Source organism: Haemorhous mexicanus, chromosome 5 (genome assembly GCF_027477595.1).
Source record: "Haemorhous mexicanus isolate bHaeMex1 chromosome 5, bHaeMex1.pri, whole genome shotgun sequence".
Lineage (NCBI taxonomy): Eukaryota > Metazoa > Chordata > Aves > Passeriformes > Fringillidae > Haemorhous > Haemorhous mexicanus.
This window is the reverse complement of record NC_082345.1, coordinates 26,091,038-26,160,181: the sequence shown is the minus strand read 5'-3', so window position 1 is coordinate 26,160,181 and position 69,144 is coordinate 26,091,038. Positions and strand designations below refer to the sequence as shown.

The window sequence follows — 69,144 nt, the reverse complement described above, 5'->3', positions numbered from 1 at the left end:
CTGCTCTGGATACCACTCCTGCCACATATGCAGAGTCTGTAATCAGATTGAATGGTTCTGAGAATCTTTCAAAGGCCCTAACAACAGCAGCCAACTCAGCAACCTGAGGTGAACCTTCCACCTCAGCAATGTCCGACTCCCACTGCTGGTTTGAGGATCTTTCCAAGTCATAACAGACTTGTGGGATCTCCTGGACGCATCTGTAAAGAGGGTCAGAACCTTTTTTAAAGTCTCTTACTTTGAACACTTCTCAATTTCAGAGTAAATTGAACCTTTTGTTTGAAAATTTTGTAGGCAGGCCGATGGATGGAAATTTGTCCTGAGTAGGAATCTAGAGCAAACTGCAACGCTTCATTTTCCCGAAGCAATTGTTCCAATATTTTCTTAGTATTTTGGCTAGATTTTAACTCTATTGGAATGTAAATGCACTCAAAGTCACATCCTGCTAGCTCCCTGATCCGAGTCCTAGCTTTCAGGATCAGTTCTGCTACCAGCTCTTGGGGCATTGTCATTCTCTTGGACCTTTGGTGACTAAGGAAAACCCACTATAAAATCAAGAGAGGGTCCTTCTGTTCCTGGTCCTTTTTAGGTGATTCCTTTGCCTTGGGTGTTTGTTTTTTCTCCCACTGGAAAATGATTCCATGGAGGTGTGGCAACTTACCTGAGATGATAAATTTGAATGGCAGGTCAGGCCGACATTGGTTGGCCGGTCTTGTGGACATTGCTGTCTGAACTTTTTCTAGAGCTTTCTGTGCCTCTGGGGTAATAGCCCTAGGAGAACTCGGGTCCTCATTGCCCCATCACATCTAGCCACAGAATCCTAGAATGGTTTGGGAAGAAGGGACCTTAAAGGTTCTCTAGTCCAAATCCCTGCTCATTGCAGGGACATCTTCAGCTAGATCAGCCTGCTCAGGGCCCTGTCCAACCTTGACTTTGGATCTTTCCAGGGATGGAGCATCCCTGTTTTAGGAAGATGAGTGCAGTGCCAGCACAGCTGCATCCTAGGTCTCCAGTTCATTCTGGGTGCAGGAATCTCCCTGAGGTGTTGTGTCAAACACAACCTTATTTGTCAGCTCCAGGAGATCCTGAGGGTGCCCCGTATGTGGGAGGCTCCAAACCACCCAGCTCTGGCTTCCACTGATACCATTGCCTTGGGTTTGCATCCCCTTATCTACCACAAGCAATACTGGATTAAGGCCCATGTTCATTATAATAACACAGATGAAATTTCACAAAATTAAAATAAATTAAATTTTGAAACTCCATTTCAAGAAAGAAAATTAATTGAAAATTCATGGAATTAAATTTCAAGATTTCATGAAACTGAGTGACATTTTGAAATTTCATTAAATGAAATTAACATAATGAAATGAAATTTAATTAAATGAAATAAAATGAAACGATGGAATGAAGCTTGATGAAATGAAATGAAACTAAATGAAACGTCAAGTTTTCATGACATGAAATGTCGTTGAATGAAATAGAATGAAGTGAAAAACATTATCTGTTATGACCGAAGTTCCCCACAAGCCCCACCAGATGGTTTGCGCGGTTTTTCCGCCCATCAGTGCCCGCGAACCTTTCTGGACCCGCTCGCCAACCGTAGCGCCGCGCGCCCTCTCGCGAGACAGAGGGCCGGGGCGCTTATAAAGCCTGCGCGGGGGGAAGGCGTCCCTTCCGGCCCGGCGCGTGGACAAGATGGTGGGTGCGGAGGCCTCTGGCCTGGCCGCGCATCCCGCGGGCATCGCCGCCATCCCGGCCCCGCCCGCCGCGCCGCCCTGCGCCCGCCGCCCCCGGCACCTGCGGGACGCCGTGCGGGGCTCATCTCGGGGCGCGGGCGAGGCGTTGCGCCAGGGGGCCGGCCGGGCCTGTGCGGTGCCGGGCGGGGCGCGGGGTCTGGGGGCCGCAGGCAGCTATGGGGGCATTTGGGGCGCTTTTTTTGTAGGAAGGGGGGCGGCTTCTCTCTAGAGAGCTCCTGTGGTTATGGCCTTTTTAAGGTAACTCGTGTGGAGTATTTAATTTTCTTAAATCCGTGCTTATTTTTAGTTCCTTCTACAGCTGCACGGTATTTTTCTTTAATATGCGTGTGGGATTGGATGGGTAAATCTTTCTTTGGGGTGAGTTCTCCGGATGGAAGCCAGGCTTTAATGGCTCTCAGGCTGCAGGGGTGGTACTCGAGAGGAAAATCTTCGAAAAAATTACTGCGCTTCTGGCCAGAGCGACAGGCAGGTGTTGGGATGCTACTTTACCGCAGTTTTTCAAACTGAAATTGTCTCTGTAATGCTGATTTTGGTACCGATTCATTGAAAAATGTGATGCTGCATTTTCTAGACTTGTGGGGTGGACTTAACATGTTGTGTTAAATTACAGCTTCTCTAGTTCCCTGCCCAGAGCGGGACTTGGTGACATCTTAGAATAAATTTGGATGGGGCGTTAAAGAAATCTGAGAAGTACATAGTTATTGCGTGGGGATTACATTTCTATAACATAATAGAATTCAGAAGCCCAGCAGGTGATGGTGGGAATTTCTAGGATGCAGGATGTCTTGGATACGTGTAACATTAGTGTTCTCAGGCAAGGACAGAGCTTTCTTTGGCCCCGAGTGGGCATAGGCAAGCCTTTGTAGCAAGCACTGAGTGCTGGTTCTCTCTCCGCAGTCTCACCGCAAGTTCTCAGCCCCGAGGCACGGCTCCCTGGGCTTCCTGCCCCGCAAGCGCAGCAGCAGGCACAGGGGCAAGGTCAAGAGCTTTCCCAAAGATGACCCCAGCAAGCCTGTCCATCTCACCGCCTTCCTGGGCTACAAAGCTGGCATGACCCACATTGTCCGGGAGGTGGACAGACCTGGATCTAGTATGTATTAATGTTCCTCCTAAAACAGGAGGTGGATTTGGTCAGGAATGGTGACAAGTGGCCCCTTGAGCGGCAGCTCTGGGTTTTATTCCTAGCTTGACTTTGCTCTGTTCCAAGTCCAAGTAGGAGGTGTATTTCTGCTGTAACCGCTGGTTTGGTTTAGCTGCACAGTAACAGGCTCCTTGGGATGGCTCTTCTGGACGGAGGGACATCAGTCAGCTGCATTTGGTGTTTTTTTGGAGATTATCCAGTCCTGAATGTATTATTTGCTGGCATCCATTTTGCCTATCCAGCTTGGCTGACCTTTTTCCTCATGAGCCAGCCTCAAAGTTTTGCAAGGCATTAAGTTATGGCTTCAGAGTTGGTTGCTTTAGCCTGCATCTTCTCTGTGAAAAGAGCTTCAGTCATTTAACCTTTCACATGGAGGACTTGAGAGTGAGAAAAAACCGGTGGTGTTAAAAGAGTTGCTGCTGGAATTAATTGTGCTGTGTTTCTGTTTCCATCCAGAGGTGAACAAGAAGGAGGTGGTGGAGGCAGTCACTATTATAGAGACCCCTCCCATGGTCATTGTGGGCATCGTGGGGTACGTGCAGACTCCTCGTGGTCTCCGTAGCTTCAAGACCATCTTTGCCGAGCACATCAGCGACGAGTGCAAGCGCCGCTTCTACAAGAACTGGTGAGACAGCAGGGCCTTGCCTCGTCTCAGGCTGTGGGTTGTGTTTTTACTGCTGGGTTGCAATGATCCTAGCATGGCTTTTTAGCAGTTAGTGTTTAGCTTTGACAGACTGGCCTAATAATGGGATAGGCTGTAGGAATGGCTCCATGAGGGTGGCAGCATAACTTTAGGTAGTGCTGGTGTGGGTGTGGTGGCTTTGGGCCTGCCCAGGAGCTCCCTAACAGGCTACACGTGATGATACTTCGACGGGCGGACATAAAGAAATCGCCTCTGGCGCTTGTTGTTGAGTGTCGAGTCCTGACTGTAGCCCTGTTCTCTCAGGAAAGGGGAAGACAAGTGTCACTTGTGATTGCCATTCCAGGCGCTGCTGTTGTGATTGAAAGTGTGCGTTTGCCCAAGTGTGGCTCCAGCGTGTCTGGAGCTTTCAGCCTGTTTATGAACTTGGCAGGCTGAAAAGACGTCAGAGTGGAGCAATAAGATTCTCAAGGGTGTTTAATGACCTCGCTGTCAGGCACATAAGGCGGGAAATAAGGGTATTTTGAAGCAGATCACAGTCATTTCACAATTGCTTTAAAGATCAGGGTTTTTTTCTGTTATTGTTTGACATCTCCTTACAGTCTTTTGTTTTCTGTAGCGTGAATGTTAATGTGCTTTGGAATTCATGGCAGCTCCGCTCAGCTTTGGCAATTTTGCCACTGTCTGATGAGCTCCAGGCTCCGCTTGCCAGTGGAAAAGAGTCATTAGAAGCTGGCAATGAGCCAAAGCCAACTAAGGTGGCAACTCCTTCCGCTCACCCCACTTCCCTGGGGATTGATGAAGGGCTTAGCCAAACCTTGTCTCTGCTCTGCTCCTGAAGGCACAAGTCCAAGAAGAAGGCCTTCACCAAATACTGCAAGAAGTGGCAAGATGAGGAGGGCAAAAAGCAGTTGGAGAAAGATTTCAATAGCATGAAGAAGTACTGCCAGGTTATTAGAGTCATGGCTCACACTCAGGTAAGTGCCTGTGGGCACAGGTATGCTGGAAACTGCTGAGAGAGCAGGCTTGAAACTTGATCCATCTCTGTAGGGAGATTTCTGCCCTCCCCTGCAACTTGATGCTGTCTATTCAGCACATTACACATTCATTCTCTACAGAGCTGTGCTCACTGAATGTTTGAGGAACCGTGGCAACCACTGGCTGGTTTTGAAGGAGCATCCAAAAGAGACTGAGCTGTAGTAGGAACTTTTTGGGCTCAGTCCTTTGCTGATACTGTGTAGACCAAGTCTCTTTTAATTTCAGCTACAAATAAAACCAGACTGAACATTTAACTCAGGGGTTTGTGTGCTCAGCATCGTTTCAGGCTGCATTCTCTTGGGATTGTGAGCACTCAGCCTTCTGGCAGCTTCTCTTGCTCAGCTGGTGGAGATATTCTGCTGAGTGATGGGGTGTCTTCCCAGCTGTCAGTGCTCTGACTGACTTTTTTGGGAGATGGATTAAATCTTTTGAGTTGGCTCTAAGTGCAGTAAGATGGCAAATTTTACTAGAATTAATTTCCTGTAGTAGACAGTAGAGGTAGTGTTGCAACCTCTATTGATTCCCTCTGCTGAATACAGTAGAAGTAACTGTAAAAGCGGTTCAGCCCAAAGTGGCCTTAAGTGTGGCAGGTTTTATCAGACAATCAGAACAGTTTAAGTTGGAGAGGACATTAAGGATCATCCAGTTCCAACCCCCATGCTGTGCGCAGGGGCATCTTCCACTACACCAGGTTGATCAGGCCCCTGTCAAACCTGACTGAACAATTGTCGGGGGGGGGGGGGGGGGGGGGCATCCAGAGCTTTGCTTTTCTGGGCAGTCTGTGCCAGTGACTCACAACCTCATAATAAAAATAATCTTTAAATCCAATTTCAATACACTCTTGTTTAAGTTTAAAACTATTGCCCTTTGTTTCTAGTTATTATTCCTCAGTGTAATTTTGCTGATGCCTGTGCGGTTAGAGAACTCTGTGCTCCTGTGGGTGGCATATACCTTCCACCTGCAATGACTTAAAAGCCACTAAACAACTTTCCCCCTTACTGTAGGGCCTTCTTTAAGTTCTGTATTTTGGAAAAAGGATACTAGAGAAATACATTAGGCCAGGGCTAAAAGGATGCTGGGCTAATTAATACAGGGTCCGTTTCAGAAGAGCAGGAGCTGAATATCATGTTTTTTGTGTCCTAGATGCGTTTGCTCCCCCTGAGACAGAAGAAGTCTCACCTGATGGAGATTCAGGTGAATGGTGGCACTGTTGCTGAGAAGGTGGATTGGGCCCGGGAGAAGCTGGAGCAGCAGGTGCCTGTATCAACCGTCTTTGGCCAGGATGAGATGATAGATGTCATTGGAGTCACCAAGGGCAAGGGATATAAAGGTAAACACATGGAAGTTCTTCTCTTTGTGATAGGGTGCGGTTTTTAATGAAATCCTGGCCTTGTGTTTTCATAAGTGCTTGTGCCAAGAGCTGGGTAGGTAAATCCATACTGCTGTCACAGTTCAATGATGAGACCATGGAATGAGCGCTGGGCACAGCGCCTGACATCTGTGAGGAGTCATTCCATGCTGCCTTCCTTCTGAGAACACAGACCAGGGACAGCCAGGGAGGGAGCTTCACCTGAAAGCCTTGATTCCTGGGATGCTGGGTCTCTGCTTCCCTTTATGCTGCCTGCAGCTTGAAAAGGTGGCTTAAACTCATATTGAAGACCGAAGTGACATCTCAGCTTGACAACAGACTGCTTTGGTCCCTTGCAGGTGTCACCAGCCGCTGGCACACCAAGAAGCTGCCGCGCAAGACTCACCGTGGGCTGCGCAAGGTGGCCTGCATTGGTGCCTGGCACCCCGCCCGCGTGGCCTTCTCCGTGGCCCGAGCGGGCCAGAAGGGCTACCACCACCGCACCGAGATCAACAAGAAGGTTGGTGTCTCTCAGCTGCTGGGAAGGAGTGAGAGCTGCCTGATGTCACTTGCTCTGTGACAGAGAACAGAGTGGGGAGTTCTGCTTGGGGTGTTTTGCCGTGTTAGAATGTTGTCTTGGGGATAGTGGCCATGGTTAGTTATGTTGGATAACTAAAATTCTTGGATGGCCACGTGTTTCCCAAGTGCAGCAGACTCTTTCCTCTGAGGCTTTGTAGAATTCCTTACACTTTATCCTATGACAGGCTCTTTCTCTTACCTTTTGCTAAGTAGACTTTTTGTTTTTAGATTTACAAGATTGGCCAAGGTTACCAAATCAAGGATGGAAAGCTGATCAAAAACAACGCATCCACTGATTATGACTTGTCTGACAAGAGCATTAACCCTCTGGTGAGTTGCTGCAGCTCTGTGTCTAGTCTGCTTGTGAGCTGCAGTCCTGAGAGGCAAATGGGCCCTGATAAAAGTCACAAAATTATTAAATAAAGAGCTCTTGAGTAAGTCAGCTGCTGTTGCAGGTGGTGGTGTTTAGTCAGCCTCAGTATTGACTTGTATAACATGGAAATTAAATTTATGTGGCAGTAGGACAGAGATGTTGCAAACCTTAAATGGTACTTGCACAAGGGATAACTTAGAAGAGCTTTTGCTGTTTTGTCAGCCTCTTCTGCTGTTCTTGATGAAAGCCCTATAGCAACAACTAAATGGCTGCATCAAGAAACTTGACGGGTGAAAGGCAGTACTGGAAACAGGATTTCAGTGGATGTGGGACTGACCAAGGCCCAGAAACGGTGTGGATCTGTAGGCAGATGTGATCACTGGTCCTGCTTGGTACAGAGCACTGACTGTTCTCTCCTTGCTCAGGGAGGCTTTGTCCACTACGGTGAGGTGACCAATGACTTCATCATGGTGAAGGGCTGTGTTGTGGGCACCAAGAAGAGGGTCCTGACCCTGCGCAAGGTGAGTAGTGGGCTGGAACAGTTTAAGGGAGCTGTGCTGCCTCTGGTGCAGGTGGTGTGCCTGCTGTTCTGGGAGTCATGTGGCTTCCTAGAACGAAAAGCCTTCCACACAAACCCACCTCATAGTAATGGTCTTGGGAGTGGCATGAGGTCATTTCTGCAGGTGTAGTGATGGACATGGTTTAGGCTTGAGAAATCTTGTGACCAGAAGGACACTGGTGGAGTGGGGCTTGTGCTGCAGGGAGCTGGCCAGTCTTCAGCCTGGGAGGCCAAAGGTGCAGGGTAGATGGCTCATGGTCAGGTGTTCCTTGCGCATGGTAGCAGCTGAAGTCTAAGGTGAGGGTCTCAGGAGGCATTAGCCATGGAGAGGACAAGAAGTAGCCAGTGTATTGGAGGCTAAAAGGGTGCTGCTGCTGCAGCTGCATACTCACCTGGCATCTCTCTTTTTAGTCCCTGCTGGTGCAGACCAAGCGCCGGGCTCTGGAGAAGATTGACTTGAAGTTCATTGACACAACCTCCAAGTTTGGTCATGGCCGCTTCCAGACAGCTGAGGAGAAGAAGGCTTTCATGGTAAGGGCTCTTCCTGGCACTTTTATTGCTGTACCATTGGGTTGTCTTCCAGCTCATGGCAGCTGATAGCTTGGCCTTTGGGCTGTCATGTGGCCAAAGTTCCTGTGAAACAGAAACTTCAGTTGAGAGGCCTCCTCCTGCCAGCTTGGTTATAAATAACTGCTGGGGGCCTGGGGTCTCTGTTCCCCAGTGACAACTCTGTGTCTAAGGCGTGATGCCACATTAGGGCACAGGTTGTTCACTGCTCCATTTCCTCTTAAGAGCAGCTCAGGAGGAGGTTGCTCACAGTGGTGGCATTCCCAGTTTGTTACTGGCTGAAGAAAGCAGCTGGGAGCTCTGAAGGCCGTGGCAGGGTCCGAGCAGTGCTGTGCTCTGGGCCGAGCAGGAGCTTCCCCACCAGGTGGCACCAGCGTTGCTGCTCGGGCGCGTCCGGAGTCACCCAGCCAGCCCAGAGTGCTGCGCCACATTCAGCTTTCCCAAAACCTCTGGCTGTGGGATTGGGGTTCCCTGTGGGTTGCAGTGTGGAGGGCTTTTTTTGCCTTGATTTCTTAACAGCTTTTGTGATTAGGATGTTATGTCTTTTGTGCAGGCTGCTGTTTACATAGCTTTTTTTTTGTGGGTTTTTTCCAGGGACCACTCAAGAAGGATCGCATTGCAAAAGAGGAGGCAGCCTAATGGGTGGAATAGTCCGATGGCCTGTGTGCTCTCAGACCAAAAAATAAATACTTCTAAGAAATTAATTTTGCCTGTTGTTATATACATAGCTGTGTGAAGCCTTGTACTCTGACTGCAGGTTCTACATGTGGATCAAACCAGAGAAGCATGTGAAGGTTTAGCTCATGAGTATCCACCTTATAGCAGGGTTGCTCTAAAAAAAACGAAGCTGCTGTTGTTGGTTTTGCAGAGCAGAGATTGTGGGTCAGTGCAGGATGTCTCTGGGTGTGTGAAATAGTGAAGCAGCATGGCCCCTAAATGTGTTTGCAGTTGCTGATATATTTCTCCACCTGTCAAGCCCCAGCTGGGTAGACAGAGAGCTTTGAGTCAAATGGGTTTTGAAATAACCCAGACAGTTCAAACCACTACATTTTAGGAAGCTGGTGGATGCTGGCTGTTGCCATGGAAACCTTCCAGTGTCTGTATGGCAGGGGCTGTATCTTGCACATTTTGCAAATTCAGTTTGTTGCTGCCCCTGAGAGCAGCAGAAGGCAGCAGGTATCCTGAAAAATCTCAGCCTCACAACAGCTGGGTTTTTCTGAATTGCATGTATTTTCCCTGCTGCTGAAAGGTGGCAGGAGGCAAGCCTGCCTGGCTGGGGACGGGGGTGATCTGCATCCCACCTGAGTAGGTGGGAGAGCTGTGAGTGCCGCAGGTGTTGTGTTACTGCCTGGCCTAAAATACCCTGCTGGCTCCAGGGGAGATGGTTTGGTGTGTCCTTCCGTCACCGTAATTGGAGACGTGGCAGCAATTGAGGCAATAAGTGCAGACCTTCACACCAAAGTGTAGCGCTGCCCTGAAACAGACCTGGGTTGGCCCTATTTGCTCTTATCTGAAGTGGGGAAAGGTGGGATGTCGAGATTTTTTTCTTGTGGTGAACGAGAGCCTTCTAAGAGTTAAAAGGTGGCAAGGAGGAAAAACATTTACCTTGTTTCCCTAGAAACCGGACTGGGTGACTGAATGAGCTGCCTGGCTCACTGTCAGCCTCATTTAACATATGAACCTACTGGCTGATTTCAGCCAAGTGAAATAAGAGAGAAATAATAATTCTTCTCTTGTCACAAGTCTCAATTTGGCAGGTAGGTGGGAGAAGATCCTTAAATTAGTATTCCTCTGATGCAGAAAAGTGGAATTCCTAACATCTGTCTATCCTGAGCCTGCAGTTTTATATGCAGCTCTGAGGAGTGAGGTTTTTTTTCCCCTCCACCTGTTAGCCTTAGGTGGGCTTTTCACTTTTTAAAGCTGGTATGTACTAGCTGACTAGGGAGGGCATGGCTCTGAGCCAGCCCTGCCTGCTGCTGCTTCTCACCAGTCAGATGGCATCCAAGGGAATTGGGATTAACAGGATAAATTTATGTGCTGGGGGTGAGCATTCATGACAAACTGTGGACTACCTTGATAAAAATCTCTAAAAATGCCTAATTTTACCATACCTTATGGTGGGAGCCCTGGGATGTTGCCGATTTTAAGTGACAATTATAGCGGAGGGAATTTTTAGTCAAATTGGCACCTAAGTAGGTGGAAGCTGTCCTGGAGGAATGTCATTGTTGAAGATGCTCGGCGTGTGTCTGGCAGGAGGAGTTGCTTTGTCTTGCAACCCAGTGCCAGACTTGTATTTGTTTATTTTTGAAGCGATTGTTGCTGACTGATAAAATAGCGGACGGTGAGGGAAAAAAACCCCACAAAAGCAGTTTCCTGGAATCCTAAGGACATCCAACGTCAGGAGGTGGCGCTCCTTCCTCTATAGACACTTGTCACCGAGGCCTTGCTGGTGGGACTGGCCTGGAGAAAAACCCTGCTTAGCCAGGTCACCCGGGCTGTGTGAGTCCTCTGAGCCCCACGATGACACCCGGCTGCCTTGCTGCGCAGCTCCTGGGAACCTGCTGTGGGGTGTCCCTGCCAAGCCCTGTGCCTGGGGAGTGAAGCCATGGGATGCCAACCTGGCTTTGGCAAAGCCTCCCACTCCTAAAACCTAGGCCCACCCTGCAGCTCTCATCTCCCAGCCTTCCTGCTCCTGCAAAATATATGTCCTCTCTTTTGGGGACAATCCCCAGTGCAACAGGCAGCAATTGTTGCAGATCACACACTGGTCCAGCAGTTCCTGAGAGACAACATTTTTAGGGTGACTTAATTAAATATAAATGTTTCTTTTTGGCACTGTCATCTCATATCCCACTGCTCCATGAATGCTGTGGTGGTGCTGCTTGCCTGCATCTTCCCTGCTCCAAAATGTCCAACAACATTCCAGTCCTGTCAGAAAAGATCCCGCACCCTGGTGATGCTCAGACCAACCCAAGAGCCACAGGAGGACAGGGACAGCCCTGGCCCTGCTGAAATAACACCAAAAGCCGTGGGAACGTGCCCTGTCCCAGCTGGTGGTGGGAGGGCTGCGGCTGGGAAGCGGGGCTGGGTTTCACCCCCGGCAGCCGGTGCTCCCCAGCTGCCGGCGGTGCAGGCCTGGGACCGGGCGCTCCCGGCTGGGGGCCGCTCTTCCAGCGGCATCTGGCCCCAGCCAGCGCTGCCGCCTCTTTTCCTTGCCGAAGATGAAACGAGATGCAGCTGTGATGCTGGAGCGGAGACCTTAGAAGTGTGTAAGGATGCCTGGGGGGGGGGGGGGGGGGGGGTGGAAATTGGGTTCAAGTTGGAGGTCTTGGCTCCCGCAGTCAGCTTCACAAGTGGCCCAGCTGACACCCTGCCTTCCCAGCCCGGCCCCTGCCTTTGATCCCAGTGACAAGCAGGGAGCTTCAAGTATGCTCGCTGGGGGAGAAGGGCTGACGAAGGTGCCCCGGGGGAGCCGCGGCCGGGTTCACGCACCGCGGCGGCTTTTCTGCCAGAGCAGCTCCACCGAGGGCGGCGTGCGTTTGATTTGCAGCACCCCCCCCCCGGCCTGAGGACTCCTTTTGTACCTGACAACTTGCTGGCTTCTCACCAACCCTTAGATGTGCCTGGACCTGGGGGCATGGATGTGGTGGGGAGTGGTTCCCCACAGAGGCACTCCCAGCGTGGGCCAAGGGGTCGGCAGGCAGCCCTGCTCCAGGACTGCAGCTCCCGGTGCCAAAACAAAGCCAAAGCTGAAGTTTCCCCATTCTCACGGCTACCAGGCCTTCTCGCCATGGAGATGTCAGTAGTCCCGGTGCAGCACTGTTCCCGGGCTGGGCACAGGATTTATGGGAGCTCATGTCAGTTTTGGGAAGTCTTTTCATTCCTTCCCTCAGCACGGTGCTGGGGAACCACATGTTTCTGTGGCGACCAATGGGCGCATGGGGGAAGACTAAATTTATCTTCTACAGGCTCCCAACTTCCCCAAACTGTGTGGGGCCGTCCTCCCTCCCTGGCAGGGACAGCTCCTGTGCCGGGGTCCCCTGGATGCCCAGGTGCCACCCAGCTCCCTACAAGCCCCAAAGCACTCCAATGTCAGGCATTCTTGGTAGCATGCGTGGCATCAAATTCAAACCCAAGGATTGAATCAGAGAAAGATATACACCTAGATCTGGCTTGGAGATCTAAGGGATACCTCTCTGAGACTGCCCACCAGGCTCAGGCATCACTTCACACCCAAATGCCACATCGCAGGCCTCTTAAAACATGTGTTTTTTAACTTCTTTATTGACACCAGTGGCAGTAGAGACTGAATTAAGCCAACAGGGGCCGTTGCTGCTGGGGACAGCCCTGCAGGAAGTCAGTGAGAGAAGCTACCCCCACATGTATCATTCCAGAGGATAATTCCCCCTCACCTTTGTGGCTGGAGCTGTCAGATGTATGCTCTGCTCCTCTCTGCCACTGTCTCTGAGGGGTAGATGGAAACCAAAGCTCATTATTCCCCTTGGGAATCAGCCAACAGCTGGGGCTCTGGCAGGCCAGGTCGGCGAGGAGCTGTTGATGGTGGAGGTATTTATAATCTTTGTTTGGTTCCAGCAAGGCTGGACGCCCACTCCCGCTTCCCTTCATACAATAAGATCAAACAGCTCCGGGACATTTCCTTGCTCCTTGCAGATGAAATTCTTGCATCTGCCGACCTGCTCCGCCCTGCCCGGGGTTGCAGCCTCTTCCTTCACTTGAAGACCTGGAGGGTTGCTGCTGCTGTTTATTTTGCCCCTAAACTAGGGATTTGCTCATTTTTCCCACCTCATTTTCCCCACCTCATTCCTACCTCATTCAGAGCTTATGGGCGAGGGGTAGAGGACTAGGGCTGTGGCACCTTCCCCACCGCATCTTCCTTCCCTCTCCCACTTCTGAAGGAGCTCAGCTGTGCTTGTTGGGTCACATGTGGACTTTGCCCATGGATGTCACGGCAATTGGAGCAGGAAAGCAGGAACTGGCACCTTACCCAAGGGCAAGATGCCTGGCAGGAGTTTGTATCTGTCCCACGCATCCATCTTCCTCTTTGGTGCCTGGCCCTGGTGACAAGCAGGGATAAGGAGAGGATGAGGTTCTAAGGAAGGCAGTACACCTGTGCTGGGCAGGTTGTCTGCATCACAGATGATGTGGAGGCAGGATGTACATCCTTGCTGCTGGAACCTCTTGCCGCTGGCCTCATCCCAGCCCAAGGCCCTCACCATGCAGCTGTGTTGGGGATCTCATCAGACCCTTCCACAAAGGCCATTTTGTTCTGGTGATCCCTCCCAGGTGCTCAGCAATGGGAGACCCCTCCACCACCACTGCAGCCAGGGATGCAGGAGAGACAGCATGCAGCATCTTGAGGGAGGTGACACTGAACACTGACAAAGGCTGACTGTCCCCCAGGGTCTGCTTGAGGCAGAGTGGAATCATCTCCTGGCACCGAGCCACTGGCAAATACCAGCCCAGATTCACCTGCCTCCTCTCCAAGAGGGGTTTTCCTGCTGGACAGGAGCAGGTCCCAGGGATTCCAGCCAGCTGATGGAAGCTGTGGTTGACCGTACCCCAAGCCATGCCGTGCTGTCCTGTCCATCTCCCAAGGAGGTTTCCATTCCCCTCTCCAAGCAGGAGCCTTCCCAGGTGTCCTCGGTATTGAGGGGCTGCTGGCATGGCAGGGGAGCCTGGATGTGGGCAGGAGACACAGCTGCTTTTCATGTCCTCCCTCACAGCACAGCTCATGCTCAATCTTTCAGCAGGTCCCTGTGATCTAGGGGTAAATTATGGGTGTCAGGTCTGGGGCAGCCAAGAGGGGATTTTGCAGGGGGAGACGTAGCAGGGAACAGCACGTGTGAGTGGTGGGGGAAGGACAGAGCAGGGCGGTCCATGGCTGGATTTTGGTACCTTTACAGCATTTCCTCCTGGAGCATGCCAGGGTTTGGAGTGCCAAAATGCATGTCACCCCCACTTCGAGCCTTCCTCATCCCTTCTTCTTCACCCCAAGAATTCATCCCAAAGGAAACCCCCAGTACTGTCCCCCCATGCCTTCCTGCTCCTCCTCCTTGCCCCCAGGGTGCTGAGCCGGGTCCTGCGGTGCGGAGCGTGGGATGTGTGCCAGAGGAAGCAGTGGAGACGGCGGCGGGGCAGGGACCCAGGTGTGAACCCACCCAGGTAGCGGGGCCGTGACTCAGCCAGCAGAGAGAAAGCGCCGCGCTGCCCCAGCTCTGCCACGGCCGAGCCCGGGAGGGCTCCGGCGGGGAAACCAGACACGCCACTGGCCTCACACTCACCAGCCTTTTGCTCCAGCGGCCGTGCCTGGCTGCCCCGCGGCTGCTGGGATGCAGGAGCACTGAGCTTTCAAATTTAGTGCTCTTCATTTCCATGGGAAAAAGCACCTCCTTCCCCTGGACACATGTACCCCAAAGATTTTCCACCCCTGGGTCCAGTCTAGTGTTCAAATCTGATGGGATCCAACCACGGAGACCCTTTCTCCTTGCAGGCAACCTTCCCTCCTCCTTCTCTTTCTCTGCAAAGAGTTAAATCTCTCTCCAATTCAGCACCTTTTCCCCTCCCTCCTGCCCCCGGGATAATGTTTAACCTAGCTCACTGCTAATTAAATATCGATGACCTCAGGCAGGTTTTGTTATCGTCTGGAAACACCTGATGCATGTGTCACCAGAAAGAGTTTTTCTTGTCTCAAGTACACCAGCAATCCTTGAACTCATGTTGGCTTTTCCCTTCCCACCCCGTCGGCTGCCCCTGCCCGTGGGCACCACCGAGGCTCTGCTGGCAACCAAGTGACTCCGACTCGTGTGGGCTTGTTGTAGCCACTCCTAATTGCAGGGGACAGACACGGTGGGAAGGAAAGTTTTATTCCTCCTTTCCTTTCCCAAAGCGTGGCCACTGCTGCCCACTATCCACAGCCGAGCAAGCTCAGCTAGGACTTGGTGGACCTTCCTCTTCTTGGCTGAGTCTGTTCTTTCCTACCTCCTGTGAGCATGGAGATGACCTGTCTTGGGGTTTGGCTCTCCAAAATATCTCCTGGGTTTTCCCAGGGGAGCAGCAACATTCCACAAGGAAAACTCCCCATTCCTTCTTCTCCTATCCTCCAGGGTAGACTTGGACCTACAGTGGAGAATGGGATAGAAAAAAAAGGGAGCAAAAGAGAGGCAGTGAGAAAAGGGAGGCTGTGAAGGGGTACTGGGAAGAGGTTGTGAGTACATTTTAGGCAAGATGGACTTTTACAGGGCAGAGCCATATTCTAGATGGGTTTGGGACCACTGTCCCCCTGAGCTGGATGCGTGAAATAGAGGGGACTCCTCAGGAACTGCATGGCAACTGGTGTTTCCTGCCAGGTCCACCAGCCTTATGAACAGCCCCTGAACCTTTCTGCTCAAGGAGGTCTCTCAGCCCTGCAAAAATTCTCAAGTCTGGTTTTCTTTGTGGCGAGGAGCAGAGGCTTTGCTGACATCATTTTCACACTCTGCGGTATAAATAGCCAACCTGAAAAACAAAGGAAAACTCCCCATGAAGACCATGTAAGGCAGAGCTACAGTTGCACCATTTATTTATTCGCTCACCGTAGCTATTTCCTGCCTCTGTTGGTCAGAGACCTCCTGTGTTGGCCAAAAATCAGATTTCCTCCCTTGCCAGGAATTTATGGATCAGCAGCACTGATGGTAAAAGGGAATCACAACCCCCTGGCCCTGACAGGACAAACTCCTGTCTACACTTGGCCACAGTCCCACCAGTTGCTCCAAGGCCCAGCACATGTGCTGGGCATCTACAGAGCAGGGCTGTGGAGAAACAGCAAGGCTCGGGCTGAGGCTGGAAGGTCCAGTAAGGCTGGAGGAAGCAGTAAGGCTGGAGGCACTGTCTGGCTCCCTCCATCAGCTCTGCGAGTCTGATGTTCGCTGGATGTTGCAGCAGGCAGGAGTTCCTCAATTTCTCTTGGCTCGTACCACCTCCAAGCTACCCAGAGCCCCGGTGGGAAGCAGATGCCATGTTAGAGAGGGGCACAGTCGAAAGGTTTCCAGGCCATAAAGCCAGGGGGGGTGTCCCTTGGGCGCACATTGAGTCACTTTTTGCTGTCCCCCAGTCTGTAGGTCCCTGCCGTGCGCGGCAAAGGGAGCACTCGGTCAAGGACAAGCCCAGCACCTGGGAGGGGGAGGGCGGCGCAGACACGGACCCGGCTTGTTCAACAAGCTGGAGCGTGGCTGCAGATGCACCTTCTTCAGGCTCCAGCTGCACTACAGCTCTGCAGCTCCTTCCCAGTGCTTGTTGCTGCCTCCAGCCCTGCCAGCAGATCAGTCTGTGCATGTGCTCCTTCACTCGCTCCAGGCACCATCAGCCAGGCTCGCTCGGGCCCCTTCTTCCCCTGCCCCAGCTGTGCCAGCAGCGCCCTGGGAGGGCAGCAGCTCCTCATCTGGAAGTGGTGGCCAGCGGCTGGGGATGGGACCTCCTTCAGGAGATCCAGGCAAACATTTTGGGCCGTGAGTGAGGGTTCCCTGAATTTCAGATCTCCGTGTAGGATGCTAAGCAATCCCAGCTCTCCTTTGGGCATGCCTGGGGTGGAGAGGTGGACACACAGGTCCAGGACTGCTGCTGCGTGGGAGCACGTCTGCAGGCATGAGCTCCCTTGGCCCCACCCATAAGCTAGAGCTGCCTTCAGCTCTGTTCATGGATGAAGACAGATTGCAATTACCCTTGCCTGCTCCCCAGAAATTCTCTGTTCCCTGGGAAATGGAGCTGGGATGGCAAGGGAGAGCATGGCACAGTACCTTGTTGCCCTGCTGACCAGTGATGGGGACAGTGGGGACGGTGTCAGAGCTGCTTTGCCTAGCCACCATGGCCAGGGTGTGGGGATGGAAGGACCTGCCAGCATGGAGCAGTCCCCCTTTCTGGCTGCTCACTCCCCTGCCTGGAATCCCCCCTGTGCACGAGTAGCCACAGGAGCAGGGAAGAAGGGGGTGCCAAAGGTTGGTGTGAGCTGTTTGGAGGGCTGACTCTAGGGAGGGTCCCGTCCAGAGGACTGTCTCCTTGGTCATTGTTATCAGGATAATTTTTCAGCCACTCGAATCCTGTTTTTGTGCTGGTGTTGCCTGGCTCTACGGGAGTGAGGGGGGTGAAACACAGGAAACGCTAGAGACGGAAGCAGAATCATCTCCTGGAGGGAGCGAAGAGCTGCTGACGCCACTGAGGGGAACAAAGACATTCAGAAGGAGTTAGACATGGGCTTGTGCTGGAGACAGCCCAGACAAGTAGTCTCAGTCCCAGCTTATAGCACACCTCACATCCCTCCAGCACGCTGCACCTCCATGTCCCCCAGCCCAACCTCCTGCACTGAGTTCTGGGGTGCAAAGAGACCTCGGGGGATCCCCTGGTGAGGAGAGGAGGCAGCTGTGAGCTAACACTGCCTGATGATCTTGCCATGGAGAAGCCCTGGAGGGGATGACCTGGGGGGATGTCCTCTACTGTATCCCCAGCTGCTGCAAAAGCTTTGGCTGGTGCGGTGGAGCGAGGGTGGCCATGGGAACAGCACAACACTCGCTGGCAGCGTGGGCGCCTGCCTCACCGCTGCCTCAGAGCTCTCCCCTCCAGCACCCCCGAGTGCCAGGGGGCTGTCCCCATGCCTTGCACACACAACAGGCCCTCTGTCCCACAGGCACAAAAGGAAACTCTGAGTAAAAGGGTCAGAGGGCCTGGCATCCATCTCACTCAGGGCCAGGAGGAGCACGCAAACCCCTGCTTAGCAGGGTCACAAGCTGCCCCTGTCCTCATCCCCATCCACGGCACCTTCCAGGTCTTAAGGGAGCCCCCATGTGCTTCCTCTCTTGAAGGTGCACATCAGGAGTGCTGCATCCCAGGTGCCAAGGGATCTTTCATGGGATCTTTCATGTGGCTCTGGGGCAGGAAATCCACTCTCCCAGAACAGAGACCTTGGGTCTCCTAGATGCTATGGGGTGCAAGTGCCTCAGCCAGGCTGGGCTGGGGTGCTCTCTAAGTCCTGGCCTTGTGTGTGGCAGTGGAGTGTGATGACGGTGGACACAGCCTTCTCCTCAACACACTTGTGCAAAGGTAATTCGCCCCATCCAGGTCCCATATCCTGAATTCCAAGAAGAGGGTGTGCACCAAAGCTGTAAGTAATGTAGACACACTTTCTGTTACAAGGGGCAGCGTTCCCATCTCAGATCCTTCTGTGGCTCAGGAGTGAGAGCCCATTCCAGCTCCATCAGATGTAGAACCCCCTCCCTTCCATGACCCCATCCCCATGGCACGTGCACTGCCTGCTCCAGAGCCAGGGAGGAGGATTTTCCCCTCCAGTGATGTCATGAAGCTGAGTGGTGCTGTGGGACACTGGGGACCACAAAACCATTTGGGGCAGCACTGCTGGGGGGAAGCTTACAGTACCCCTACCCTGCTGCCTGCAGAAAGGGCAGCACAGCCAGGATGCTGCTGCTGCCAGGAGTGCCTCCAATCCCCAGGGTCTGCCTTTGTGAGCAGTGTTTGTGGCTGGAACATAAGCGTCAAAATGTCATCGGTCCCTTATCTGCAATGTATCTGGGTCCTTTTGGTACCTACTCAGCCTCCAAAAATAGCCTAGCAGGGAAAAAGAATACATTCCTGAAATAGCAGCACCACTTGGGCTCACCAGTGCTGGAGCTGACACCTGGTTGAGTGCCCACTGCAGCCTTGCAGGGAGATTTCAGATCCATCCTCCTGTGCTTTCCCAGCCTAAAATAGCAGCCACACCCCACTGCACTGGGAGGCTGGCAGGTGCTTTCCAGCTTTTGCACAAAGCAGTGCCAGCTGCTGCCTGGCCACCCTGTGCCACGGTGGGACACCACCCTTTGCTGCCCTGTGTGGCCCCGGGCATGTTCCTGTGCCCACCCTGCTGACATGTCCCACGGCGGGCAGGGAGGTGTGCACAGCCCTGGAGCACAGCAAGGCCCAGGTGAGTCACCCCTAGGGATGCAGCCAGCCATGTGGGAGGAGAGGGCTGGCTGCCTGCCTCTCCTGAAAAGGAGAGCTGCTGAGGAGGAGGAAGCTGGGAGGAAGGAAAGCCTTGTTTGTCCGTTCCCAGAGCGGTGCAGGAACTGCTATATGAGGAATTACCTGACCTCAAATCTCCAGATGCTTTTCACTAACTTCCTCGTTTGAGCCTCCCCCAGCTCCTGCAATCTTGCCCTGTGCTCTGCTGCTGCTGCCTCCCCTGAGCTACCCCAGCACTGGCAGCTGGTTTCCTCCAGGCTGCAAGGACTCTTCCGCCTCCTTATGCTCCAAATTTATACACACCTGCTCTTCCTCCTGGATGGGCCACATTCACTCTGCATATGTGAATCCAGAGGCCCAGTTCTGCCAGGCAGGCAGGGGAGGCAGAGAAAGCCACGGTGAGTGGGTGGTTCCTGAGCTTCCAGTCACAGGGAGGATGCTGCAGGTGTGGGGTGTCCTGTGGGATGCTCTGTGGGACCCAGGTGGGAAACTGGGGACTCAGGATGTAGAAAATCGATGCTATGCATCCATCACTGGCACATCTTGGCCTTTGACACACATTCCATCCCCACATACCTCGTGTTGCTCCCCGTGCAGTGCTGCACAGCCGGACTCCTCGGCATCCATGAAGGATGAGGGGGTACAACCGTGACGCAGAAGCTTCACGCTCTTTGGAGACTATTGCTTCCTCTCCTGCCTGGCCCTTTAGGAGGTCTGGGCAAAGATGTTTATGCAGAATACAAAAGGTTTAAGGATGTGTGTTGGATTCTGAGGGATGGAGCCCAGCATGAGATAAATGCTGATCTGGAAGCAGGATCCAGCACTGCTGCTCTTCGTACTGAACGGTGTTTCCTGGGGCAATGGGTGGAGGAGGTGTGAGGCTGCCGAGCTGGGAGGGCTGGGAATCACGAAGATGAGGTGCTCCCAGGGATGTAGTCAGGGGCTGGGAGAGCAGGAATGGAGGCGTTTTACTGCAGAAGAAACCTGGGACTGTCACGTGTGTCCAGAAGCAGGGCTGGGAAAGGATGCATGGAAGGGCCTGCAGGGAAGGGGAGATCAGCAACAGCATGAGCTGAATGGGGGTTAAAGCAGGGGTCTTTTTGGGGACACTCCTCTTCCAGTGACCATGCTGGGAATTGAGTAGGTTCTCAGAGTACCTCCTGGGGCAGAGGTACCCCCAAAAGCAAGATTGAGGGATAGAGGGCAATAGAAATAGATTGCTGAGGTATGTGAGGAAAAGCTGGGATGGTAGCGAATGGAAAAACCTTGGTTTTTCTCCTGGAAGAATCTGTTCAACAAGAGACTCTCCAGTGCTTTGCAACCTCACAGCACCCCACCAACCCATGGTTAAATTAGGGTCTGAGACCTTCCAGGCTGGGGCAGGAAGGGGGGATGTGAGTCAAAACAACAAAAACAGCACTCTTGAGGAGGCTAATTTCAAGGCTGGGATGGATCTTTTGAAATAGCAGGTTATTTCTAGACTTAGGAAATGAACCAAGTAGTCCACAGGCCCCGAAGGAGCCATGGGGAGGTTTCATGGTCTCATACCTCTGAATTCAACAGCCTGCTGTGCAAGCTGAGGTCACTGGCCATTGCAGATGACAGGAACTCAGGGAGAGGAAGAGGGGACAGGATGCTTGGCCAAAATACCTTAAGAAATTATGTTAAGGATATCCCCTCTCCTCCAGAGCCAAGATGTGACAGTACCTCCCCAGGGTTCCATGGGGAGCAGGAGTGAGAGGGTTGCTTGCAGCAGGAGAGGTTGCCCCAAACCTCTCCCCAGCTCCATCACTCTTCCTGGCTTTCCTCTGACTACAGCGCTGCTTTCCCCTGTCCCCTTTTCTTTCATGTCAACATGAGAAGCAGCAAGTGAAACCTTCTAAGCCCAAACAGGATAAACATGGGTCAAGACTGAGCAGGGGGTGGTGTAATGGCAAGGTCACGAGATCGCTGACCTGCAAGAAGCCAAAAAGACAATATGATGGGGTTTGGGGTTTGGAAGAGCAAACAGGCTTGTGCTGCAGCAGCAGAGGAAGCAGGAGCCAGCCTGAACATCATGCTGAACCGTTCAAGCACGATAGACCGTCCAATTCCACTGCCCATCTGAGCAAGAGTTTGCCATTGCTGAAGTAACTGTGAACCGCAGCAGGAATTTCCCAGGGAGGTGGGGGAAGCCCTGCCAGCACAGGGATCAGAAGTCTTGAGGGGTTGTGCCCATGCTTCTTGGCCTGCCTCTGTCCAGCAGAAAAGTAATGGCTGAAGGACTCAGGTCACCTCAGGCAGGGAAGGTGGTGCAGCCCCTTAGGGTCCCTTCGGTCACCCAATGAACAAATGGGACTGTTTGAACCTTAAAATCTGCAATAGAGCCCTGTGAAATGCTGGTGGTTATCCAAAGAGAGGGGGCTGTGGTCATGAGCAAGAATGTGGCAGAACTGGAGAGATACACAGCTTTGCTGGTTCCTGGGAAAGGAAGCCACCATCTGGCTTATCAGAAAGAGGAATGCTGATGGAACAGCAATTTCATTAGATAATCTCTCTAACTACGACAGGTGATAGGATGCAGATTCCCCTCCTGGAGAGACCTTTGTGGACACCTCAAGCAAGAATGTTTCTGACCTTGTCCTTCCAGTCAAGGCCAAGTGCCAGAGTGAGAAGAGAAGCTGAGGGTCCCCAGGACCCTCCTTGCTGCTCCCCAGTGCCTCAGCCCTCTGGGGCTGGGTGGGATCGCTCTGCAGGCCTGGCTGGGGATGCTGGGAACCAGTAGCCAGACCAAACAAGGTGTTCCATATCCAGGATAGAGAGATCCCACAACACCAGGCTATGTGTAAACCTGCCTTCCTTTGCCAGCCAACATCTACTGAAGGCCCTTACTCAGGCTGTGCTTGATCCCGGTAGCTGCGTCATTCTTCCCCTCTACCCAACCCCCTTTTTCCCCTGAAGAAATTTCTACGAGATTTTTTTTTAATTGGCTTTGTCTGTTTGATCCCTAGTTCCTATCCAGGCCAAACAAGGAATGCATCCTACTGGAGACAGGATAGAGGACTCTTGGAGTTAATAGTTTTCTCCATTGTCTTTCAAATGTGTGCTGAGATGTCCTGTAGCTGGGGGACCCATTGTGCTGCCTTCCTGCTTGTTTTTCCAAAAGTCTCCAGTGAATAAAAGCAATGCAGAGTTTGTAATACACTTTCCATGACCTCTAATCTTGTGTACGATCTGTCTCAATTGCCAGGTCGAATACAGTATTCATTAGCAGTGGTTCCACCTCCATCTCATCTACTTCTCCCAAGTAGCCAGCCCCAAGATATCCCTGGCTGGCTCCAGCTTTCCTTGGCTGCACCACCATCTCCACTGCCCTCATCCATACCTTCTTGTCCCTCCTCCCTTTTTTCTGCTCCCCCAAATCATGTGTCTTCCCCTCTTCCCCCAAGCATTTGGTTTCTGGAGGTGCTGGCACGGGGGTGGCTGTGGCAGGGAGGTGACAGATCCTGGTGAAGGAATGCCTGCACCTTCAGGAATGTACTTCCTGGGGACCATCCTCCCTCCCCATCCCACCACGAGTGGGTCGGGGATGCCACTTAGTGGTTACCAGCCCTGGCAGCACAACAGGGAGCCAGAGCAGTGGCTGGACAGGACTTGAGGGCAGACAAAGGCTCTGGGTTTGCCTTCCCACCCTGGCTCTGAGTTCACTCTGCCGCGTGGGCTTGATGAGATTCCCAGATGCACAGGCACACAATGCAGCAGGGAAACCCTGTTCTCCTGCCGTTATTCTGCATGGCTTCTCTGGGAATGTTTGCCCTTCCTACCGCTTTCCTGTGATGCCGGAAGCCTTCAGGTGTCCCTCAGCTAGGACAGACACCTGGGCTTTAAGGATGAGTCACCCTCTCTTCCTATGTTCTCCTCAGCCTTCCCTTTGGCAAGGACTGGCAACAAACAGCAGGAATGAATCAGAGGCCAGGGTAGCTGAGGGACCAGAAGGCCATCCCTGGGCATCCCAGCATATGTGTTCCAGCTGCAGCACCACAGGGGACTGGGCATTACCCACCACTGAGTGACAAGGACTGGTGATTCCAGCAGCAGAGAAATCCCCAAGCCATCTTGCTGGAAGCTGTGTTTAAGTCCTTCCTAAAATGACTGAATTCAAATTGTGATCTCTTCCAGCACCAAAGGGACATTCCCAGAGCTTCCCCTGGACAGAGTAAGGATCCCTCTCCTGCTCCAAAGGTTTGAGCCCAGGCCAAGGATAAAACACCAGCTTCATGCTTTGGTCTTTCTCCATTACCCACACTTTTCTCATTGTTTTTTTCCCTCTCATTTTCTTCTTCACAGCAATGGGTAGACCCTGACCTGGATGTCTGTGCCCACCTTCAGCTGACAGGGTGTCCCTCTCGAGCTGCCAGCCTCAATGACTGATGTCCCAGCTCTTGTCAAGGGAGTGTAGGCAGGAAGGTGTGGAGCTGGGACACCACCACAGCCCAAATCTCCAGACAAACCTTGTCAGTCACATCTGCTGAGGAGACAAGTCCAGTCTCACTCTGGGGTTCCCAAGCACTGCGCAGCTGAACCTCTCTGCAGAAAAGAGAACACTGAGTCTGGCTGCTTGCAAGTCTCCGTCTTCTTCCCACTTCCCAGGGATCCCGTAACACACTTGTACCTCGCTGTGCCACATTGCAAGGATTGGTCACTGGAGGCGCCACAGCCACAAAAACATGGGTTGGGGGAAAGGCTTGGCAAGCAAGATTTTCTGGGCTGTGTTATGCACAGGACAAAGGGATTGGACTAAGCAGTCAGAGTGGTTGGGTTTAGAAAAGGCAGCTGGAAATCAGCCTCTCCTTCTGGAGATTGTTCACACAGTCACAGAAGGGACTTACAGTTTGGTAGTGCTGCTTCTCTGTGCTTCTCTTCCCAGAGCTCTGCTCAGTTCAAACCCATCCCATCTGTGGGAGCAGAAGATAGACTCAGGGCCTCTGAGAATGAAGGTCATGGCCAGGCTGTGCAAAGCCTGCACAGCCCAGGCTGGGGACGGCATGGGCAGGCATTCTGGTGCTTCCTGCTCCCTCTTAGGAAGTTAGTGCCTGTGCTGTGAAATGCTACCCAAATATTCTGCCACCTTTATCAGCCTTGGCTTTACTGCCCATTATCTTGCTCCCTTTTTCCGAATTGCTCCTCAGGTTACAGCTACTGATGTAAATCAGTGGGGTGTCATGCAAGCAGGCTGGAGGACACAGGTCAGACGGTGGGGAAGGAGAGGGGCCATGGCTGGACTGCTCCTGTGGGAACCCACCAGAGACAGTGGCAGCCCTGGGTCCAGGGGTACCCAGGGGGACAGGTCCGGGGTGGCTGTGGCTGCCCCTTCTGCTGCAGCTTAGCATCCAGGTAAGCTGCCCAAGACCCACATTATCTCTGATGAAAGGCAAACATAAAGGGGAAAGTGAGAAGGAATTCCTCATCTGAGAGGGCTCTTATCACCTTTCCGCTTCCCTCCCCCTGGAGAGATAGGGCAGCAGCTCAATGCTCCGTTGTTCCTCAGGGGGCCTCTCCTTCCCTACTCCCATCCCCGTGGGGACATGATGGGGGCTCCCAGCCCCGCAGCTCTCCAGACACCCTTAGGGGCACATTTCCTTCCAAAACTGAACCTCTGTGCTTACCGAGAGTCCACCACAGCACCTCTGGGCTTTGCAAACCTCATCCAATGAGCCCCCAGGTAACTGAGAGCCTTTTGCTTTGCCTTGGGAGCACCGTGGTTTCGTGTGCTCCCAGCACACGCTCAGGTGGCAGAACAGACAATGCCTGCTGGCCCCAGCCGCAGAGGGTGACACTGCTCAGGGCAGCCTCCATCAGCAACAGGTAACTGAGGCCAAGGAATAAAGCTCAGGCTCATATCAGCCCTGGAGCTGTGATAAGTCACAGGGTGCTTACACAGTGGCCTAAAGCAATTAACTCTCCCAATTAACCCTCCAACAGAAGCAGAGTGGGTCAGGCTGGTGGGCTGAGGGCGGGAGGAGGCAGCGTAGGTGGTTGGGTTCCCCTGCAGCAATGAGGTCCTCAGGGCCAGCAGAAGAGCTGAAATAGTCCCTGACATATCATGGGGGAGAGGCAGACATCAAGGAGACCCACGCTCCATTCTGGCAGAGGCAGGGAAAAATGCTGGTCAACATCATCCTGAAATCTCAAGGCCCCTTGCACCCATCCCTGTAAGAAGAGCGCTTGGGAAAGATTTTACGCAGCATGCCAGCTGCCAGAAGTGTTGAAGCTATTGATCATCAGGTTACAGAGTGGTGGCATAAAATCATGTGAATCCAAAGAGCGAACAGATGGCCAGCCTGAGCGGGGATGAAATTATTTTGTAGCAGATCTGAAAAGCAGCTCAATTCAGTGTTAGTGCAAGAACCAGATTTGATTTGGCAGAGAAGACAGGGTGCTTGCAAGGCTTGGTAGTGCCACATTTGTTCAGTTCTCAAATTTGTCTTTATCCTGAGGTTGTTTCTCTTGGGTTGGGGATACACTCACAACTCGCTCAGCTGTGGTTTGATGCAGTTGCCCAAATATTGGTTTCCAGTTTCATTTTAGATGCAGTAGTGTATCCTGCCTGGCCTCCAGCTGCTATTCCAGACGGTCTTGGGCTCCAGGAAACTTCCATGGCAGATCTGCCAGCCCCCTTCATGTGTCTCAGATACTCTAAGATATCTCATATGACTCTAAACCACTTCATTTTGGCAACAGGATCCCAGGATTGTGAATACACTGAAGAAAATATTTAATTTTGCATAATTTTTGCCCTTTTCTGACAGCGCCTTGGGGATTTTAGGTAGGCAAACCTCCAATGAAGTGGTCATAAATCAATCAAAATAAAAGGGTCTGTTCAGCACAGGGTTGGGGGAGAAAATCTTTGTGGAGCCAAAGTCAAAGAAAGTGCAAATATTTCCACTCCATTTTCCCATGTTGGATGTTGCGATTGACCCTTTTCTTGGTAACTGAGGTGTCTCAAAGAATATACAAAGAATATGAAGGACTTGAGAGTTGAGAAGTGCCCGTGGCTGATAGGCCGATTTGGAATCAAATTGATCAGAAATCACAACTGGAGCCAGAAGAAGATACCAGCCAGAGAGAGCGAGTCTTGCCCCGATAACTGCAGCCACCAGGGCTCCTTGCAGGGGGAAACTCCCAGCTGAGAACAGTCTGCTCTCAGAGCTGCCTCATTTTGGTACCGTTACAGGAGAAGGAATGCCTGGGAAAGTCCCCTTCTTTCTTCGTTGAGCGGGAGACGGTGCCAATGTAGGGAAGCCTGGCAGAGCACAGGGGCAGGTTCAAGCAGATTCAGCCAGGGGCAGTGGGGCTCTGGAGGCTTTACCAGCTCCGTGCAAGCAGAGAGCTCTGCACTCCCGGGGTCTCCTGCTGGCAGCACACTTTGGTGGACCTCCTTCTGCAGGCAGACTTTGGAAGAGCAGCTCTGCTTCCCCCCTTACTCTTTATTCCCCTGGCTTGCAGAAAAAGGGCATGGGAAGTGTTGGGAGGCTGTAGTTCATGAAGAAGGATCCCAAAGCCTGGTGGAGATTTGCAGGCGTATCCAGGGGCACAGCGAGGTTCCACAGGGTCTGGGGCAAAACCCAGGTCTGTGATCTTTCCGAAATGAGGATGTCTCTCAACGTAATGAGCCAGGCTCTCTCAAGAGGTACCCAGGGGCAAACTGCTCTCACTCTTCTTTCTCCCTGCCTGCTGCCCTGCCCACCCTCCAGCTCATCCTGGGCAAGTTAAATGAATTAAAATTAAACGCATCTCTAATTTATCTCCGTTCTATTCTCCCTGGAGAATTGTTGTCCCAGGGTGATCCCTCTGATAATGAGAACTGCTTTCGAAAATTAAAAAATACTTGTTACAGAAACCCCAAAACCAAGTGCCTTGAGATTAACGAGGAGGCTAAAAAAACCCGGTGAATGCAAATTTGCAGAGATTAGCAGCTGTTCAAATGCAAGATGATCACCCAATGGCATATGCTTCCAGAGCATTGACTAAAACCCTACAGAACTATGAATAGATTAGGAAAAAATGCTGACAGTTGAGTGGTTTCATGGATATCCTCGCAGGAATTGGTGAGGCAGACACCCATTCTGGACTGGCAAAGCCTGTGTTTCAGAAACCAGGGTGGGACTCACGACCCAGACATCTGAACGTGAAATTGGAGGAATATTTGTTACTGAAATTCCAGTGTGTTTTCCAGGGAGCTGGGATGAGGGGAAAGGAAATGACTGCCAGAATGGCTCCAGCCCCGCTTTCTTTGTGAAGCTTCAGAAAAAAGCACAAATGACCCAATGCTGACGGGCCAAGGAGCGAAGGTCTTGCTCAACGAGTGTAAAAATCCTCGGCCCTATGAACGTGGCACTTCATTGGGATGACAAAGGTGACAAAGGTGATGGGATCCTGTGCAGAGGACATTCCTTCACCGTGCGGCACAGCAGGAGGTCAGACAGAGTAAATCACAGCCCTTGTCTGGGGACTGAGAGGTGTAAGAGGAGATTAGGTGATGTCGGCTGTAGGCGCGGTGCTAAAGCCATTAAAGCCCTGCAACCGCTGCGCTCAGGATGGGAAGAGAAAAGCACAGCCAGCTATGGGAAAAGCAGATTGCCAAGGAAAGCCCTGAGCTTTATGGTGTTAGGTCTTTCCCAACAAGGGTCCAGGTGCTGCCCACACAGATGCAAGATTAACCCTGTGGAAATCGGCCAGTTCTTCGCTGCACGTGGACACAAAACCTCCCCCAAGCAGGAGCAACCCAGACCTCCTCCGGCGTCCTTGCCCCTTCCATCCCCTCATCCCTTGTGCCCTCTGCCCCCGCTTCCCTTCCCCATGCTCAGTTGTTCCAGCAGCAGCCTCCCCGCTCGCTGCAGTCTGCGTGCCTGGCTCAGTGACCTTTCCCGGGACAAAGGCTGCTATTGACTGGGGGCAGGCACGGCCGGCGGTGACACAGAGCCACAGAGGCAGCGGTCCCATCACGGCAGAGAGGGTCCGGCCGGCACAGCTGGGAGCGGGGGAGGCAGCCTGGGAAAAGGCTCCAGCCTTTCATGGCACTCGGTGGCCCATGCGTCACACACGGGTGGCTCCGTGCTTAGACACGCTTCTCAGCCCCTTTAGTCCCACTGCAAGGTGCCAGAACCTCAGCACTGGAAATTAAAGCTCGTAACAGGACTTTAGGAGCTTACAGTGGTGGTAACATCCTTCCCATGTGCCCACGCACCAAAACAGCTTTGCTAGGAAAAAAGTCTCACATAGTTTGGGAGAGATGCACGCTTTGATTCATCAAATCCTTTGTGGCTGGGGGTACCGTGACTGTGTAGCTGTGTTTTGATAGGCACTTTTCACACAGAGTCTTTTAGATGTGGAGTGAGAAGGCAGGGACCATTTTACCAACTACACCCCACGACTGACCCTCTCAGCAGGGCTTGGGGTGTCTGTTTCCCCCAATCCTAGCCATGGGATAACAATTCCTCCCTGTCTCACCACGGAAGAGAAATGAGTCAGTGCACATACAGCAGTTGCAAGATGGATGAATATTACCATTGTTGCTAAAAGTGCTAATGCCAGGCAGGACCAAAGGATCTGTTCTGTATAACTCACGGTCCCCCCCCCCAGGCCCCTTCCAGCTTCCCTGCATTTCTACAGAAACATCAGTCCGAGTTTGACATTTCTACCCGGCACCATCTCTCAGCAAAAATCACAGGTCTTTATGATTCAGAACCCATTGCTAATTCCCTGCCTGGAGCCGAAACAGCACCAGAGAACACCTCGCTCCTGACAAGCCCAGTCCCTCAGCAGAAGGAGGTCAGCACCACTCCAGATCTAGGATGCAGTAAAGGTGCAGATGAGAGGGAGGCCAGCTCCCTCGGTGTCCTAGCATGAACATCACAGGCAGAGGCACTTTGCTAGCCCCACCACAAGCTAAACTGCAGCCTCTCAATCCAGAAGAAGAGGCAGAAAAACATATACATAGTATTAATGTACTGAAATCTCTAGATTGGTAATTTCTGTCAGTACTAAAGGTAAAAAAATAGCTCTGAAAATGTGTAGAGTTAGGCAGGAACCTCAGTGCAAGCTTTAAGTGAGGAAAGGCACCGTACTGGAAAAATGGACTGAACAGTCCAGCATAGCCGGGTTTTAAATGTGCTCACCACCCCTGGCTAAGCCAGCAGCTGGAGTCCCCCTGCATCTGAGAGAAAAGCTCAAGAAGGAAGGGACCATTCTCTCTCCAAATCCAGTGTTTTATTCCAAGCCAGTCAGCCAGGTCGTCCTTCAGACCACCAGTGAACCAGTGTGTCTGGGCCAGCAAACGCCTTGCTGGCAATGTCTGAAAGATCTCACTGCCCCTTATCTGCTGCTGCTCTGTCTGTTGGATGGAGGAATCCCAAAAACCTTTCCCTCCCTCTCTTCCTACCATCCTTCATGAGAGTGGTAAATGTCCCTGTGCAGTGGGGTTTAAAGGTTTAAAGGTCCTTATCAACTGGTCCTCGACCTGCAGGCCATTCCAGCCTGAGTTCCCACACATGTCCTTGGGAATGTACCTCCCTCAGAGCAGAGAACAGATACCCAGGATTTGTTTTGCCTGCTGGGCAGTTTCCCTGAAGAGGTGGGAGAAAATGGGGGTGAATTCAGGGTTTCATTAACCTAAGAGTTGATTGCAACAGCAACTTGTCCTATATAGGAACTGTGTCAGGAAACAGGCAGAGGAGGAGGGGGAGAAGAGAGTGGGTTATAGCAACCCTGCTGCTTCTTCCAGACTTGCTTCCCTCAGCTGAGTCCCCGAAGAACAAAGCAGCTTGTGTGGGTTTGATTCCCAGCTCCAGCCCCTTCAAACTCTATTGGGACAAGGAAAAGGCAAAGCTGTGTGGCTGCCTCACACAAGATACACAGATAATCCCACAGGCCATGTGTCCCATACAGGGATACGTGTGAGTCCATTGAGAACCTTCGGGCCACTTGCACGGCACCCATTCCCATGTAAGAAGTGTTACAGCAAAATTCTCCCTGCACACACTTATGTGGCCCCTCTGGAGATGTGTGGAGCATCTTTAGCTCAGAGGCACAGTCACAGGTACATATATCCCACACAGCTGTGGGGATACTTCCCAGTATGAAGAGAGAGGGACTGGGAGCGAGTGGGTTTAGGATTGGTTTCTGCTGGTCTTGGCTTCTGCTGGCAGCAAAGGGGCTGGTTCCTCCAGCCTAGCCATGCCTTCTCCAGCTTCCCATGTCAGTGTGAGGGAACAGGTGGCAGGGTGGCAAGTTGGAGCTGATCAGGCTGAAAACAATCCCTGCAAAATGGATGAACCAGGGGGAAAAATTTTTTTAAAAAGAGAATGCACAGCTGGAAGGAGAGGGGAGAAGGCAGGATAGCTGCTTTCTCCAGAAGCTTTTTTCCAAGTGACTTGTGCCAGTTTTTGAAACCACACCCTCAGTCACAGACAGAGATGTAAATATGTCTGTTCCCAAGCAGAGCTGCATCGTGGGGATACCCCTCCTCCCCACAAGCACCCCCGTGGCTGCCCTGCCATGCTGGGGGAGGAGGGCAGAGACAGGTTTTGCTCAGGAGCTTCTAAAAACCCCTGGGAGCAAGTTTGGGAATGTGTGAGAGCGGCAGAGGTGCAAGAAGGAATAGGGTAAGGAAGGAGGACTGGGGGAAGGAAGGAAGGAAGGAGCTATTGTCACTGGAGAGGTCTTTGTGTGACGAGCATTGCTGAGATTCCTGCATCCCTGGCAGCCCTGCAGAGAGTCCTGCAGGGGGTGAGTGAGGGAGAAGGAGAGGCCAGGCAGGTGGACAAGAAGGTCTGTGCCATTCCTAGAGCTGTGTTTTCTTGAGATAAGTCCGACCTATTTGCAGTCACTCCGGAGCAGCAGCAGGAGCTGGCCTTTACGTCTGTCTTGACCTTCTATTGTGGCTCCAACATTGAAGGAGATTATGGCAGTGACCAAACAACTCCCAGACTTTGAGACATTCCCAGTATGGGTCCACAGTGATGCAGAGAAGCCCAGACTTGCTGCCAGGTCCAAAACAGCCCATCTGGAATGTCCTGTCCTGGCCCTATGCCAAGCAGGTTGACTAGGGAGTTTGGGGCAACTCACAGCGTGTGCATGTAGGGACTGTTCATCTCAGAATCCTGGAGGATGCTGTCCAAGCAAGAGCCAACCACCACCAATGGCTCGGAGTCAAGCCCAGGCCACTGTGGCACCCAAATATGCCAGAAGCATCCATCGTGCTATTATTTTCTGCTTACTTAAGACAAGTCCAGATCTAGGCTGTAAGTAATTGCAGGGAGAGGGGAGGCAATGGGAAGAAGGATTGCAGAAAGTTTGAGATATAGCAAAGGTACCAAAATCCATGTTTCAGGTGTCTCTGGCTGGCTGCTTTCAGTGGAAAGGAGGAGGCCTTGTTAAACCTTGGAGCACAAGGCCCTTCTCAAGGTGAGGAGCAGTGGTTGTGTGTGTGCTGTGGATTCTGTCTCCTGCTGCTCACACAAATATCTGGGCAGGTTGGAAAGGGCAGAAAAAAAGGAATGTCTGCTCCTTTCACCACTTCTGGACTTTAGGGACCAGGGCAACCAGCCCAGTACCTTTCCTAAAAAAGGGGCGAGGAGAAGAAAAGCAATGCCTTCAGGGAATATCTCCAGGGGGAACATGAAGAAAGCACAGGTTTTATAGGTTTCAGCACAATTTTCAGAGGTGTGAAGAAAATACTGAATCCCCTTGCCGTGCCTCAGGTGGTTGAATGCATGCACCGGTGTTAGACAGTCCTCGTGCAGGGACCATGGTCCTCTGCTGGCACTGGTGGCACGGGTGGCAGCGTGGTGTGCATGAAGGTGGCAGGCAGCCCCCTTTCCTGAGGTCAGGAGAGTTGCTCTGGAATGGTACATGGCCAGTGAGTGCATAGGGGATGGGCTAATATTTGGGTGCAGAAGCTAAAGACCTTTAGGCTGGGCTTTACTTCAAATCCAGCCAGAACTTGAGATGGCTGGTATTTTTAGAAAATTAGGTTATTTTATTTTTTATAACAGCAAGAAAGCATCTTTGGATCCCAGCTGGGCCCAAGGGCTGGTGAGACGTGAGGGTATATCTGTACCACAGCCCTTTATCAGGATTTTTCCATTCTCTGAGGTATCTCAACCCTCCGTCTGCCCAAGATAATGGAGAGGCAGCCAAAATGGCATTTTAAACTCTTGGCTCTCCCTACCAACAATTGGACAAAGCAAAGAGGCAGGATGGGAGAAACTGGCTTTCTGGAAACTTCTGTTAGATGGCGAGGGGTCACACCCCCTTCAATAGAGATTGGAGTCGGGGGTCATTTTACATCTGCCTTTAATGAAGAATGGTGGGAAGGGAAATTTAGCTCCGATGAGCTAATTAAATATATATATAATTTCCACTCTGTGAGCAAGGGAAAAAAAAAAGCCTCTGACCAGCTGCTAGGTCATTGTTTGTGAATTTAAAAATAAAAGTTTCTTGGCATAGGTTTCAGAGATGGAGGCAGTATCTTGTGTTGTCATTCCAGAGAGTAAGGGAGAGTGAGGGAAAGAAGGATGAGGCCAGGCAAGGATAGTTCAGCATGACTACGTGTTGCTCAGGTGTGTCTTGGCTTTTGAGCCTCTTTTCCCTCTGGCTGGTTTAGGTAATCAACATCCTGCCCAGATGGTGAGCCTCACCAGGGACAGATTTACAGGTCCCACACCCTAAAGAGGCTGGAAATATCCTGCCATGGGGACGGCTCATGCTTGGCAGTGCCACGGGCACAGGCAGGCTCACCTGGCACCCACACCCCATATAAGCTCCATTTCAGCTCAGGTCCAGGTACCTGCTCCTGGCCTGAGCTCTGTTGTAGGTGTATCTGTGCCCAGTCTCATCCTCAGCTGTCCTGGTTTCCTGGCTGGTTCTTCCAAGTAGACTCCAGTCTTTGGCAGGTGGTAGCTTGGTTTCCAGGATGCACCTTAGACCTGGGCTGCAGCCTTGTCTTCAGCCCCACCTCCTGCTGCTCCTGACAGTATCTTCACTTGTCTAAGACTGGGACTGGAATTTGTCTCTGTTGTCACCTTGGTGGTGCTGATCACCTGTGGGACCGTGTCGGGCTTGTGCTTGGCCTGAGCTGAGCTCTCCTCAGTCCTGAGCTGTGCTGGATCCTGGGCCTGGGCTGTGTGTGACCCGGAGCCACACCTCCTTCCTGGGGGAAGGCCACGGACCTTGCACCCCACTGCTTCCCTACTGACCTTGGGGTACTACTGCATGCCTTTTTCTGTCCCTATGGCTTCTCAACACTGGCTTTCCCATGTCCCCTCCCACTCCCTGGCTCTCCACAGCAGGGCCTTGGCACCCCTCCCCATGTCTGCCTGCCTCTGGGAGCCTTTTTGCACCTCTGTGTCTCTGAAGCACATTCATGTGCCTGCACTGCTTCCAAGTTATGATCCCAACCTGGCTCCAAGTTCCCTGTCCTTGCACTGTGACCTTAAACTGGTCCTGTGCCACCATCCTCACCCAGTTCCACGACCCTGCCGTGTGTTATCCAGCATTTCACAAGGAGCCATCCACGGAGCCCAGACCTCCAGGAGGTGTGAGAACACACCTTGATGTAACACTCCATTTAGCCACAGCTGTGCTGGAGGCACATCTGTGCCTGCTCCTGTCCCTGGCTCTCCTGGCTTCCTGGCCAGTTTTCCTGGACAGACTTGACGCCTGCTTTGTGGGTCACTTCATCTCCAGCCTCATCTCTGTCTCTGCTTAGGTACTGAGGAATTACACCTGGACCAGGGCGGTCACACCTGGGCTGGAGTCACACCTGGAGTGTCCCCTCTTGTGGAACAGCCCTCTCCTTGCTGGCGACAAGCCAGACCATGGTAGGAAGCCTCCTCTCCAGGGGCCTTGGGGCTGGTTTTTCCCTTCCCACCCTGCTGCATCCATTAGTCTGATGCTTTCTGGCAGCAGCTGCACATGGAACTGGAGACCTGAACTTTTCCATTCCCCAGCCTCCAGCACTGCCAATCCCTCTGAGCTGGGAATGGGCACTAAACTCAGTCTCCAGCAGCAAAGGGGTCCTGGCTCTCCCTCTCACTTGCTAAGCCCCCTGTGCTGTTCACTCTTTCTCAGAAGGAAGGAAAGGGAGCATTTTCTCTCCCAGTGGGTCCAGCCCTGCTTGGCTTCTCCACAGGCTCACACTGTGTTGGCTGGGCTGTGGCTGCTCTCCCCTTCCCTGTGAGCCCCAAGTGCTGCTCCTTCCCCTCTCCTGTCCCAGCAATGGCTCTGGCACACTCGCTGTGCTGTCATTCTGAAGACCCTGTCCCTGAATGCTTGGCAAAAGGGAAGTTAGCAATAATAATGATAAAATAGACTCAAAATCCTCCCAGACACATTATGCAGCCAGGGAATGAGAGCAAAGCAGGGAGGGCCTGGCTGGCCTCAAAGTCCCATTCCACCTGCTTGTCATCTCAGTGACCAAGCTGGGGAGGGTCAGAGGCAGCTCTTGGGAGACACTGTTTGAAGCCAAAGGAGGGTGAGAAAAGTTTTCCTTGCTTTTGAGTCAGTGTCCCAGCCCACCTGCCTGGATTCCACTACTGGAAAAGATCTCTGTACCTCCAGACACCCCACAGACATGCTGGCAAGCTTGAGTTAGCTGCTGGTGTCCATCGTTGTGCAGAAAATGCTGCTGGCCCAGGCTTTCCTTTCCACTGACACTGAGCAATGTGGTCAGCACACAGTCGAGGCTTTTTTCCTCTCCAGGAGCAAGGCTGAGAGGATTCCCATGTGTGCACTTAAGACATGTCTGTTTGTCAAGAGGTGTTGGCTCCCTCCTCGCTGTGGTTGTGGGAAGGCCTTTTTGTTTAAAAAAGAAAACAAATGAATAGATTCCCCTGACACCCAGACTTATCAGGCAGGAACCCAAGGGAGTCCCTTGTTGAAACATAGGGAGTACATTGCTGGATAACACCCCTCCTCTCCCCTCCCCCCTGGGCATTTTTGGGGGTTGTGTCAGGCTTTTTTCTGCTTTTATTTGTTCTTTCTGAGCTTCTTGCTTCTGGCCAGGCCCACTTGGAGAAAGTGTGAGGAAACTGAGGGTCCTATAGGCTTGGGCTTCTGGGCAGGAACAGCACAGGGGCAGCGCTGCTCTGGGGACTTGCCGTGGCAGAGCTGTAGGAGAGGATGCCATGAGCAGATGGAAACATATGGACAGAGCACGGGGCAGGTCAGGGCCATGACATGAGGAGGCTGAAGTGGGAGAGAAAGTTTCCTCTCTCCTGATCTTAGGTTTCCCTCCCTTTTCTGCACATCTAAGCTGGTGAGGAAAAAACCAGTGTGCTCCCCTCCTCCCTGTCTTACAAAAACAGAGACTAGAGTCAAACTTGGAATTCCCCTCTGTCTCATCACTGGGGAGACAGGGTCCTGGTGGTGATCTCACCCCATCAGAAACCTTTCTGTGCATAAGGCTAAGCAAGCAATGAAGAGGGAGGATGGGGAGGAGGGGAGTTATGGCAGGAAACCAAGAACACATCAGACACTCTAAATTTAGATCTTTTTATTCAGCTCGGACAATATTCCTTGATTTCTCATTGTTCAGGAGAGGGCAGAGGGCAGGGGATCTATTGAAAAGCTTTGTCCTGAGAGATGCCACTTTGTCTGGATATACGGGGGTGGAGGAGCCACACATCACGCTGGTCTGGCATGGGGGATGAGAGGTGCATGTCCCACGCTTCCAGATGGCTTTGGGATGGGCTGGTGGGTGGGCACCTCTGAGCAGCTCAGGCACCTGTGAGGCAGCGCTCGGGGCTGCCCTCAGCCCCGCACTGCCAGGCCAGGCGAGCAGCAGTGAGTGGTGCCCGTGCTTTGGGGCAGGTCCCCGTGGCCGCGGGCGGCAGCCCCAGGGTGTGTAGGGTAAACACACACCCGCTCTATACGTCTCACTGCCTTTCCGGCACTGCAGCTCAAAGGCTATTTTTAAACTCCCTCCTTTATTACACAGGCCAGAAGATAGCACAGCCTGCCTCCTGCCAGGCCAGGCGTGCTGCTCTCCCACCCACCCCCGGGGGCTAGCTGTCCCCCTAGGGCACGGGGGCCACCCTGCCCAGTGCCAGGGTGGGGTGCAGGGTGGGCATGACCTCGCTGCTGTCCCACTCAGGGCACGGGGGGCACCCAGCCCAGTGCCAGGGTGGGCTATGGGTAGGCATGACCTCGCTGGTCTCTCCAGGCTCAGGCCACGGCAGGCACAGCAAACTGGGGTGCCTGGCTGCACTTGTGCTGTTGTGCTGCTGGTACAAGGGTGCCCCTGCGGTGTGTTTGGTCCTGCTGTGTCTGTGGGATGCCAGCTTTGCCCAGGGCCCGCAGCTTAAGGGAGGTTAAATGAGCTGAAAGTCGGCTGCAGCATCACCAAACCCGCCTGCTGCTGGTGTCAGTCCCACCAGACGGGTGCAGGCAAGAGGACCAGTTCTTGCAGGTAGCACAAGCGGGGCTTTCCATCTTGGCTGATGCCCTGACCCCCGGCAAGGAGCACTTTGAGTGGGTTTTGCTCTGTGACGTGAGCAGCAACAGCAGGTGGCAGGGGCTGGGCTGGGGGGAGAGCCGCTTGCTTTTGGTTTTCGACCCTCATCTTCGTTTCACATGAGTCATGTTACGTTCTGAGCTGAGTAACTGCTGGGGCTATTTTTACTCCAGCTCAGCAAAGCTTCCTTCTCGCTGCTGCCACCGCCACCGCCGCTCGCTGCGGACCCGGGGGCAAAGGATGGGGACACGGTGAGTGGCAGAGGGCGAGGGCTGGGGAAGCAGTGTTTGGGGTGGTGTCAGTGGAAAGGGGGACCGCTGCCCACCTAATCAATTTGGAAACAAAAATAGTATATGCCTTTTGAAAAACAACAGATGACCTGCGATGTGCGGTGCATTCACACGCACATACGTATGTATTTATTATACTGGGAGAGGGGAAGGGGGGAGGGAGAGAAATTCCTTTTGAGTGCTATTCACCAGTCTGGAAAAATAAAGAAGGAAAGCAGAACATTTTTTCCTTTCATCAAAACAGGAAAGAGAGGGGGAATGGGGTGGGGAGCAGATCCATAGACATAATGGATGGTTGCCAGTGTAAGGAAATCGTTCCCTTCTACCCTAAACTTGGGGGTTGGGGTGGGGGAGAAATACATGGCAGTGTGATCAGAGAAGGCTGCATCCCCTCCTCCCCACTTGATGCAGGAACGTGTGTGCACACGGGAAAGTGCTGGGAAATCAGTGCCCCCCAGCCTTGCCTTTTCTCTTTGAATCCTGCTCGAGCTGCACATCCGCAGAGATGTGAAATGCCTTTGCCTTCTCCTTCATCTCAAAGCACGGGGCAGGAAGGCACGGCCGACAGAAGCCCACTCCCCCTCTGCCGTTGCCAGGGGCTGGGCTCTGCCCTCTGCATATGTCTGCATGCTCGTCCCCGTCCCCATCCTCCCCTCTCTGCCAGGTCCCTGCCAGGAATGGGTGAGATGCGGGAGGTGGTGAGGGGCTGGGGGAATCCCTCTGACGGAGAGAGACAGGCAGAGGAGGTGGTTCCCAGGGAAAGCCTGGCAGGTCCCATCAAACGCCTGCTCCCCAGGTGACACCTTCCCTTTCCCCTGGAGCCGCTGGCTCTGTCAGGGTTTTACTCATCCTTGGAAAGCATTTTCCCTGCCAGTGCCAGGGGCGGGAAGGCAAATTATGCAAGCCCTGGGTACCCTGAGGCTCTGCCTTTCTCCAGCCCCAAATACAAGCACCGAGCTCCTTGCCCGTCTGTCTCCTTCCTTTGGCCTCTCTCCTTTCCTCCTTCTTCCTCCATTAAACCGAGCTCAGTCCATGGGAAGTCGGGGCAGCACCTCTGGGGCAAAGGCCGTAAAACACAGCGGGGGCTACGCACGGTAACCCCGTCCTCATGTCTTGGGATAGCCGGGATAAACCCCGCTCGGCCGGGGGCTCTGCTGTAAAACCAACTCGCCCACGGAGCGGATCTCCGGGTGTAAACGAGGTGTAAAACTTACTCCAGGTGCCTCCTTTCGCTGCCGCGGCGTCTCCCCTCCATTGACGGATGCGGCAGCCCCCCGGCGTGGGCGCAGGGATTGCTCATCCTTCTCCTGAACTCCGAGACCGGAGCGGCAGCAACACCTAAGTTAGATACCTTGAGTGGGCGGGCTGACTACACGTTGGCTGTCAACACCTCCTAATTTCTTTCCATTGATTGTTTTCAAAATAGGACTCATCATGGAGAGGCTGAGACACCTCAGCTGTTCAGACTGAGTCTTGCTTTCCATTGTAAGCCCTGTTTTTCTTCCTGTTGTTTCATAATTCTCTACCTACCCCCTCTGAAAAAAAAGGTAATAAATTAAAAAACAACAAAAATCACCCCTCACTCCATGCTGCTGTGGATGGCGGCTAGTACGATCATTTTTTCCATCAACGCGAGATGAGGGGAGAGCAGCCTTGCAGCAAGGAACTGCCTATTGTCCTCAGACACGTGTTGCTCTCCTCCCTAGTGATAAGAGAATAACCAGGGAGATGAGTTCAGCTGTTTGCAGGTTTGAGAGCTGTAGTGGTGGTGAAAGTGTTTTAATAAGAAATCCTGGTGCAGGCTCTTAGGAAATCTTGTTTTGTTGTGGTTTGGCTGCGGGGCCATTGCCAGCTAGCACAGTTGCAACCAGATCTTGTCAAGTCGTGGTGCTCTCATGGGACATTTTTATGGTCCAGATGCTTCGTGTAGCCTCAAAATACCTTCCCAATATACGCCATGGTGGCTTCAAACTCAACCTGTGACATCTGGGACACCAATAGCCCCACAGGCCTCCGTGCCTACCCCACAGGCCAGGTGAGAGGGACATCCAGTTATCCCCCTTAGTTTTAGGGGTTTGTGGGACTGATCTCAAACTAATTTCACAGAAGTAAGAGAATCAAGGGAGGCCCCAGCAGGCTCAGGTCACAGCAGTTTTAGGTGCATGCACCCCTATCAAACTCAGTGCCAGTGAGACAGACCCAGCCAGTGTAAAGACATCACTAGAGAAAAATCTGTCCCTGTCTTAAAACCAGAAAAACTGCTGAAGCTTGAGCAGCTTGAGTATCACTTTGCTCTATTTCCAGGCAGAGTCATAGGTAGATGATTAGTCAAATTCCAAACATCCTCTTCCTTGCTGTCTGGAGGTTCAACAGGGACTAGCTTTTTTGTTTCTGATGTCGAGCTTCTAAAAACTGCCCAGCATCATCCACATGAAAATAAATAACTCTATTTCTATTCCATCTAGCATGCAATAGAGCCGGATATTAAAAAAAAAAAAAAAAAAAAAAAAAAAAGCACACCATATCTCCCCCAAAATCAGGCCCTGCAGCAGCTCTTGTTGCTACCAAGCAAGAAATTTGCAGCAGTCCCTGCTAGCTTTCTGCTGAGACCTTCTCCTCTCTGGCAGCAATATCTCTCCCTGCTGAGGAATTTGATCAGCCCTCCCACACGCAGGCTGTTCTGTCCTGGCCAGGAAGCCACTACAGCATGGGGGACTCCCCACACAGGTGGCACCAAGGTGGTGGAGCCATCCCAGCTTATTTGAGAGGAGAGATCCTCAAAAGGCACCTGGGCCTCCAGTGACCCCTTGGGAACCTTAAATACCTAACGGAGTCATGGACATTCAGGACCCAGCTGTCCCCAGAGCCCTCTACAGACATAGAAGGACTTCTCAAATCCTCCCCTTTCCCCTGCTGACTGCTAAGGAGCCCAAGGCTACAGAGTTTCTTTGGCTGGTGCCATTTGGAAAGAAGTGACATGGACCGAGGCCCTTTTAAAACCATTTTTTAAAGCCCTCTACAGATTTCAAAAGGTGTTTCAGCACCCAGGTGGACATCAGGGTTGCAGCTCCACCCCAGTGGGGGGTTAGAGCCAAATTATCATCACTTGAAATGGCTGGTACGCTGCTGGCGGGCCAGGATGGAGAATGAGGGGAATTCTAAGAGCGTCCTGAGGAATTTGGGGTGGGACAGGGCTATCATGGCTGGAGCATCTAAGATAAAGTCTTGTTAAGGTCTCTGGCGGTGGAAATGAGCAAAGGTATGCCTTGCATTTCTACTTCCTCCCCTTGAGCTCCAATATTGGAACCAAGCCACTTGAGACTTGGTGTGAGGCACTCCCAGGACCTTCCTTATCCCTGCACCCATGCACCTCAGGTGGCCTGGGCTTTGGAGCTGACATGGCTCTGACCACCTCCCCAAGTGGGGAGAAATCTGCCCACTCTTCTTCTGGGTTGGGGTGAGTGAAGGTGATCCCTTGTGACCCAAGAGCACCTTGACATGCTGCCCCAGAGGACCCAGGCTATTTAAGCTAGCTATACCCCCCGTATTCCTTGTGTCCCTGTGCTTCTTGACAACACCCACACCCATGAGACCAAAACCAGGTTCGGGGGCATAGCTAGCCAAGCTGGGGTGTGCTGTCAGGTGCCTGCCGCAGAGGAGCATTTGAGGGGCTGCCTGCTGCTCAGTTCCAGCGGCTGCTCCTCCTGCACCCGGGCACTTTGGAGAGTGCACATGGGAGCGCTGGTGCAAGACCGTGTGTTTTAGGGAGGGTTGGCTGCAGGAGACTTGCAGGCACCCAGAGAGTCTGAGGGAGCATGTGTGATGCTGTGAGATGAGGCCACCGGTATGCCAGTGGGTGTATGTATGTGAGAAGGGAAGAGAGAGGGCGAGAGTGAAGGAGAACACATGGATGCCTAGGGATGTGTGAATGAGACAAAATTTGCACGTAGCTGTGCATGCGAGCGGCTCGAGCAGAAGCGTGTGCGTAGCATAGGAAAAGCAGGGGAGATGCTTGGGATTCAGAGCGAGCGCCTGCCGAGCGCCTGCGGTGCATGACGGTGCAGGAATGTCTCGGTGGATACGAGCCTGCACAAAGATGGTGCAGAGATCCCTCCTGCTCGTGCCTGGAGTGTGCTCTGCGCCGGGAGATCACTCATATGGACGTGAGAGGGTGTTTTTTCAATAGGATATGACTCCTTCTTGAACTCACCTGTTAGCAGCCTTCCCCTCCCCATCCCTCTCCCCGCACAGCAAATATCTGCTGGCTTAATTTCCCTTCAGATGTTTATTACATCGTGGAGATAATCATGCAGCAAAATACCTCCGGGTGCCACGAGCAACACCAGATTGTCTTATAGCAACGTGTAAATTTCTCTGGCTTCTTTTTTTCCCCTGCACACAAAGAGATGTGAAGATATTAAAGTCATCTCTCTCCCTGGAGCTAGTGGTGTAGCAGGGCAGGGAAGGCAGCGAGTGAAGCTTAGAGAAAAGGGCTCCAGACTGAAACAGTGAGAACCTGGGGCCAAAAAAAAGAACAAACTACCGTGCCGGGAACTCCTCTCTTCTTATCTCTTGCCGAGGAGGCAGGAATTTCTGTCCCCATTCCTCACGCGATATTAAAGCCACATTATACAGGTTGCTGCAGCATTAGTAATTTTTAATTAATTTATCATTTAAATTAACACACTTTTTATTTTGTCAGCAATGAACTGCTACTCCCTCACTAGATTTGTTCCTTGATACCCAGCCAAAGAGGAGGATGGCAAGTTATGCTCCACCCATCTCCTCTCCTTCATAAAAGGAGCAGCCCCGAGTACCAGCTTAGTCTCTCTTGCAGCTCGCAGAAAATAAAGACCTATCGGCTCACTCACCCCTCCTGCAATTTTACCTTTTCTGCCTTTTTTTTTTTGTTTGTTTTTCCTTTCTTGTTGCAACAGAGTGCGGGAGGCAGCAACAGTGGCTCCGCTTTGAGGCTTGTCAAGGCTCAGCGCAAGCACACAAACACACACTCACAACCCAGAGCAAAAACATTTGCTCTCACCTGTCTCCAAACCCAAAGCAAACCTCCCGTCCAAGCAGACTGCCAACATTTGGAACGAGAAGGCAACCGAGCCAGAATCTAATGTAAGGGGAAGAAATTCAGTGCACACTGGCAACTTTTCTCTAAAAAGCAAGTGGCAAAAAGGAAGGAAAGGAGCATTTTAAGAAGAGGACAACTTAAGGAAGAAGATTTAATTTTTTGGATTTCACTCCAAACTTTGGAAAAGTTTTTTTTTCCTTTTAGTCACTATTCTGTGCACCTTCTTCTAAGAACACTGAGACATTGTTACCTGCATGTAAAAGCTTTTACAGGTACACATTTTTTTTAAAAGGGAAGAAAACCAAGAGGAAGAATAGCATGTGGACCACCTAGCCAAAGGCACCACTGAATCATCCCTTGCGGCAAGGGGGACCCAGACTCTGGATGTGTATAATTCCGAGGGACTGCATTTTTTTCCCACCGGGCTTATGAGATAGCGCAGAGGCAGGCGAGTCACCAAGAATTACTTCTGTCTCCCCTCACCACCACCACCACCACCACCACCTCCACGTCCTCTTCCAAGGGCTCCTGCGACTCTCCCACCTCCTCCCGGCTCGCAGGGGACATGGGAACGCGCAGCGCCCTCGATGCCTGAGGCCGGGCGGCCGCGGGGCTGTCTGCGGGAAGCGCTTCCCTCCCGGGGCTCGCCGTCCATGTGCCCGCAGCCGGCGGGGCCTGGAGTCGGGATGAATTTCGGCGTGGTCTTCGCGTTCATTCTCTCGCTGCCCCTGGCCCGCATGGAGGTGAGTTACCGCCGCGGGCAGCGGGCGGTGCTGCCGAGCTGCCAGCCCCGCGCTGGGCGAGAGCCGGCAGCGGCGGCTCCGGCCCGCAGGTGCGGCGGGCGCAGCCCGGGGGCGGCCGGGGAGCGGCGCGGAGCCCGGGGGCGCGGAGCCCGGGGGCGCGGTCCCGGCCCCGCTCCGCGGGAAGGGCTGCGGCGGGGCCCGGCCGCGCTAATGGCGGGCAGCGACAGCCGCTCCCCCCCGGAGGGCAGCGCCTGATGGAGCGGGCACCCCTCCGGAGCGGGCACCCCTCCGGAGTGAACGCCCATCTGGAGTGAACATCCCCTCTGGAGCGGGCACCCCTCTGGAGTGAACACCCCCTCTGGAGCGGGCACCCCTCTGGAGCGGGCGCTCCCGTCGGGACGGGCCCGCTGAGGGGGGCTCGCCTGGGAATACACCCACCCCCGTGTCTGCCCCCGGCTGCAGGGGCAGGGGGGACCAGGCTGAAGCGGCCCCAGTTAATGTGGGAGCAGGGATGCTGCTGGCGAGCCCCGGGGAACCCGCAGCTTCCTGCCCTGCCTTGCCCAGGGCTGTCGCCCTGGGGCCGGTGCCTTCTCTCGAGCCTCTCACCCCACCCCGTGATTTTGGCATCACGGCAGTGCGGGTGCAGCAGGGACCGGGACCCTCTTGACGCCTCTGGAATAACGCACAGTGTGAAATCCACCCTGGCATTGCCGGGGGGGGGAGTGGAGATAGGGCGTGGGGCTTTGGAAAGGGGGAGCAAGGGGACGGTGCGAGCAGAGGCATGGCACCGACACTGAGTGGCATGGGTATTCAGCAAGGTGTGTGCCCAGCTGGGGGAAGGGGCAGGAGGTGAGTGTCTGCTGGGCTTCCACGGTCATGCAAGCATCATGCCCAGCAGTCCTGAATGTGCTGCTCAGGAAGAAGCTGAGCAGAGGGTAAGGGCCAGGTGGTGGATTTGAACAAACCCCCCAGCCCACTTCGGTTTCCCTATGTGGAAATTGAAGCCTCATCCCCAGCCCTGGTTGAGGAAAAGGAGCTTCAAACCCCCAAATCCTTTGACCTCTGCTGTCACATTTCATCATCTGATTGTGTGCAGATTGAGGGGATCAGAAAGCCCCTGACATTCCCATACAGGGCTCGGTTCCCACTTTAGCTCTACCCAAGATGGCAAAACTGTGGGTTGGATCTGCAGCTTGATTGTCAGGGGCAGGAAATATCCTTCCACCAAAACTTTCCCTTCTTTGCATAATTTTTCTCTTTTCCTTCCTCATTTTTGGGCAGGGTAAGTGGGTGCACCCCTCATGAGATGGCAAAGAAGAGGTTGGGTGCAAAGCATCACGTCACCTCGCTGTGGGCCCCTTTTGCCCTTGCCCCAGCCGCAAAAGGAAGCAGTTTGAGCTGTGGGCTACCCAGCTCTGGTCATGCCTGTTTCAGGCAGAGGATGGTATTTCCTCTGTGGATGGCTCAGATCTCTTTCTCCCATGCTGCATGAAACATCAGCTAGGGCTGGCACTGGAAAGGGTGAAGATGGAAGTGTCTGATCCCAAGGAGCTGTTCCTCAGTTGCCATAATCAGATTGAAATACTGCACAGCTCTATGACAGGCTAGTAGAGTTAGAGTTTGGCAATTCTGGCCCGAGGTTTCATGGGAGGAATTGTGATATTTGTCACTGTACGACAGGAGAGCCAAGAACGTTTCTGCTTGGGTAGATGCTTCAGGCTGCAGCCAGTGCTCACAGTTACTTTGAGGGCAGTGTGTTGCACCCTCTGCACCAGGCACAGGCAGCACAGCTCCCACCAGGCTGCTGAACCAGAGCCATCCTCTGAAAGGGGCTCGCAGCTCCTCCCCAGCCATGCCAGAGAAAGTGCATGAGGAGCAGTAGCTCCCCAGATCAGCAGAGGCCCTGAGCAAAGAGATGGAGCCTCCTGAGTCCCTCTCCCGCTTTGATCACACCCATCTGGAGCTGGAGGGCCCTGGAGCTCTTCCAGCCGGAGGGAGTACAAGCCTCAGCGGGAAGGTATTTGCCAGTTGGGAAGTGAGGATGCTAAACCCATTTGCATTTGCCCCACGGGCTGTAATAGTTGCCTTGCAACATTTACAGAGCTGGGCTGAGCCAGCCGTGGTTGTGCCGGGGTGAAGCCCACTGGCAGCACTTTCTGGAATTCCCAAGGAATGGGGTGCGGCTGGCCGCTTGCTTATAGCCCTCGACCCAGCTCCCCACTGCATCCTCCTCTGCAAGGCTCCGGCGTTCTTCCCTAGTCTTCCTAGCACGAGGCAGTGACAAGGACAAAGCAGTGGAAGCTGGGATGGATGACACGTCTGGGGTGAGCTTGTGGAGGAGCCAGGCGAGTCGTCCCTGCCTCCCTCTCACTGTCAGCTGATGTGCAGCAGCAGGAGGGAATGACAGGGCTCCTGCGCTCTTTCCAGTGCTGCCGGTACACAACCAGCCCTGGGGGTGGAAATGCCTCCAGCCCCCGCAGGGGAGATGAGGGGGGAGTGTGGAGGGGCACTGGAGTCCCCCTTGAAATGGAAAAAGTGTGGGTAGGTCCGGCTGTATTTTAGGAACACAGACTAGATCAAACACTCTTTGATAATTTTAAGAGGGGAAAACATAAGCCGTGACTCCAGGTGGAGGGGGTTCATGTGAAGAGGGTTGTACCTTCTGCAGAGTACTCTGGCAGGCATTTGTCAGCATCCCCCTGTAGCCAGGAGTGGTGCTGGAAGGGTGGAAGCCCTGTGCCAGGGAAGTGCTAGTGGCAGGTGCTGCTGGTCTTGCCCTCTGCCAGGGAAAGCAGTGGAGTCTCCCCTCAGGGTACAAACATCAGCTTCAGAGAGAATTAAAAAATCTGTTTGTTTGGGGTTTTTGCCTGGCTGATCACCCGAGACCCTGCTGCCAAGATCCCTTGCCATGGTCGGTGTGGAGGTGCTCAGAAAGCCCTCCTTCCCTGGGCAGAGGAGCGAATAGGTGGGCGCTTCCCCTCCCTTCACGAACTGGTGCTACTGACACGGTTCTGTCCTTCTGTGTGCAGTCACACCAGCTTGGAAAAAGGGACTGGAGGAGTCCTCACCTCGGGAGTATTCTTGTCTGATTTCTTTGAGCCCTGAGGGGCTGCCTTCCCTGCCTGTTGCACAATCTTTGCTCCCTCCTCCTCCTCCTCTGTACCTGGCAGGAGACACACCTTCAGGCGTGGCTGTGAAACCCTCGCCAGAGGGTGCAGACCACAACACTCATATTCCCTGCACCAGCTTGGCAGCTTCTGATGGCAAGGGGATCTTTCAGCATCCCTGGTGCTCAAAAGCATAAGTTAGGAAAAAACTCCAGAGCAAGAGGTGGTGGGGCTAGGGAGGAGACAGATTTTGGGAGAGTGCATGTGTGGGGAGTGGGAACAGGGGAACTGCTGCACCTGCATTTATTTGCAGTGGCCAAACAGTGCTGCTGGACATCTGGGAGGAGGGGAGCAAAGCTGATGTGCTGAGAGGCTCCAGGGCAACAGCCACAGTGCAGGCAAGCAGCTGCTCTGCTGCCTTTGTCAGGTGTGCCATGGCCCCTCAAGCACCAGCAAGCAGCACAAGAAAGGGAAGTGAACATCCCTGGCTGGGGATTGGCAGATTGGGGGGTGCCCTTGCGACTCAGGGGAGAGTCAGAGTCAGGAACTGGGGAGCAGGAGGGAGGGAAGAACAAACTTTCTTCTAAGAATTCAGGGCCTCGCAGGAATACGAGGCCAGGCCTTGGGGCACTTGACATACAGCCAATACTCCATTGAGACAAAAGTCTTCTTTGATCTGCCGCACAGTTAAAAAAGGAGATTGTTAACCTGTGTTAGATAAATAACTCCAGAGGAGCTGCTGAGCAGGAAAAGCACCAGCTGCTTGGGCTGGTCTCTTGGGGATCCCACCTCTTGCTATGCTCCTCTACCTTCTGACCCCATGGGATTAGGTGGAGGTGATTGATGGATCTCTGCTTCCCTGAGTCTCATCCCACAGGTGCCCCAGCCTGGGTGTGTGCAGTGCTCCCTCCATCTCAGAGCCTCCCAGGCACAGGGCTGGGGTGGGGGGGCAGAGGCATGGCTGTTCCCAGAGACAGACCCCAGAGGGAGCAAGGACAAGGCAGGCAGCTCAGGTTTGTTGCTGCTCTTAGGCCAGCCTTGGCCTTGGTTTACAAGGGTAAGGTAAGGAGCTTCACAGGCTTGCAGTTGTCACTGGCAGAGTTTCCTTACAAAGATGGGGGAGGAGGACAGGATTATGAGCCGTGTGGGCTGGTGTTACACCATAGCCATGCTGGTAGTATCTGCAACAAGAAAAAATTGGCATCTAAAACTGCTGCCATGAGCAGGGAGTGGAGCTTATTGCTACAGGCAGTCACCAGGAGTATGGCTCCTGAGGGCCTGCATTTTCAATCCCTGATTCATATCTGTTCCTCCTGCTCAGTTAGCAAGGTGACAACTCCCAGCTCGCTTCCAAAGTCGCCAAGTCTGAGTCTCGTAACACCTGCCCACGCTCTCCCCCCAGCAAGTGCCAGAGTTTAAAATAAAGTTCCATTTCCTACATGTATTAAGTGTCAGGAAGGTCCAGAGGCATCTGTGCAGAGCAGCATTTGTACACAAACGCATTTGGCTGACAGGTGCAAACATTGAAAGCCTGCAATTTCACCACCCAGCACTGAGCTCTGACTGCAAGTACTGGGAATTGCAAATGATTCCTCTTCCAGTAAATGCGTGTGGCACAAGGCAGGGAAGTGCTGCAGAGCCTCTCCAGCACTGGGCTGTTGGTCCCTCTCTTCCTCACGCAGCAGGAGATGTCAGAAGGCATCTTCATTTCACAGCTATTCAGTGATCCCTAAATTATACAAGTCTCTCTCTCGCTGTGCATTCATCACTGATGCCGCTCCCCCTCCCTCAGAGACAGAGGAAGTAATGCCTGGGGATGTAATATCTGCTTTTTGCTGCAGGCAGACAGCCAGATCTGTGGTGAGATGTGGCAGTGACAGGGGTGGAGCGGGGCAGGAAAGCTCGGTCTGACTGAAGCTGTCTGGTGGATCTGGCTGTGAGAGGTTTAGGACACTGGTGTTTTCTGCTCTGCAGCTCTCCTCAGGAGGTTTCTGAACCTCCTTGGGCTGCAGCAACCTTCACATCACTGCATCCCAGTTAAAGTTATGGTATTAGAGGGTGGTCTGGCAGGGCTGAGGAGGGAGCAGTCCTGTTGTCCTACTATGGAAGCAAACGGTGGGTGGCCAAGGACAGGCACGTGTGAGAGAGTGCCAGGCTCAAGCAGCCATCCAAAAGTGGCTGCAGGTTTGGGCCAAAGCCCTCAAGGTTTAAAGCCAGCGTTTAGCCACCTGCCTGGTGGCTTTTCTCTGCTGCAAACGGAAGGAAAATGTTCAGCACTGAAGGCAGGCAGGGAGGGAATAGCTGTACAGTCGGAGGACCACACACATGCCACCAACTGTCCATAAAAACCCACATGAAAATCCCTGTGCTTCTCAGGCACACAAGCCAAGCTCTCCTCTCAGTTACAGGGACACACGGAGGGCTGTGCCTCAGACATCGTCCAGCACCCGGCTGAAAGAGCAGCTTTTCCGCTTGAGTAGCCCTGAATGAAGAGAGCTGGGAGCTAAGCAAACACTTCGGCCAGTCCTTTCCTCTGTCTCTTTTTCCAGTCTTTCGGAAGTATGTTTTAATCAGCACTTGCTTTCCCACACCACTCCTTTGTACTCTTATTAAGTGCTGTCACTGGGGCCCGCTCTAGCCTAGTGCCAGAGTAAAATTCCCAAGAGACTGATGGCATTGCACCTGCCTGCACAAACTCTGTGTTTGGCCCATTGTCTGATGTTGCTACACCTGCTTACTTAAGGTTTTTCTGTGCTGGTGTGCAATGGCATCCAAACTCCCATATGTTTCTTCCTCCAAATCAGCTCCTCAGCCCATCACCTCCCTGCAGCTTTTGTCATTTCACTGCAGGCTCACGCTGGGGCTGCCTCAGCCGCGAAGGTCAATCTTCATCTCCACCCCCCGCCTGTTTTTTCCTCAAAAAAGAGTATGCAAATGATGTATGTTATTGGGCCTCTGTGGTTTGAGAACACACGCGCTCGCACACGCACACACACACGATAACTGACAAAGCCCGTGAAGGAGTTTCATAACGGAGGGAAATATTAGGAAGGTTTTATCTGATAGTGTAAGGGAAGTCTGTTAAAACGCCTTTACTGCAGGCAGCAGGAATGAGAAGCCACCTGGAGAAGTCATACACCACCAGAGATGGAAGCCCTGCTGGCTGCTTGCATAGTGTCCAGGGCTCTGCTCCACAGCCTTTTTGGGCTTTTTTAGTGTCCTGACAGCTTTGTAAGAGGCAGCAAGAGGGTCTCTCTTGCTTTTGCTTAGGTTTCAGGTTCACGTCTTCATGAGGAATAAAGCCCTCAAGGTTTCAAAGCCAGTGCAAGACAACGCACGTCTTTGCATTTCGCTGTTTTTGTCATGTCTCCCCTGTGCTTGATTCCCCGCTCCTGCTCCGTGACACAGCCAGGACTTGCAGATCATCTCTCTAATGCTTGTTTCTCCCCTTCTTTTGTTTTTATTTACTGACAGGGGGACCCCATTCCTGAAGACATTTACGAGATTTTGGGTGGCAGCTCAGTGCGCTCCATCAGTGACCTCCAGCGTGCCCTGCGGATAGACTCCGTAGGTAAATCTCCTCTTCACCAAACACTCCTCCATTTTTAATTAAGTCTTTGGGGGGACTGGGAGGAGATATTCAGTTTTTCAGCAGGCACACTATCAACAGACTTCATTATAAATATAGGAACCACTCAGGAGCCAAGACCTGGCTGTTTACAGGCTTAGTCCCCCTGAAACTTACGGGAGTTAGAGGCATCTAGATGCTTTTTTAGATCTCCTAACTGTCTGGACACTGGCTTCCAAAAATGGTGGGAGATGGGCAAGGTGTGTGCAAGGAGCTGAGATCCCCATTCTTCATCCTGGGAGATGCTCAGTCAGCAGGCCTTGAATTGGGCAAGGATCAGTTTATAAGGCCACAAAATGGGAGGTGGAAATAGGGTGACGGAGGAGGAAAGAGCTGAGTGGGTTTCCAGGTTTGGCGTCCACAAAAGGCCCCGGGCTCCCAGAGGCCCTTAGGATAAGAGCAGCAGAGCACGTGTCCGTGGGTGAGCTACGGGACAGGGGCTAAGTCAGGGTAGTGTCACTTCACCTCCTGCCCGCAGATAAGAGCTCCGGGGGCTGCATGGCCTCGGGGTCACTTGGCCAGGGCTGGCTGCAGGGAGCAGCGGGAGCGGCGAAGCGTGGAGGGGTCGGCACGTGTGGGAACTGGAGCACGCGCCACGGCGGCTGGGCTGGCCCAGGAATTTATTTATAAACGGTCTCTTCAGAGCAAATTCCTTTCTATTCTAACCCTGCTCCCGCCCGTCGTCCCCCAGCCCCCCCAGCTCGACTTCTCTCTCGTGTTTTGTCTGTTTTGAGCTTTGTAATCCTTGCCGAGACACTATCTACGGGGGAACAGAATTTCCTGCTTTTGTTTCCTATGCCAGTCCAACCACTGGCGCAGTCTCAAAAGCATTCCCGCTGCCTTTCAAAACGGCCCTGGAGGGGCAGGGGGGAAAGCGAGGGGGAGGGCACCAGCTGCATTCAGCTATTGTTTGTCTTAGAAAGAGGCGACCAGGCTCCCCACCACTGCCAGGGCCACTCCCTGCCCTCACCAGCTCCCTCCTCCTTGTCCACAAGCCACACAATGGGGCAACTTCCAAAATTAGCCCTGCTGGATTGTCCCAGGCTGGTTCCCCCCACCCCCAAATGTCTTCAGTACTGATCCAGGGTGTAGAACGACAACCTAGAGGAGGGAGGGACAGGATTCTCAACAGAGTTGTTTTGAGTCAACAGTTGTTGCTATTTTTTTGCTCCCTTTTCTCTCCTCTCATCAACTCAACTTGCACATCAAAGGCAGCCTCCACCTTCATTTGATGAAATGCCACAGGATGGAGGGGTGGGCAAGGAGCAGCTTAGAAGATGCATCCAATCTGTCATGGCCCAGTGTCTAAGGAACAGATACATCTCTATCGTGGCTATTAACCAGCCTCATGATTAAGAAATAAAATGGGCTTATCTGGTTGGCTCCAGAAGCCCAGGGGATGAGAGAAGGCTGCAGAGCTTTGAGTCACTGGTTTCACTTCAGGTGCCAGATAGGAAAGGCTGGTCCGGGAAACAAAAAGTGGTGCTGTGAAGCTGTTTCTTTGTTTCACCCCGTGGCTCTCATCTGTTCCCAGGTACTGACTGAGGAGCATTGACATTCTCTTGCCCTGTGAGGAATTAGCAAATTAGTGTGTGAGCAAAATAATCCCAAAGTGGCTGGAGCTATTCCCTGTGCTGTCTGTGCACCCTGTGTGTGTCACAGCTGCTTCCCTCCACTGCCTGCACAAGGAGCCAGAACGAGGCAGCTCCAGGAGGCAGATGGGCTGAGACAGTGCTCTCCTGACCCTGGGCACTACTGCAGACCCGGCAACAGAAGTGTGTGGAGTGGGAGTCATCTCCTTGACTGTGGTTGCCCACAAAGCAGTGGCTGCCCATGTAAACCAGTCATGCAGACACCTTCTCCAGCCCAAAGAGAACTACAGGCCCTTCTAAAGAGTGATCCACCAGTTCTCATTTTGGGAGCTTGCCTGAGGGTGAGACGAATGGTGCCTAGAACTGATCACACCTTTCCAGCCACTTAAAAGGGTGTCTGCCTATCCACCTCACACGTAAATGTTGACTACTCATTGACAGGCACTTGATTCCTGCCTTCTGAATGCAGCCTCTGTGCACTCACCCCAAATCTGTCAGCAACTGCTTGAGACCTGAGCAGGGAGCAAATCCTCGCTTCCCTTTATGAGAGGGCTGCACTAGGGCAGGGCTGAGGAAGAGGAATGGGACATGATAGGTAAGGGAAGTCTGCTCCACCACACATCTGATAAACAGAGATCTTCCACTGGCCCCTAATTCCCTTTAAGAAAATTGCTCCCTTGATGCTGACGTCCATTCAGTTTCCTTCAGCTGCTAAAGCAGGTTAGAGAAGGAAAGAGCTGTGGCTGGGTGGGAGCTATCTCCGAGCACAGCCATTGTCCCGAGCTCAGGAGGGGCTGCGTGTTGGAGTGCTCCATGGGGATTATGGGCATTTCTCTATTCAGCACTTCCTATGGGAAAAAGCAGTGGGCTGGGAGGGAACTGCTGAGGGCTGGCCTGAATGCTATCGGTCTTCCTCTCCCATCGCCGACTGAACCACCTCCAGATCCTGCCTCTTACCTTAGAGTAGTCTAGAGGACAAGTAATTTTAACTTTATTTTTCTGTTCTTCTGTCACAAAACTCCTCTAACCTAGAGCACCTGAGGTGAGCTAGGAGCGAGAAAGCAAGCACCCCACCTACTACCCATTCCCCCCTTCACCGGCCCTCTCACCTCCCAATTCTCCCAGTCCCAAGCCATCCCAGCAAGGCATCTCAGTGTTAAATACCAAGTGTTCTGCTTGTCCTGTCTGGTCTTTGATCCTCCTTGGTGTTATCCTGGTCTCAGCTGGCCAATCTGAATCTCTCTGCAACTCCTCTCTGACACTAGAAAGTCCTGACATGAGCCTTATCTTGCCTGAGCTGGAGTTTTCCTCTCCCAGACCTGACTAGGGTCCCCTCTTTCATGATAGGCTTGTTGCTCTGAGCTGCCTAGTCTGAGCAAGCAGTGTCCGTGCCCCAGAACAGCTGTGACCTTGCTTGTGGATTTACACCTAGCATGACGTCCTGGGTCCGTGGCTTATCCCATGTCCCTGCACTTTGCCTGGTGATCTGCCTGCTGTCTTCTCCTGCCTCTACCTGGTGCTATTAGGTCTTGTCTTCCCCTTTGCAGAGCAGGACAGCTCGAGCCTGAACCTAAATGCATCTCAGCCTGATCAAAGCCCTGTGGCCCTGTCTCGAGAGCGACGAAGCCTAGGTGAGCTGGGGGTCTTGCACTTTGTGAGTGGTGGGGAGCAGCCATGGGTGAGCAGCTATGGGTGGTCCAGATGTGTGTCTGAGATACAGATGTAGGGGTGGAGGCTATAGTGCACTTCTATGTGTGGAGGCATAAAAATGAGTGTCTGGGCCTGGAGTGGGAGCAGGGTATTTCACCCTGGAAGGGCAGGAGAGGGAGTCTGGACTTCTGTGCACGGCTCTGCCTTAAATCACAACAGTGCTTGTTTGCTCTAAAGTGTCATCCGCTGTCTGGGCTGCAGTGGGAAGCATCACTGTACTGGGGCTTCCTCCACAGGGCATGGCTCTGTACAGGGAGAGAGGCAGAGGGGTGGGAGAAAGAGAAAGAGCATTCGTGTGTGCTTGTGCACGTGAGGGCCATGTGGGGTCCTTCCCTTGCAGCAGAGGTGGCTGTGGCGGGTTGGTGGCAGCTGCAAAGCCCATTTCATCCCCGTTTCTCTCCTGTCCCTCCGTAGATGCTCTGGCAGCAGCAGAGACGGCTGTCCTGGCGGAGTGCAAGACACGGGAGGTGGTCTTCGAAATCTCCCGCAACATGGTGGACAGCACCAACGCCAACTTCGTGGTGTGGCCGCCCTGCGTGGAGGTGCAGCGCTGCTCTGGGTGCTGCAACAACCGCAACGTGCAGTGCCGCCCCACGCAGATCCGCGTCCGGCCCGTCCAGGTGAGGGTCCCGCCCGCCGCCATCCCTGCGCCCCAAAGCCACACGCGGGCGGGGCTCACGCAGCCATCTGTGCCCTCTGTGTGGCCACGCGGCGCTGCAGCCGCTGGCCTGGGTAACGTCCGTGCCAGCTGCTGAAGGGCTGGTGCTGTCCAGCAGCTGGGGACTGTCACCAGGCAGAGCTACAGGGCACTGTCCCCATCTGCAGCTCCACACCATGGCCCTTCCTGGGGCTCGAGGCAGCCTTGTCCGCTGTGTTAGAGCAGCAGAAACAGGTGCTTTCATTGCAGGAACTGGTTTTGATGCAAAAATAGGAGGGTTTGCAGCGTCAGTCTCCGTCCCCCCACTGCTGCTGCAGATTCTTTCCAAGATGTGCACTGGAACAGCTTCTCTTTCTCAGCCCACAGTTACCTCCTAGCCTGCTCCATCAACCAGCAGACACCTGACAGCTAACCTCTTGCTCTGATCCTCCCCTCACAGCTACCAGTGATCTCCTCACAGCTTCCTCCTAGACAGCTTGTTTAAAAATAATATTCATCCCGTACTAATCCTCTGCCTGAGCTATGAGAGACTCCCCCAGGCAGGCGGGCAGGCAGCAGAGGTTGGCTGGGAGAGATTGTATTCACACACAGCCCTTTTCATCAGGAAATTCCTTTCTCAGAAAAGCCAGGCTGAACAAGGAAAAAATGGGGGGGAGCAGGAGTTGTTTTTCTGGAAAAAAACAAGTGAGAGGTCAAAAGCCAGCCTGAAAAAGTGACCTGGAAATGGTTTCTTTGAGGACAGAGGTCTCTCTATTGTTTGGCTGGAAGTGTTTGTCTAGCAGGCAGCGTGTGGTCTGAAGCGTGTGGAGTGGGCTTTCAAGGAAAGATAAACAGCCTGGCTGCTTTGGCGCTGGCTGAGGGATGCTGCTGGGGGCAGTGGGTTTAGAGGAATTCCATCCCAGATGCACAGCAGAGTGAGTATTTATAGCTTGTGGAGCACTTCAGGGACCGCAGAGTTGTTAGATAAGCTGAGTGGGGTCAGGCCTGGCTGCTGATGGAGTGGGAGGACCCCCTGGAAAGCTTGTGCCCTGTGGTGGGATGTGGAGCAATGAGTCTTCCCTCTGAGTCAGCACTGGTGGAGAGTCCGGGGGAATTTCCAGAGCACCGCCTTTCCTATGAAGAGCCGAGGGCTTCAGCCCTGCGAGTTATTAAAGAGCTTGAGACAAATTCAGGCAGGCCTCAGCAGAGCTGGTGAGGCTACGTTAGCTTGCTTCAGACCTGAGTTCTTCTCCTTTTGCCTTTCCTGTAGGTTCCTGCAGGAATTATCCTGGTTGCCTCAGGTCTCTGCCATGCATCTGTCAGAAACAGGCTGGCGTGTCCTGCATGTTCCATGTTTGTGCCTCTGATCAACCAGTCATCCTGCTTAAGCTCTGTCAATAGTTAGGATCAGGGGAACCAACCAGGGACATCCCACATACATCACCCCTGAGTCTGAGTTTGAGTTTTGAGCTTGAGCAGGGCTCTGTGAGCAACCTCCTGACCCTTTAGGAAGAAAGCCAGGAGTAAAGTGAACTGACACTGACTAATTTTACAGAGTGGGAGCTGTGGCTGTACTAATCTTTTGCTTGCCTTCCTCTCGCAAATAGGTGAACAAGATCGAATTTGTCCAGAGGAAGCCAAAATTCACAAAAGTCGTTGTGCCTTTGGAGGACCACGTGCAGTGTCGGTGTGAAGCCGTGTTCCGACCGCCCCCCAGGAGCATTCGTCCAGGGCCACGGGAGCAGAGACGTAAGATCTTGGCATGGGTAGAATGAAGGGAGGTGTGAGAAGAGGGGCTGGGCAGAGAGAAAAGAGACCTCCACTGGTTTCAATCTCCAGTGAATCCCAAGGGCCTTTGCTGGTTTATACCAGCTGAGGGACCTTTCCCAGGATGTCTGCCTGCCGGGAAGGGGCTGAAACAGAGGGAGAAGAAGGAGGGGTAGGTGAGAGGTGAGGGGAAGGGCATGGTGTGAAAAGGGAGAGGGCAGAGATCGTGGAGAACAGAGGACAAGGAACAGAAGAACAGAAAGAGGCCTTGTGGTCCTGCTGTTGCAGAGCTCTTTGTTGACAGTGTGTGGAGAAGGATATTTCAACGGGAGCCATCTGCCCCTGGCTGTACAGACACTCTCCCCTCTGTCTTGGCAGGCTTGTCCCCGGCGTTCACCACAGCCGCTGTCTCACAGAGGCGGCGAGTACGCCGGCCGCCGGCACAGAAGAGGAAACATAAGAAGTACAAGCATGTCAACGATAAGAAAGTGCTGAAAGAAATCCTCATAGCATAGAAGTGCTGGCAGGGGAAGAGAGAGCACAAGGCAGGTAACAGCGAGCTGCTTTTCCATTCAGGAGAGATGTCCTCCTGGGACATGGCATCTTGGACCCTTCCCACACCGCTGGCCACTCGTTCTGTGTGGGGCTGCTGCAGGACAAAACCTGGGTTGACGGAGGAGGCAGAACTAGGTTGGGTGCCAACATGTGCCTTCTATTTATGGAATTAAGGCTCTTTGCAAAGCTGGAATGATCATGCTGCAGCCATCCTTGCTCTCAGGCCCCGCCCTCTCCTTTCTCTGCCTCCCTTTCAGGCAGAGAACAAGGCTGACTTCTCCCTGCACCTAAATCCCCTCCGGGTCCAGGTAATTCATCTCTTCTGTGGAGAAACTCCGGTTCTAGTTTGTCTATTGGTTCTCCATTGAAAACAGAGAATTAATGTTGCTCTAGGAGTCCCTTTTCCTTTTATTTCCTTACTTGAGCTGGCAGAAAGTCTGAAAAGCAGCAACATTTTTGGTTCATCACTCTCCTATATGGAAGCCATGAGAAAGGTCATACCGGGGAAAGGAGAACTGGAATCTCTGGCAAGAGATCTGGACTTTGTCAGGCCAGGGTCTGATTCTTCTCTCCATGACTTGTGTAAACAGGAGTAATTCCCTCATCACCAGAAGAATTTCACTGGTACAAGCGAAAGGAGGCTAAGCCTTGGTTCCCCATGAGAGGAAGAGGTGCAGAAAAGAGGGAAAGTAGTCAGGGTGCAGAATGGTGGGAGCTGAATTGTGACACAGCTTAACAGGGCCACAGCTCAGCAGTTCCAGCCCTGCTACAGCTGCTTGAATAAGCCTGGGCCACCACTTCGCATTCACTTCCCCTCACCCCGGTAGAGAGGACAGCAGGCTTCCATGTGTGGCATTTCAGGAGCTGGGGACAAGGGGCACTGAGCAGTGTCTTGAGACTGGGATTCCCACGCTTAGCACTACGAGGGCTCTGATTGTCCCAGGATTCTCCTGGCCAGCCTAAAGTTCCCAGGGTAGAAATGATGCAAACCCATGCAAATCTCAGCTCTGGCTCAAGCTGTTCAGGGGAAAAAAATAGAGGAGGTCAAAAGTCCGCCCAGGCTTCTAATCTGGCTCTTTGGCACAAATAGTTCCAGAGGAGAGAAGGGGATAGGAGGGGAGTTGCAGGGGGCAAAAGGTTACATTTTCTAATGCTGTGTCTGGTTTTGTTTCCCTTCCAGGTTTATTTAATATATTTGCTGTATAGCCCCCATGGGGTCCTTGGAATGATAACTTTTCCTCTTTGTCCATCTGCCTCGACGTCTGATTCAGACGGCAATTGGTGCTTCCCTTTCCATCAGTGGACCTTCTCCCACCAAAGCCTCCCTTTCATTTATTAGCATAATTTTAAAGTTTAACACACACACACACAAAAGGACAAGGATGACCTACATATATGTATGAGAAAAGAACAAAGTATAAATAAAACCGTGAATGCCAACAGCCACAACCTGTGATGAGAACAGGACAATTCCTTCCCTGCTATGGAGGACAGGATGGAAAATGTGAAAAGGAAAGCGGGTCCAATTTCTTCCGAGAAAAGGAGAAAAACAGATGGACAGAGGCCAGAAGGGGAATATTCTCCCTTTCCCTCATGCTTCTGGTGAGGCTGGGAGGGCCCAGCTGAGATCTACTCTTGCATTGGACCAACCTTTTGGCAACAGGCAAATCTCAGATTGCGAGTGGCGACTAACGATGGAAAATGCACTAAGGACTTTCATCGCCCTACCTGGACAGATATATATTTTTAACGTGCGTGTGTATATTTTATTTTTAAAAAGAAAAACCAAAACCACTAAAGTATACAACATCTCGGGGAACAGAACAAACAAGCAAAGAAACAAAACATAGAAGCCAAATGCATTCCCCCACTCCCTCTTTCCCCTGCTCCTGGTGCTGACTGGAAGGTGTTTGGATCATGGGGAAGGAGCACAAGGCGGCAGAATCGTCTCCACACCCCCGGCCCCTGCCAAGGAGAGCCATCTTTGCACATGCTGGTGGAGAATTCAACTTTCCAGGCTCGGACTCAAATTATTTTTTAAATTCGCTCTGGATGTGTGCGTGTGTACATGTGTGTGTGTGTATATATATATATATATACGTGTGCATGTGTGTGCGTGTGTATGTGTATTTATACATACATATATAAAAAAAAAATATATATATATATATGTTCTTAAATGGATTTCATTCCCCAGTGGCAGGAAGCTCAGAGGCACGTGGGTGCATCGGCTTCGCTGGGCTGGCAGAAAAGCACACTGTTACTGCAACGTGCCTGCAAGGCTGGGGACGGGGACAAGGCAGGCAGAGGCCACATCTGATCTTTCTCTTTCTTGTTACCCTTTTCTCTCACTCTGCACCACCCCCCTCTCCCCAGCACAACTTCCTTGCAGGAGATGAAGTGGCACCACAACAAGACCAAGGACAGCCAAACTTAGAAGCATGACTTAATCTCAGTGAGCTGTCCTTGCCTGCTCTGTGGTCTTGAAAGCAGGATCATGTCATTCCCATGAGGTCTTTAACCCCTTCCTGGATGTCCTGCACTCTATGCCTCCACTAATCTTTCCCTGCCAATATTCCCAACCCACTTAGCTTGGAAGTTGATCCATGATGTGGACAGCTCGGTGTAGGTATAGAGAAAGAAATAAGGATGGTCTTCACAGCTGGCAGCAGCTGTCTGAGACAGAAATGAGCTCTTCTAAGTGAGGAGGACTCAGAGAACAACTGGAGGGTCAGTTACAGAGTTCCTCCTGGGCCACTGCCTGTCTTCAAGGAGGGAGGATGACTGTGTGGGCAAGGGCTGGTTTTGCACAGGTAATAGTCAGTAACCATTAGCAGAATGGTTACATATGATGGGAATTCCCAGCATCACCTTGGAGTCAGGGTCTTGGACTGTGCTGTGCTGGGTGCTGCATGCATGAAGAAAATGCCTGCCCAGAGCAATCACATGGCGCTTCTCCCCTCGCACACACACCCCTGTTGTGGGATAAAGCTCTGGAGGAGATGGGGAAAGTAGCCAAAGCCACAGCCTGGGAGCTGTTACAAGTTGTGGTGGGAGCCAGTCCTCGCCTCCTGCAAGCCCAGAGCACTTCTCATACCACTGCCAAGACAGCACGTTGCTCCCTCCCACCAGCCCCAAGCCCTCAAGTCTTAAGACACTTTCTTACCCTGTTCCAAAATCTGTTTCTTTTGGTTTGTAAATATGGTGAGGTTTTGTTTTATTTTATTTTAAATTTTTTTGCCTTTTTTTAAATGTAAGATTAATTTATACTCAGTACTGTATTTAAAGTTGTAAAAAAAAAAAAAAAAAAAAAAAAAAAAAAAAAAAAAAAAAAGGAAATCACCTCTTGAACAGCTTTTTCTCTTTCTTTTTGTGAGCTGAATGAAAAGCAGAGGCCAAACCAGCTCACTGCAGGGCACAGCAGGATTTCCAGGGCCCTCCAGTTTCCTTTTCAGGACACTTGTTCTAAGATTGCAGAGAGAAGCAACCAAAGCTGGGAAAGTCCTGAGAGCCCACGCACACCCCTGCCCATGGCCAGCCATGCTGTGCTCCTCCTTCCTCACTTGGGCTGGTTTGAAATGACTCAGGTACTGGGATTTTTGTCTTGAAGAGGTCCCCTTCTCCTCAGCTGCTCTGCTAGGACACCCAGCCAGAATTTCCCTGTGCTTTCATCCCATCTCCGGATTCCTCTGCTTTGAAGGGCTTGGGACAGTCGGCACTGTTTACACTTCCCAAAGCTGTACAAACAGTTGGCCCCTTCCCTCCTTAGTCTCATAGTCTAGACAGCAGCAGTCCTTCCCTTGGTCAGAGAGGCCGCTGCATTTCCCTTTCCTCCCAGCAAGGGAGGTATCACACATCTGGATTTGGGTGCCATGCTCTGGGGAGCAAAGGCAGGTCCTCCCCTGTGCCTCAGCTTTGGCATCCCCCCAGCACATGCACAGCACCCTCAGTCCATTGCTTTGCTGTGAGGAGCACAGACCCCAGCAGAGACTTGTGCTTCAGTGGTAAACCTGGGGACAGCAGTGTGTAGGAGTAATCCAGGATGTCCTTAAAGGACAAGCTCAATGCTCACAGGTGTGCACCTTGCTGGACACGGTTCATTTTGGGGTGATGACCTGTTTCCCAGATCCCCCAAAGAGAGGGAGTAACAGTGAGCTCTATCTGCCCCAAAGAGTGAAAACACAGGCAAAATCACAATCCCCACTTTGATCTTCAGAGGATAATTCGGGGAAAAGAAAGATTTTTGGCACAAGACTTCTTTGGGCTTGAGGGCTTATCAGCAGGGACTTTGAGAAAAAAAAGGGTGCAAAGAGGGGTACAAGGCAAAGGAAACCTGGGAGCATCATCCTGGACTGGGGAGTGGGAGGAAGGGCTTGGTGTCCCAGGGTCCAGCACACTGCCTGTCCATGGAGGTCCCCAGGCAGCCCCATATGCAAGTGCAGCCTGTGCTTTTAACAGCTTGGAATGAACTGGCACTGAAAGGCTGCAAGCCCTGGCACCTGGAGCCACCCTCTGCCTGGTGTCTGGCAGCTGCTTGTCCAGGGCCTTGTCCAGGGGCTTGTTCCAGGGCCTTGTCCGGGGCTTGTCCCGGGGCTTGTCCAGGGGCTTGTCCAGGGGTTTGTCCCAGGGCTTGTCCAGGGGCTTGTCCAGGGGTTTGTCCCAGGGCTTGTCCAGGGGTTTGTCCCGGGGCTTGTCCCAGGGCTTGTCCAGGGGCTTGTCTAGGGGTTTGTCCCAGGGCTTGTCCAGGGGCTTGCTGAGGTGCTGCTTGCTCACCACAGCAGCCTGGTGCATGTCCAGCACAACTCAGTGTGGAACACAGGAAGGAGGGACCTGTGCCACTTCTCAAGGCTGGAGCAGGTGGTTTACATCCACCCCACAAAGCCAGGCTTAAATCAGTCCTGGAAATAAATTTTAATAAAGCCAGGAAATAAATCCTGGCAGCATGCTGCTGGAAACTGTCTTCTGCAGCTTGGTGAACCCACTGCTACAGGTGATCTCAGATGTGCCAGGGAGTTTTGGCAACTGTGTCTGGTTTAATTGTTCAACTGCTACTTTACCTAAAGGCCCAGCCTTGGATATGTCATTCAACAGGAGGTTCATCTTTTGGTGGAGAAAACACATCCAGCCTTCCAGGCAGGGGAGAGAGGCTGCAGCAGTGGATCCCCCTGTGATAGCATAGCTCTTGAAAGCAGCACAGAGATGGAAGAGCAAGGCTGGGGGCTATTCAGGCACAAGAAGCAAACCCCTGTGTTCTAGAGCCAGACTTCCTGGTTTTTAGCATTGACAGTTTGCAACACTAAATCTGTCTCATGGGTAAATGAAGTGAAAAATCTCTTTGCAAGAACAGACCTGGGAAAACCCTTGACTGCTTATTTTATTAGTACTCAGGAATACAAAGAGCTTAAACTCTCCCCACACCTGGCTGTGGCTTGAAGGAAGAGCCTTCTCCAGCCCAGCCATGTGGCACAAAGCCCATGCAGGCGTTCTCCTCCCTGTGCTCAGCTCCTGCCTCCCTGGCACAAGCTGTGCCCCCACCATGGTGGCCACCGTGACCTGCTGCCTCACTGGCCCAGGATCCAGACCTGGATGGAGACAGCTCAGTGGAGACCAGTGCTTTCCCTCTTTATCCCAGGGTGGGATAGGGATGCATTGGACTGTGGCCCCATCTCATTTTCCGTGCACCAATATCTGGCAGGCCCCAGGGATGGAGAAGCCAGCTATGCCAAGGGAAAAGCAGGGTACAAAGAAGGAGAAAAACAGGAAGAATTGAAAGCTATTTCGGAAAAAACCTCACAACAAAACCTCGTTGCCTGAGCATGCAGCTGTTCCTCACTCGCCTTCAGCCAGCCCGTGACCAAAGGGTGCTGCCCCTCCCTGATCCACGATCTGCCCGTGACCAAGTGAACTTGTTGCAGGCTTGGGAATTTCCCATCTTAAAGACACTGCAGGGAAGCCAGGCAGCCTCAGCTGTTTGTGGATTTTGTCACAGGGCAGAGTGAAAAACTGAGTGCTAAGAGGAACAGGAGGTAACCCCAAATGCTGTGGCCTCCCTGCAGGGAGTGCAGACACCGGGTTAACACAATGAGTTATCAGGTACAGCAGTGGATCCGTGAAGCTCTTGGCAGAGGAGCAAGGAGATTAAAGATACCAAAATATAAAATTATGGCAGGGCTCACCTACTATTTTTCCTCCCCCAGTCAGGCAGATTTCACATAGGACTCTGGCATGATGGACTGCCTTGGATTCACAGCAAAGTCTGGAGTAAAGGCAGCCTCAAGGGAAACAACCCCGGTTTTTTTATTACTTTGTTATTACTATTTCAATAAAGCTGTTTGCAAGGGATTAAGCAGCAACCCAAACACGGCAGGGACCCAAGCAGCAAGGAGTTTGTGGTTTGACAGTCAATGCACTTTTCAAAGTGTTTGCTGTGAATTTTTTTGCACATGCTGCAAAAATTCAATGGATGGTGCAGAAGCACCAGGCAAGCAGCTTGGCCTTAGGTCTTGTCCCAGCAGCTTTGGAAACTCCCAAGTTCCCAAATGTCCCGAACTTTGGCCCTGGCCAAAGCTGACCTATGCAGTCGGTGAAGGCAGGCTCTGTTCCCCAAACCCAGGCCCTGCTTGGCTGTTTTCTGCACGAAAAGAAATTATTTTTCAGCAGGAATCTCAGCACAGACCCAGGGAAGAGCAGAGGAGATGGTGTCAGCTGCTGTTGGTCTCTTCAGCTGATGTCTCTCAACCTCAGAGACAAAAGTAAATGAAGTCAGCACAGGAAAAGTGCTGATGACTGAACCAAGGTGTGCTCCCAGAAAGAAGCTCTTCCTCACACCTGCATCCCCCCCACGGAGGGGATTTCAGGACTCCCCAGGCCTTGGGTGGGGATGTCAGCAGGCTTCATGGATGCCAGCAGGTTGGGACGGTGCTCAGGAGAGCTGATATTTGGGCGTGCTGGGGCGTTAGCTTCTCCCAGAAAGGAGGGCAGGGGGGTTTGCTGACACTGCACACGTGTGCTTGATGTCTGTGAGGAAAACTTCTGGGAAGTGCCTGCATTCCTGCGGGGTGCCTGCAATGCCTCCTGGGCATCTCTCATGCTGAGGGGCTGTGCAAAGTGGCCTGTGCCTTTAAAATCTGCCGAGGTGACATTTAGGTGGAAAAAATGTTTCACCATGACCATGGATATTGTTTGTATTGTAATTGACCGAGGAGAGACACAGAGAGAGAGAGAGAGAGAGAGAGAGAGAGCGCAAGGGAAAGACCTTCCTTCCCTCGAACAGGTTCAGGAATTTTTTCCACTAATTAAGAAGAAAAACAAAATGCTTGCACTGGGAGGGGGATGGGAGGAAAAGGGGGTCTCCCTGGTGTCCCATAAACCTGGTAGCCATGGACAAAACACCACAATCACAGCAGAGCCTTGCCCTGGAAAGTTTGAGGCAGTTCTGGCCAGCTGAGCAGAGCAGGAGCACACCTCTCACTCACAGGGGATCCTGCTTTCCAGCATCCCAGGCTGGATGAGGAGCAGCTCCTTCCCAGAAGGATGCACAAATCCAGATGAGGCTCTTGCTCCGTGAAGGGCAGGACCATGAAGGGCAGCAAGGTGACAGCCAGTGGTGCAGGTTGTCCCCTGGGAGGGATGTGGGATGCTTTACACATCAGAGCATCTCTCCAGCTGCAGTGAGATGCAGTCAGATGGCTGTAAAAGGACTGAAATAAGTGTTCCTTACATTCAGGTTTGGTTGGGACGAGGCTCTCCTGGCTCCACTGAGGCAGGTGTGAACAGCCCAGTAATTGAATAAGGCATTTTCCCAGCATGGCCACCTTCATGTGTGTTAAATGAAACAGAAAGGAGCAGCTGAACAGGATCTGCAGTTTTTTCCCCATGATACGTATTTTCCCTTTTCCATGGATAGTCCCACGGGGTATGCTGTGACCTATTGTTGTACTTATTTATTTACTCAGGTCTTGTAGATGATTTCAAAGCTCATGGCCAGGAAGGAGCAGCCAGATGCTGTTGCCATGTGGGACACAAAATCTGCTCCAGTTTCCCACTTTGAACACAGATGAGAAGCCAGGTGCAACCCCCAAACCCAGGACTGAACCCTGTTCCCTTTCCTCCCTGCTCTAACCTAGAAAGTGGAATATTTCATTGCAAGTTCATCCCCTGTGGTTTTTCCCAAGCAAGAGGTTAGCTGATTGGAGTGGTTTGGGTTAAGGAGCTGCTTCTCTTTTTGGGGAAAGACCAGGGTTGTGTGGAAGGGTGTAGGTGTAGGAGAAGCTTTGGGTGCTTGGAGATTTCCTGGTGCCAGACACCACTAATCCCTGAAGAAGGACAGCCAGCAACAGGGGATTCTTTTTTTCCCCCTAGCTGGAAAATGTAAATATTTACGAGCTTGGATTAAAAGATCCTCCAAGGAATCTGGGTGCATGTGCACACCCACCCAGGAAATGGAGGCCCTTAGGCAGCAAAGGCTGGGAGCTGGCACGGAGCTCCTGTGCCCAATGTGGTGCATTGTCTGCGCTGTGGTGCAGATGGGGAATGATGTCATCACTGCTGGCAGTGTCCCTGGCGTTTGGAACACTTGTGACCACAAATCCAAAGTGTCACCAGTGTGAGCTGGGAGTAAGGTGGGTAGGTCCTGAGCTTCAGGTGTGATCAGTCCTCATGGAACCGGAGTAGAGGGAAACAAGGGCCTCGTGAGACCTGGATGCCTGTGCTCAGGCAGAGCAGGTTCCAGCTGCCGCTTCTGCAGGCTAAGAGAGGAGGTCACTGCACTGCTTGAACTGGGGAGAGCAGCAAGGTCTGCTGCTCCCCAGTGCTGGCAGGACCTGGCTCCCTGCACGGGAGAGGTCACAGTGCCAGGTTTTGGCAGTTAGTAGAGGTCCTTGGACAAGGGCATATGCACCTCAGCTCTCCATGGCTGGTAGGGGATGCCCAGAGTTCCCATCCACAGGTTTAGAAAGGACCTGAGGAGACTGTGAGGAGCTGCCAGATTCAGTTATGGAGAGACACGGTGAACTTGTAAAGGAGTGGGGGGATGAAGGTCAAGCCCAAAGGAAGGACTTGCTTTTTGGGAACTTTTTCTTTCACTCCTTTCCACCCCTCACCCAAAGACCCCTCCTGCTTGCCAGGAAACTTGATCGGGGCAAGCATTTTGCCACCTGGCTTATGCACGCACCAGTCAAGGAAACAATTCTCCAGCTGAAAGAGGAAATCTCCATCCTGGCTATTTCCAACCTCTATTGTTTGTTACCCAACTCATGCATTACACAGACCAGTGGGCAAGGCAGCACGATTGCAACACTATGCATGTGCTTTCAGACACTTAATTTTAGCATTGCATCCTCTGATTTGTGGTACTGAGAAAACCCAGTTCTAAGGAAAGAGGAAATCTGTGTTTCTGACACTTGATTTTGACCATAAAAGGAATCAGATCATTCAAGTGACCTAACAGGTTTAGTCATTCACACTGTAATCTTCTGAGTCCAGCAAATCCCTCCTGGGGTTTTCCCATTCCCAAGGAGCTGAATTGCCTGGGAGCTCTGGGCTGGGTTAAAATCCTTGAGTGACTGGAGCTTTTGTGCCTCTGATTAAGCTCCTGATCTTTGGACCTTTGCTCTGGGCAGTACAGAACACATGCACTGGCCTTCCAAGCAATCTCAGGATGGGACTGACTTTGCCATCAAGTGTCACACCTTGACACCGTTTCTCCTGCAGACCCAAATATGTCTTTAAAGCACTTGTCAACATGTTGTCCAAAATCTTCCTGCCTTTCCCCAATAACAGGGCTCTCCTCAGCTGCAGGTGTGAAAGGCATCTTTCAAAGAAGTTGAATGGAATGAATTTAGGAATAAACAACTCTGGAGCAGCACTGTAGGCTGAGTTCTAAGTGCAGAAGCCCCCTTTGCCTTGTCCTGCACACAGCAGTGCCCTGCAGCACAGCTTAGTCCCCTCCCAGGGAGGGGTAAAAAGGCCTTCCATGCTAGGAAGAGATTGGGATTGATACACAGCAGCTCTTCCTACAGAAACAGGCCCTGAGACAGCAAGGACCTGCCTCCCTGCTGAGCAAAGGCACCTTAGCTGGTGCTGACTGCAGTCCCCACAGATTCCCTGACCTGGCATTGCAGGGATTCCTCCACCAGCCATGCAGCCAAGAACCACGCAGACCAAAATCACAGTGCTTGTGGCAAGCGTCCAGCCCCAACCAAGCAAGAAGCAAACCCCAAACCTTGCCAGCTCCTCACCCCACCAGTGCCAGGGCAGAGGCACCGGGCTCTGAGGTGAGGCTGAGACCCCTGCTGCATGCCCAGCCATGGGTATGGAAACTGCACACAGCAGGTGTGGCTGCAGGGAGGTCTGTCACCAGGACTCCCTTGAGAGCTTCCCAAAAGCCTCTCCAGGCCTAGATATGGCTGTGCTGGCCACTTCCTAAAATGCAGAAGCATCCTTGGGGTTTTTTTTTTTTGAGATCTTGCAGACATAACATGCTTTCAATTCCTCAAAAACAATGTTCTGCATGTGACCAAAGGCACTGTCCTCTGTCCTCCCTGGGGTCCCTTCCCCTTCCCATAACACATGTGTGCAGTTGCTGGTGGGAGCCAGGGAGTCTCCTTCTTCTTCTTTTTCAGTAGTCAATGGGGCTATGACATGTGCCTGTTTCATTGAGAAAGGTACCAGACCACAGAAGGCTGTGAGAGGGGAAAGTGGGAAGCTGGAGTAGGTGGAACAAGGGTGTGCTTTAAAAGAAGAAAGAACTCTTTCTTTTTTCCAAGTACCTGGTTGTGCAAGACCTGAGAATTGTGATTTGACTGTAGGACAAAACCATCATGACATAGCTTTGGCCGAAGGTCAGCACTTGCCTTGTTTGGTTTGGCGTGTCAGTGAAAAAAAGGAAAAAAAAAAAAAGCCAGAAAGAAAGAGAGAAAAGAGGTCTTGAAATATCTGAATTGCTGATCCTGGCTCACCTCTGCAAGGGTGGAGGAGCTGGGAGCAGTTTGAGGCAGCCAACAAAGGGGCATTCTTGGGCTCTGTGCTTTCTTTGGGAATGAAGCAGGCCTGTGGGGGTTTTTCTGCACCCCCAAGAGCTGAAGCAATACTGAAAGAAAGAGAGTGGCGTCCTCCATCAGCCTGATGGTCCCAGCAGTCACTTGGGTGTAGGGGTAATGCCAAGCATCCTTCACTTGTCTGGGTACAGTGAGAAGTGCAGTCTGACTGATGAGTTGCAGGTTGTGGAAGAGCAATAGAAATACGATTATTGTGAGCTGAATTCAAGTGCTCACGCCAGGGGAACTGCTGCTCCAGTACATACCTGTCCTCCCCGTGCACACACACCATTGGGAAAGAGAGCTGGGCTTTCTCATCCAGTGGGTGCCCTGCTCTTCCCACTGGGCTGTTTTTCAGTTGCAGGCCAAGACAGGAATGCCAGGAATGTGAAATCCCGGCACACTGCCCTGTGTCCTGTCCCGTCTGTCCCCCCCCCGGCTGCCCCCCGCTTCCCTGGACTGTCGCAAGAACAGGATATTCACCCGAGCGACGAGCGACATACACTCACACACGTCTTGTTATCAGGAAAAAACACTCAGTCAGCGTCTGGAATGGGCTCTCATTAACTGTGTGGCCACAAGGGCTTCCCTGTGGGGCCGTGGGGAAAGCGCTCGCTCATGATGGGATACGGGCAAGTGGGCAGCAGTGGGTCAGATCTTCCAAGGCCACCAGCATGGCAAAGGCTGGAGGTGAGCATCGAGTGCCAGCACAGCCATGCCATCACCCCCAGTGGTCCCTTTCCTCCTGCTCTCCCTCCTGGCAGAGCCACAGGGTGGCAGGGAGAGCCTCTACAGAGCGGAGCATCCACCCCGGTGCAAGGTTTCACCCCCTCCTTGCTGTGGTGAAGTTGCCCCCAGCCCCATTTCCCTGCGTCGGCCACCCTCAGTCATGTCAACAAGTCCCTGCTTCCAGCACAGGCTCTGCAAAGACGTCCTGTCTCAGGTAAACAGGATCTCGCAGCGCTGTGTGACCTTGTTTACCTCCCTGAAAGAATTTGGCTGGAATTTTTTTTTATTATTTTTTTTCTTCCTAAGGGCTGGTGAGTCACCCTGCAGAAATGTGTGCTGCCTTTCCACACTGACTCACCTCTCTGCCCACACTTCTGCCTTTCCCTCCTGCCCCCCAGCTCTGGGGCAGTCGAGAAGCCCCTGTTTAAATGATGACGCAACGCACGGACCGGTGCTGGTGCTGGTGCCAGTGGACCTGGCAGTGGCAGCTCTGCCACAGGAAACATGGCCAGGCATTGGGGCAGTCCCTGTGCCAAAACACAGGAAAAGCACCAAGAAATTACCCCGTGCATTGTCAACTCCAAAACCACCAAAGAAAACAAAACAAAGCAAAAAAACAACCAAAAAAAAAAAATTGTCCTCACTAGAACAATTGCCCAGAAGAATAGAAAATAGAAAAAAAAAAAAAGAGGCCAATGGACCTGGCTCAATGCCAGGACCGTTGTTTTCCTTTCCCAACACAATGCACGTTAAATAATACTTCCTTCTCACAACAAGGCTCTCCTGGGCCGGTTTTTGTTTTTCTCCCCTGTGTGTGGGGGTCGGTGAGCACAAATGGCTCCCAGGAGCTTCAGCACTGCAGGGCTGCTGCTCATCCTCACTGCCATGGATTGCCCACTCCCAGCACTGCAGAGGAGTGAGGGCCCTGCAGTTGGGCAGCTCGCCTCCCCCTCAGCTTTCTGGTGGGGAGCAGCATACCCTTGAGCACTTCTCCTGACCTCTCCCACCACTTTGCAGGATTACATCTCCAGGGAAGCTAGGCAGCCATCCCAAACCACTGCTGTGTAACCGTTCTCAGGCTACGAAGGCATCCATACCAACTTATCACAGCAGCCATATCACACATGCTGATTTATTGCCAGATTAAATGTAACAGAGTAAGAGAACAATGTACTTTACATGGGGGATGAACAGCTTCATGACATTTCAGGCTTCCAGACTGGAACGAGGGGAATCCCTGTTACTTGCACCTTGGCTGTTCAGTTCCCATTTGCCTTGCGGTCAGTTTTCTTTCCTTCGGGATTTCTCTTCCCAATGACAGTGTCACTGGCACCCAAGTGACTGTATTTAAATGTCTGTGTTGTGAAAGAATCCAAGTAAAACTAGGTTTGTTTATTCTAACTTCTTTCCTGAAAGATTTAACATCTGAGATACCAGTCCTCTCTTTGTTGGCAGTCAACAGTCAATCAACAGTCCCCAAGGGGCTGATCAGATCCATATCTCTTTTGTCTGAGGATTGTTGGGATTGCTGATTAAATAACAGGTGCAGGAAAGAAAGGAGTTGTCCCTCTTTAAACCAAACTGAGGCTTTTGTACACAAAATGACATCACTTTAGCTGTATATGCGTGTCCTCACATTTCTGCTTTCTTACATGAGGACACAGGCTGCTGGGCAAAATGGACCTGCTGGCTCAACGCTCAGTCAACAGCTCTCTCAGCTGGCCAGCCCTGTCCTGGCACAAGGCAAGAGGGACAGATGCAGCAGTG

The 69,144-nt window shown here is 52.5% G+C and overlaps 2 protein-coding genes and 1 non-coding gene across 4 annotated transcripts; all 3 read left to right on the top strand.

Moving 5' to 3' along the window:
- The first annotated feature begins 1,579 nt into the window (after positions 1-1,579).
- On the top strand, positions 1,580-8,709 carry RPL3 (ribosomal protein L3). The gene is made up of 10 exons (XM_059846469.1): positions 1,580-1,701; positions 2,658-2,850; positions 3,358-3,526; positions 4,383-4,518; positions 5,723-5,909; positions 6,287-6,447; positions 6,735-6,836; positions 7,305-7,400; positions 7,850-7,969; positions 8,600-8,709. Exons 1-10 carry the CDS (start codon positions 1,699-1,701, stop codon positions 8,642-8,644), a joined length of 1,212 nt encoding a protein of 403 aa, XP_059702452.1. The 5' UTR covers positions 1,580-1,698; the 3' UTR covers positions 8,645-8,709.
- LOC132328264 (small nucleolar RNA U83B) lies at positions 6,027-6,119 on the top strand. The gene has a single exon (XR_009486726.1). It is a non-coding gene; the product is annotated as a small nucleolar RNA U83B (small nucleolar RNA).
- Positions 8,710-36,623: 27,914 nt separating the features above from the next.
- PDGFB (platelet derived growth factor subunit B) lies at positions 36,624-58,951 on the top strand. Of its 2 annotated transcripts, XM_059846468.1 has the most exons (8): positions 36,624-36,754; positions 41,731-42,616; positions 49,198-49,294; positions 52,491-52,574; positions 53,068-53,273; positions 54,898-55,039; positions 55,436-55,602; positions 56,793-58,951. In XM_059846468.1, the coding sequence occupies exons 2-7, from the start codon at positions 42,461-42,463 to the stop codon at positions 55,570-55,572; spliced, it is 822 nt and encodes a 273-aa protein (XP_059702451.1). In that variant the 5' UTR covers positions 36,624-36,754; positions 41,731-42,460; the 3' UTR covers positions 55,573-55,602; positions 56,793-58,951. The 2 variants fall into 2 exon arrangements, with proteins under 2 accessions (XP_059702451.1, XP_059702450.1); XM_059846467.1 differs by lacking the exon at positions 36,624-36,754 and having other exon boundaries at positions 41,620-42,616; positions 55,436-55,606.
- Positions 58,952-69,144: the final 10,193 nt, after the last annotated feature.

Excerpts from the sequence above, each read along its gene's own strand:
- RPL3 (XM_059846469.1), top strand. Across the intron at positions 5,910-6,286 it reads CAAGGGCAAGGGATATAAAG|GTGTCACCAGCCGCTGGCAC; the intron begins GTAAACACATGG and ends GGTCCCTTGCAG. Across the intron at positions 6,448-6,734 it reads GCACCGAGATCAACAAGAAG|ATTTACAAGATTGGCCAAGG; the intron begins GTTGGTGTCTCT and ends TTTTGTTTTTAG.
- PDGFB (XM_059846468.1), top strand. The coding sequence starts at position 42,461 with ATGCCTGAGGCCGGGCGGCCGCGGGGCTGTCTGCGGGAAGCGCTTCCC. Across the intron at positions 52,575-53,067 it reads TCGAGAGCGACGAAGCCTAG|ATGCTCTGGCAGCAGCAGAG; the intron begins GTGAGCTGGGGG and ends GTCCCTCCGTAG. Across the intron at positions 53,274-54,897 it reads TCCGCGTCCGGCCCGTCCAG|GTGAACAAGATCGAATTTGT; the intron begins GTGAGGGTCCCG and ends TCTCGCAAATAG.